The sequence below is a fragment of the Schistocerca americana genome, chromosome 7 (genome assembly GCF_021461395.2).
Source record: "Schistocerca americana isolate TAMUIC-IGC-003095 chromosome 7, iqSchAmer2.1, whole genome shotgun sequence".
NCBI classification, from domain to species: domain Eukaryota; kingdom Metazoa; phylum Arthropoda; class Insecta; order Orthoptera; family Acrididae; genus Schistocerca; species Schistocerca americana.
The window spans coordinates 483356498-483428586 of record NC_060125.1 but is presented as its reverse complement, the minus strand read 5'-3'; positions in this window follow the sequence as shown (position 1 = coordinate 483428586).

The following is a 72089-nucleotide window of genomic DNA, read 5'->3' as shown; positions in this document are numbered from 1 at the left end:
ACTCACAAGAGGTAGGTGGCAGTACTAACAGCGAGTACAATGAGTGTCGGGTGGATGCAGAACACAGTGCGATCGTTGTCGTAAAGGGCATGCTCATCGACTTTCGGGCCAAGAGTGGAAGCATTCCCAAAACGGTTTTGTTTTTAAACTGTTCGCGTGCCTCCGTGGTTAAGGTATACCGTGAATGGTGAAATGGCGCTATCCAAAACCTGCGCCGACGCAACTATGGTGCAGCATAGGCTGGCTGGCTCGGAGCACTATGGGACTCAACTGCTGTGGTTATAAGTCCCCTGCAGCATAGGCGACACGGGTGATACACGGCTGTGGAGACGTGTGTGAGTGAACAGACGTGCAACTGTTGAGGAAGTGACCTCCCAGAGGCTACCAACAGTGTCTCTTCAACGAATATTCAGTGAAAGTTGCTGCGTATGGGTCTCTGCAGCAGGTGTCTGGTTAATGCACCCATTTTCACTGCTGCTCAGCGGTACCGAAGGCTGGAATTTGCACGCCTATAACGCAACTGGACGTTTATTGAGTGCAGACAGGTGGATATTTCTGATGAATCATATTTTATGCCCTACCGGAAAGACAGCTGCGGGCGTACTCGGAGTGAAACGCCTGAAAGCAAAGACCCTACTACAACGCTGGGGCTCTATGGCCTGGGGAATGTTTTCGTGGCATTCCCCGATTGATCTAGTCATTTTGCAACGCAAAATGTGTCAATAAAAGTATGCATCTATCCTTGGGGACATCTACATCTACATCCATACTCCACAAGCCATCTGACGGTGAGTGGCGGAGGGTACCTTGAGTACCTATATCGGTTCTCCCTTCTATTCCAGTATCGTATTATTCGTGGAAAGAAAGACTGTCGGTGTGCCTATGTGTGGGCTCTAATCTCTCTGCCTTTATCCTCATGGTCTCTTAGCGAGATATATACAGGAGGGAGCAAGATACTGCTTGACTCCTCGGTGAAGGTATGTTCGCGAAACTTCAACAAAAGCCCGTACCGAGCTACTGAGCGTCTCTCCTGCAGAATCTTCCACTGAAGTTTCTCTATCATCTCCGTAACGCTTTCGCGATTACTAAATGATACTGTAACGAAGCCCGCTGCTGTCCGTTGGATCTTCTCTATCTCTTCTATCAACCCTATCTGGTACGGATCCCGCACCGGTGAGCAGTATTCAAGCAGTGGGCGAACAAGTGTACTGTAACCTACTTCCTTTGTTTTCGGATTGCATTTCCTTAGGATTCTTCCAATGAATCTCAGTCTGGCATCTGCTTTACCGACGATTAATTTTATATGGTCATTCCATTTTAAATCACTCCTAATGCCTACTCCCTGATAATATATGGAATTAACTGCTTCCAGTTGCTAACCTGCTATATTGTAGCTAAATGATAAAGGATCTTTCTTTCTATGTATTCGCAGCACATTACACTTGTCTACATTGAGATTCAATTGTCATTCCCTCTACCATGTGTCATTTCGTTGCAGACCCTCCTGCCTTTCAGTACAATTTTCCATTGTTACAACCTCTCGATATACTACAGCATCATCCGCAAAAAGCGTCAGTGAACTTCCGATGTTATCCACAAGGTCATTTATATTTATGGTGAATAGCAACGGTCCTACGACACTCCCCTGCGGCACACCTGAAATCACTCTTACTTCGGAAGACTTCTCTCCACTGAGAATGACATACTGCGTTCTGTTATCTAGGAATTCTTCACGCAGTTTGTTTTCGCTCTGCAAGACGGCGTGTACCAGCAGGACAATGCAACGCTTCACACAGCACACAGTGTACGTAAGTGGTTCGAAGAACACTAGGAAGAGTTTACTGTAGTCCTTGGCCCCCAAATTCCTCGGATGGAAACCTAATTGAAAAACTATGGAACTACCTCGATGGGACTGTTGGTATCATAGATTCTAATCCGGGAAATTTAGCGCAGCTTCCCAAGACACTGGAGGTAGCATGGTTGCACATCCATGTCGGTACCTTACGGAACCCAGCTGACATACATCCTGCACATATTGCAGCGGGACGCGCTGCAGAAGGTGGTTATTCAGGTTTTTGAAGGCGGTCGCATTACATTCCTGTAGGAATTGTGACACTTTTATTTCAGTCATCCTGTATGTGTGTGTCATCTATGGCATGAGTCACGCAGGGCAGCTGAGATCCTCCTAGGGAGCTTATGATTCTTCTGAATTCATCGATTTCATATTCGCATGACAGTCGTAAGATCTCGACCAACAAGTGCAGCAACTTTGCACAACGGTAAACTAGTGACTCGGTAGATTACAATCATTCGGCCGAAAAATTTCTACATGTACTAATACACATTTCTCCTACTTACAAAAACTTCTCACAAACAACCAACAAGCAAATGCAATATCTGAGTAAAGATTCTGCTGTGTCATCTTTTCTTATATACAGAATATATATAGCTTTACTCCTATCTATTTTCCACCGCTGCGCAGAAATGCTAACCACTCTCATTGATAAGCGTGTAACACGCTTCACGCTAGTTTGATGTAGTAATGGAAGTAGTAGCATAGTAAAAGTTTTTGTTTTTTGATCCGTGTAGCACTTTGTGAAGGATATTCTACATGTCTTCACATTAGAATGTAAGCACATCAAAAATAACGTAATTAATACGAACATATTCGGACAGTTACATAAACTTCTGGAAAAAAATAGTACACGCGTCTGGATGTTTCCAATTCACTGAAGATTTAATGCTACGACAGTGCATATGGAGTACATCAAATGATTGCATTTACAGATCGATGACACAAAAGACTCTGAAGTACCAGGTATCGACCCACGCTGAAACACCCACATAGCCGGCCGGTGTGGCCGAGCGGTTCTAGGCGTTTCAGTCTGGAACCGCGCGACCGCTACGGTCGCAGGTTCGAATCCTGCTTCGGGCGTGGATGTGTGTAATGTCCTTAGGTTAGTTAGGTTTAAGTAGTTCTAAGTTCTAGGGGACTGATGACCTCAGATGTTAAGTCCCATAGTGCTCAGAGCCATTTGAACCATTTGAGCCACCCATAGTAGTACAAGATATACCTCCACGGGCGGAAATGCAGGAGCCGACTCTGGCATCCAGCCGATCGTACAGATCTAGAATACTGTCCTGGTATATGTTATTACACGTCTGCTCGACTTTTTCACGCAGTTCTGTAAGAGTTGTTTGTTGACAAGTCGCACGAATCACTTCTAGTCCCATCATATTTCGCACTTGCTCGACTGGAGGCAAGGCCGGCCATCGTCCTCGCCAGGGAAGTTTCTGCACGTTTTACAGATCACGTTGAGTTTCACGAGCGGTGTGTTGGCGAGCATTATCTAGTTGGAACAACACATCACCTTCCTGTTACACGAACGGCAAAAGAACGGGCCTAACAACACTCAGCACGTACCGAATGCTGGTTAGCGTCCCCTCCAGAAACAGGAAAGATGAACAAGAGTTGTAGCTTACCGCACCCCAGACCATGAGATCTGGGATGGAGCCAGTGCGTCTTGGATGAATGCACTATATGGGACAGTGCTCATCAGGTCTACGTCGTACGCGCAAACGACCATCACTTGCGGGCAAGGAGAATCTGATTTCATCCCTGAAGACCACGGCGAGCCATTCCATATTCCAAGTGATCCTCTGACGGCACCAGGCGAACAGTGCACGTCGATGCAGTGGTGTGAGCCGCGCGGGATTAGCCGAGCGGTCTGAGGCGCTCCAGTCATGGACTGTGAGGCTGGTCCCGATGTAGGTTCGAGCCCTCCCTTGGGCATGGGTGTGTGTGTTTGTCCTAAGGATAATTTAGGTTAAGTGGTGTGTAAGCTTAGGGACTGATGACCTTAGCAGTTACGTCCCATAAGATTTCACACACATGTGAACAATTTTTTTTTTTTTTTTTTTTTTTTTTTGCAGTGGTGTGAGTGGAGGACGGGCTAGAGGCGTACATGCCCGTAGTCCCACTGCTAATAACCAGTTCGCAACAGTTCGTGTTTACATGTGTGGGCTCACAAGCGTCTTACCTGCGCTGTGGTAGCTGTACACTCTACCACTTTTACCGTTACAAGATGACAATACCGGCGGGGTCTGTGATGCGTGGAAGTCCAGAACTACGTCTATGTGTTTCAGAATCCTCACGTGACCTCTGATACCAGTATCATTGCACAACTGACGCAGTACATTCAACTTGTGAGGCAGTTCTCCGAAAGAAACATCTCGACACTCGAAAGGCCACAATTTGACACCTTTCAGAGTCGCTCAGTTGGCTGTAGGAATTGCTTCATACGTTTGCAGCCACCCGGAGCCTTTTGGTTGTGAGCATCCCGTATTAAAGGCGCTCTGGTAGGTATATCATTACGCTACCTGCTGACGGGCGATGAAACCATTATCAGAACAGGTGGCATATGACCCCCAGGTGGCATATGCCGTCATTGGATCAAAATCGACGTCGTCTTGCCAGGTGTACTAATTTCTTTTTTCGGGCAGTGCAGTTACAAAAATGGTTCAAATGGCTTTGAGCAATATGGGACTTAACTTCTGAGGTCATCAGTCCCCTAGAACTTAGAACTACTTAAACCTAACTAACTTATGGACATCACACACATCCATGCCCGAGGCAGGATTCGAACCTGCGACCGTAGCGGTCGCGCGATTCCAGACTGTAGCGCCTAGAACCGCTCGGCCACCCCGGCCGGCAGTGCAGTTACGAGTCTAATTTAACAAGGATGAGGCATGTAGTCGGCCGTGGCCTTATAATAGGAAATATCCCGGATTTGGATTGGATTGTGTGGGGGAAGAGACCAAACAGCGATGTCATCGTTCTCATCGGATTAGGGAAGGACAGGGAAGAAAGTCGGCTGCGCCCTTTCAAAGGAACCATCCCAGCATTTGCCTGGAGCGATTTAGGGAAATTACGGAAAACCTAAATCAGGATGGCCGGATGCGGGATTGAACCGTCGTCCTCCCGAATGCGAGTCCAGTGTGCTAACCACTGTGCCACCTCGCTCGGTAAAATGTCCCGACCTAAGTCTCAAGTAATGTAGGGGAAATACGGGAAACCTAAATGAGGACGGCTGCTCGAAGACTGGTGCCTCCACAGTACCGAATAGAAGGCCAGTCTGTTTAAGAAAGCGTTGTTTCATTCTGTTTACTTCTAGTGTCCGATATTGTTTTGAAAAGAAGTTATTTTGCAACGAAACGTGCTAGTGCTACATTGTTACTTAATTTATCATGTCTTCCCTTCTCCTACGGTCGCAGCACACACTAAAGGCACTACACACTGTAATGGTTCTTTATTTACGTTACCATTACGGCACTCCAACCCCATTTCTCGACACCAGTAATATCGTACTACTTTTCTGCGAAGTAACAGACGTATTTTTGTGACAATATTTGTATTTGGATTTATTAATGTATAGGTACTCCGATGTATCGATATAGTGATGACTGCGTGTTGCCTGATGTCCTTAGGTTAGTTAGGTTTAAGTAGTTCTAAGTTCTAGGGGACTGATGGCCATAGATGTTAAGTCCCATAGTGCTCAGAGCCATTTCAACCATTTTTTTTGTATCGATATATTACAGTGATATGGTTCTTGTGTGTATTCATTTCTGTGAGAATGTCATAATCTTTGATTTACTTGTAACTGTTTTGGCGCGAATGCGCACAGAGCAGTGTTTGTTTCACTATGCAGAAGTTAAATTGTTATTTCGCTTTGTAAAAGAACAGTCAAGTCTTGTGTTTGGTTAATATATGAAGATTGATACAAAACTGTTTTCTTGATGATGTGACAATTAAGAAGAAGTATATGTGAATTTACTAGAAGTTTAATAAAAATGTGGATCGTGAACACCAAGTCAAAAATTATTTCTACCATACCATTGTTCTGATCTGGGGTTGTTTGATCATTAAGAATTTCCTGTAAAACGCATTTGTTAGGTTTTCAAATATTGCTAAAATACAGATCTGGACCTTCTAGCAGTCAAAGTGGAATCAGCCTAGAATCAACAAGATGAGCCATAACAACTTCGACGATATCTACGTGGATATCCATTCAAGATAAGTGCCAAAATTAATGACTTTTTACAGTGACTTCATTATTTCTATTCTGACGATACCATCCACAGTCAATAACTTTGTTGTTGCCCGATAAAGCGAACATATGCTGCGTGAGTAACATTATTAATCTGATTTCTAACCTACTTTGCAAGTGATTGTATTGTTAGAACACACATCGTTTCATTATGTAAACTACACATTATCGGCTGATGTACGCCGTTTTCTTAGTGCTTCAGTTTCGGATGCAAGCAGTGTGTTTTGAAAGAAGTTACTGTCGTTCCACCGTACTTATAGGAAAACGCCGGCTGGGCTGGGAGCAGTAATGGATACCAGGTGACGCGCTCGGCCTCCTACGTCATCGGAAGGCGCCGCGCGGGGTCGGCGACTCGTGACGCAATTTGCCGCTGACCGCTGGCCGCTGCCCGGCCGGAAGGCGCCTATTGACTCCGCCGAGACTCTTCCGGCAGCAGGAGACGCAGGCGAGACCAGCGGGTACATTGCCTCCGGTGATGACCGCCGCGGGGGCGTCGACCGACCGTCGCACTCGCCTCTCAGCCATCGCTCACACACATCGTTGTTTGAGACACTAGTAAACATTCTGATAAGACGTTTATCATATCGCAGCTGACGTCCCTCAGTTATATAGCAATCAGAACCGTGACGAGGTGATACAGTGTTCCTGTCAGAACTGCCAAAACTATTCTCTGCACCCTCTAACCCCGTAAAACTAGGTAGCTGTAATTTCTATCCGGGCAGATTAACGAATGTTATACGAGGCGTGTTTTTTAAGTAAGTACCGTTTTGAAATTGAAAAAAGACATGCTAAATTATCTCAATAACTTTATTTTTGCATGAAAGCCTATACCTTAATCTAAGCACTAATGCCATTACAGTCTGATTCTTCCTTGTTTACGTTGTGTACTGAGTGCTTAAGATGCCTCCGATAATTGTGAGTCCCGCCGACTGTGAAGTACGGGCTGTTGTAAGGTTTCTTAGTGCTAAAGGCCTAAAAGCGATCGATATCCATCGTGAGATTTGTGCAGTTTACGGAGAAAACATTATGAGTGATGGAATGGTGAGAAAGTGGGTAAGAGCATTTAAAGATGGCAGCACAAATGTGGATGTTGAACAACGGAGTGGGCGTCCTCCGGTCGTTAATGAAAGTTTGGTGCAGGAAGTGGACAATAAGGTGCGAGAAAACAGACGCTTTATGATTTCTTCCTTGCGGGACGACTTTCCTAATGTTTCTCGTAGTGTTTTGTATGGCATTGTGACCGAGCACTTGAATTACCGAAAATTGTGCCCACGGTGGGTACCGAAAACGTTGACGGATGTGTACAAAACCAAACTTTAGACAGTGCATTGACTTTCCTTGAGCGGTACTACAACGACGGTGATGATTTCTTAAGCCAAATTGTTACGGGCAATGAAACATGGGTGGCCTACGTCACACCAGAATCAAAGCAACAGTCCATGGAAGTTGAACAAGAGCATCGTTTTGCTGCAAGACAATGCCAGTCCACATATGGCGAATCAGACCAAAGATCTCATCCGATCTTTTGATGGGAAACTCTAGATCATCCCCGTACCGCCCCGATCTTGCGCCCAGTGACTACCATCTGTTCCTGCACTTGAAGAAATACCTGGGCGGTCAGCGTCTTCAAGACGATGACTAAGTCAAAGCAGTGGTGGTGCAGTGGTTGACAAGTCAGGCGGCAGACTTCTACGAGGAGGATATTCAAAAACTGGTACAACGTTATGACAAGTGCCTCAATATTGACGGAAATTATGTAGAAAAGTAGATTAAGATACAGGTTTTCATGTAAAAATAAAATTATTGAGATATCTTAGCACTTTTTTAAATTTCAAAACCGTACTTACTTAAAAAACACGCCTCGTAATATTTTAAGTGAAGTAAAGTATTAACCAAATTAAAGGAAGTTCCATATCAGCGCATACTCCGCTGCAGAGTGAAAATTTCTTCCTCGAAACATCCATGAGGCTGTTGGTAAGACATGTCTCAACGTATCCTTTCTAGTCCACCAAGTCTCGCAGGAGAGCTTCTGTGAAGTTTGAAAGGTAGGAGACGAGGTACTGGAAGATGTAAAGTTGTGAGTCAAGGTCAGGAGTCGTGCTTGAGTAGCTTAGTCGATAGAGCACTTACCCGCGAAATGCAAAGAAGTCTGACACACGGTTTTAAATTTCATTCTGGCATCCGCTAAGTTCGGTTAGGACACAACATAAAAGGTAGCAGGAAGTGAACCCCCTACAACAGAAAAGTAGTTACTGCACTGAAGCGGTACGCTCATACCCGCAGAAATAATTTCATGATTAGAAAAGAAATAATGTTGACAACACTATAAGTTTCAAATAACAATCACTTGTTAAAATAGTGTACAAGATGAATACTCATCTTCAGTTTGATGATGAGCAGGGAGAGCACTGTAGTAAAAGATATGAACACAGGTCTGACCTAACTAATGTAATAGATCAGTCTGGACTGTTGTTATTCTGTAGCTGAGGCTGTTCGTGATAAAGGCGTTGACACTCGGCGTTAACAGTACGAGAATCACTCGTTGATATTTGCTGGGCTATACTTCGGAAACTGCTGATCTGCATCAATTGTGACAATGGAGACAATCGGTCAGCAACAGTGAGCGGTCGGAAACTGGCCGAGTGAATGTGTGCAGACGCTTTTATGCGCGACTGGAAGAAGAATCGTCGTCTACAATCTTCTTGTGACTGAAATGAGGATATTTAGGTAGGGAGGATATAGCAGCCGGCTGCTGTGGCCGAGCGGTTCTAGGCGCTTCAGTCCGGAACCGCGCGACTGCTACGGTCGCAGGTTCGAATCCTGCGTCGGGCATGGATGTGTGTGATGTCCTTAGGACAGTTTGGTTTAAGTAGTTCTAAGTTCTAGGGGACTGATGACCACAGATGTTAAGTCCTATAGTGCTCAGAGGCATTTGAACCATTTGGATATAGCAAGTTGTCTTGGATGTAGTCACTGACAGATGCAGAGGTTTTAATTTCCTCCTTTTTACTGAATTAGAAGGAGTGATGTGCTTTACTTTGTAACAATCTTTCAATAATCGGGATCGGATCGCAGAAATTCCTTTCTATTTCTGGCAACCGGTTTCGACAAATATAACTACCGGCTCCTGGTTTGAACAGGTTTACACATTTACACGAGAACAAAAATATTTTGAAGGCCAGAAGATGACATTTATATCTGTCGAATCCGGTTGTTAAAATTAAAGACGATTTTATGTGATCTCGGCTAATGAAAGCGGATAAATATGATATTCCACCATCTGTGTTGTTCAGAAGTACGATGCAATGTTCCTTCGAACACGCATGCATTGTACTTCTGAATAACACAAGTAGGTGCACTGCAGTATTGTATTTATCCGCCGACATCGTGCAAGCGATTTTCAATTATTGCTTCTCCTGTGCGGGAATACACATAATTCGTGTACGAGTACAAAAAACTGTAGACACATTCTGGACTACACATACAATATTGGGCCTGGCTGTGAGGCGTGCTCAGATAGCCTAATGGTAAGGCGATCGTCCGCAATAAGAGGGAAATTGGATTTCGAGTCCTGGCCCAATACAAATTTTTGTTGCTATCATTTCGTTGTACTGCTGATGGTTTACCACATTTGCAACTGCGAATACGTTTCATATGTAGGTTTCAAAGTAGTGCAGAGTTTGGCAACTAGCATTAAATGTTCAGATGTGTAAAACAGTGAAATTCAGGAAACGAAAACACCTAGACTGTAATATCAATGAATCACTGTGGGAATCGGTCAACTGATAGAAATACCTGGCTATAACACTTTGTAGCGATGTGAAGGGGAACGATCATACAGTCTCAGTCGCAGTTAAAGTAGGTGAGAGACTGCAATTCATTGGTAGAATACTAGGTAAATGCAGTCAGTCTTCAAAGGAGACTGCGTACAAAGTAATCGTTCGAACTCATGCTAGAATATTGCTTAGCTCTATGGAACCCATACCAGATATTAGTAGCAGGGGATGTTGAACGTATGCAGAGAAAGGCATCACAAATGGTTTCAGGTTTCTTCGGCATATGGCAGGGCATCACGCAGACGGTGAAGGAATTGAACTGGCAGAATGTGCCGAACCTTTGCCTTTTCCGGGCAAGTGCTCTACGATCTGAAGTACCCATGCACGACTCACGACTGCTCCTCAAATCTTTACTTTCGCCAGTACTTCATCTTCTACCTTCCAAAGTTTGCAGAAATTCTCCTGTGAAAGTTGCTGGTCTAGCACTCGTAGCGGAAAGGATATTGCGGAAGAACGGATTACCACAACCTACAGGATGTTTGCAGAACGAAATTTCTTTAGTTCATATCTCGGTCTGGCACGCAGTTTTAACCTGTCAGGAAGTTTCAAGTCCACAATAACTCTGTGAATCTTGTGGGCGTCAGTAACTGCTTCAGCAGACACGGAATAGAAACGGAATAGAATCAGTCTTTATAACTGTCTCATATAGTTTGGTACTTAAAGAACGACACGTTACTATACAGCAAAAAAAAAAAAAAACAAAAAAAAACAAAAAAAAACGGTAGGAAGAGGTAATTTCTCACATGCGCACTTTAAAAATTTTGTGTCAAAAATTCATTTGAAATCGCAAATAATGGACGTATTCACAAATGTAACACACGTAGGGGGAAACATGACATACATCCTAGCTAATCTGAGATTTTTAAAAAAGCGAGTGAATTACACAACTATGAGTCGAAGAGAGAGTAGCCATGGTTCAAAAATCAGTTTAAGTTATTTTATGTGATGAAGTACTATTACTCCATCAACAAATTCAGATCAAATTCAGATAAACCGTCTTAAAATCGGTAGAAACTGTTATTCTAACGATTGGTATTGTTTTCAAGTTGTTTCGACCGTAAGAGTTCCCGACCTGTGAAGACGTTTTCGTTGAAGAGAGGTGCCGCTATCAATATCTCGCATCACGCTCTCGTGCGCGTTATCTTTGGCCGGAGAAGCGGGCTTGAGGTGTGGCGGGAGAGTCGAGAGAGTGAGAGCGACTTGGGCACTGGCCGGCCTGATGTGTGGAGAGAGAGGAAGTGACTTCACGGAGACAGTAACGATCGAGTCGGTCAGTGTTGTAGCCTTGTGGTCTCTTCTACAGATCAGTAGCTCTACTGCCTGGTATTGGCCATAGTACCCGGGACGTGCTTCATTGGCGGTTCAGGAAGGCTACAAAAACGGACTGAGGTGGAGCCGTCCTGTCAGCAGGAGGACATCCGCCGTTAGTCTGTGGAATTCTTCCGTGGGACATCTTTTTTGAAAGCAGCTTAACCCCGAGCAAATGGGAGCATGTTTGGCCTCTGCAAGCTTCTTCGTCTTCGTCGTCAACTTCTTACATTCCTTGGAGAACATTCTTCCTTGGCCGGCCGCGTTGGCCGAACGGTTCTAGGCGCTTCAGCCATTTGAACCATTTTTGAACCATTCTTCCTTGTAAATGTTCAGCTGCGGCGTTAAGCCGTCTAACACGGTATCGTTGTGCGCGTGTGTGTATTCCTTCCCAAGTGGTCATTGGCAGTACTATTACCACACTCTATATTGAGTTTAATTTGAAACTGTTGATTCCGTGTTACCTAGAGATTAAGAGTAATAACACTAACGATCAAATTGCAGTCACTTCTCAGCCTTCCTAACTTGAAATGGTGTTGACGTACATTTTTGCAGTGTGTTAGTTATAAGGAGTTTTTTTTTTTTTTTTTTTTTTAAAAAAAAGGAATCGTTAATATGTGGGTTATGGGATTGTGTATTTCGGCCGGTTGTTTGATCGCAGGTTTTTGCTGTATACCTTAACTTTTGTGACATCTTGTTGGCAATTTTATTTCGGTAGCGGTCCCGTAAACGTAGTTTGGTCTTAATTGCGTGTTACGTGTGGTTCTTCAAGTCTGTTCGCTTGTGCGAGAACCCAAGTTTTGTAACTGTTTTGTTGTCGTGCATGCTGCCTTACGCGGATTTGTGCAAAGTAGTTAATAGTTGCTTTAGGCCTTTAAGTGAACTATTTTCTTGCCTTATCTTGTTGGCTAACCAGCCCATATTTCACCATTTAAGAATGTAAGCTTTGACAAGAATTAATAACAAAGTTATAATGAAATATAGATCTTTCGCTGCTTACAGACGTTGATAAATATCAACGCCTGTAAGCAGCGAAAGGTCTAGATTTTATTACAAATTCATTCTTCGAGAGCTGTTAGATCACCAGTGATATCTGTACAGATACCAGCTTCATATAGAATTAATAATGGTTTCTGGACCGTAGAGCAATTCTCGGCTGTTAAAATTGCGAAACGAACTGCTCCTTCCGGAGCTTTAAGTCAATCATTGATGCCGTGATCTCACGTTTTCAGTGCATTTGGCGTCGATCTTGAAGCTGGCCTTTATTTAAAGAGTTATTACATTTTGAAATAGTTATTAGTCTGTTTTAACTTTATCATGTGCCAGTGTTATGTTATTCTGTCACTGCGGGGTCCCATGATTTAGAGTCGAATTCTTGTCGTTGTAAATATTTTCGAAACATTTAATTACATCTACATCCACATGACTACTCTGATATTCATAATACAGTGCCTGGAAGAGGGTTCAGTTAACCATCTTTCTGTGGCCGAGCGGTTCTAGGCGCTTCATTCCGGAACCGCCCTGCTGCTACGGCCGCAGGTTGAAATTCTGCCTCGGGCATGGATGTGTGTGATGTCCTTAGGTTAGTCAGGTTTAAGTAGTTCTAAGTTTAGGGGACTAATGACCTCAGATGTTAAGTCCCGTAGTGCTCAGAGCCATTTGAACCATTTTTTTGAACCACCTTCAAGCTGTCAGTCTACCGTTCCACTATCGAAAGGCGCGCGGTAAAAACGAGCACTTTTTCTGTGCGAGCCCTGCTTTTTCTTATTTTATCGTGATGATCATTTCTTCCTGTGAAGGTGGGTGCCAACAGAATGTTTTCGCAATCCAAGGACAAAACTGGTGATTGGTTAATTAGGTCGGAAATAATCATTTTGTCCCGGTTTGGAGCTTAATGAGACTTGCCGACCATTGCATGTTCATGTTTGTGATCTGTTGGTATCTATATTTTAGAGAGGCGGAGCATGGGTGCTGGGTGTGACTCTAAGACGTCCCGAATGTCTGGGTGACATCGCGGCATATTATTATCCACTGAATGGCTTACTCGCAACTAGAGTTTACTTATATACAAATTTTTCCTGTTCTTGCTATGTACTTTGCTAAGTTCGATAACTTGTTTTGACCAGTAACTTTTTTCAATGACTTTCATTAAGGAAATGTTACGAACACTAGTTACTCACGCAAGTGTTAACCTCTTGACTAATTTTCCTCTAATAAATCAGTGCATTGGTTTTGTAATTCGATGTGAAACACACTTTAATCATTCTATGTTGGAGATCCGTAATGTGTCTATTCTTAAAACCGTTGTGGATGAAAACCTAGTGTTTTAACGGATTTGATTGTTGCATGTTCAATAAATGTATTTTAAAATTAGTTGGCGCCACGAATGATGTTCAGTAACACTTTTGTCCAGTCCTTTCGATCCCTTGGCACCCAGACATGGCAAGCCATGTATCAAAACGGTAACAGACCATGGTTGACTTTGGAGGTGGTGACTATAAATCTTGAACTGAGCATAATTCCCGTCTTGATAGTCGATAGTAATATCCTCCTAGTAACCTTATAATAATGTATTTTATGTTTTCACATTCTATCCTAGCTGTAGGTTTCGAAGTGTACTTGGGTATACCATGGACGCTTGAGTGATACTGGGTGTGGGCTGCCTCAAGAAGGAGCAGCTACGCTACGAATTTCGTATCCATGGGCAATCCGAGAAAGCGGACGTCGCGGAGCTGTCAGTACAGCTGCATGGAACACCGGAATGTCCAGTACAGGTGACAGGGGCTCGAATTAGGCAGGTGAATGCTGCTGTTGAATATGGCGCCGTTTCACTTTCCGACTTAGAGAAAAACATTGGTTTTCTGGAAGATAGTAGCCCGTCTCATATGCAGATGTACCGTATCGTATTCAGGCTCAGATTGCTCATTGTTTTGTCGTATTGACCATTTGGATTTGATAGTCCATCATTCAAAAGAGAAGTCGAGTGTAAGTGAGTTGCGGTCCCAGGTAATGCAGCTGCAGTTTAGTTTACGTACCTTAGAGGGGGGGTGAGAAGACAGGAGTGAGCGGAGAGGAAAATCCTCTGGTAATAGAAAACATTAGTAGTTCTCCAGGTGAAAAGGGTAGCAGTTCAGATAATGTATTGTCCCACTTTTCTAAGCTTCGTAATACTCTCTTGACAGTTTTAAAGGGTGTAGATTCTCTTGCTGTTGACACCTTGCAACAGCTAGTAAGATTTTTGTGGTTTACTGTGGTCGTGGAAAAGCAGGTTAGAGTGTTTGAAGTACCTCAGGAAGTCATTTGTGACCATTAAATGCTTTTTGTCACAGTTCCTTGTTTGGGATAGTGAGCATCGCTCTGAGGGAGAGGGAACATTCGCAGGAGATGCGCGCCACAGTTCTGAGAAAGCGAGTGTCAGCTAGAATCAAAGGTGATTTAATGAATCAATATTTCTTTGACATGCAACAACCACCAGAGTCATTGATTGATTATGTCAGTGACGGCGGCAATTGCCTTTCACATGAAATTGTCGGAATCTGAGGTAGTTTTCACTACCTTACAAGAGATAAAACAGGTGGATCATCCCCGCATTTTGTTTTCAGATAAGCTCCGTAATTATAACGACTTAGCTCAGTTGGTAAGCTGTATGGAAGGGGTTAAACAGGCTGATCAAAGGCGAGAGCGCGAGGTGCAATTGTCGGTTCGGTGCGACGGGAGTGAGGGTTCCGTCAGAAACGTTGGCGCCGTTAAGGGGGTTGTTATTGTTGTGTAGTGCCGGGTCTTTTCGCCCGGCAATGCCGGTCACGCCGCACCAAGCATTCGGACAGCTGGCGCCAAAGGAGGCGGCAACAGGTTATTCACTCTGGGGTTGTTAATGAAATATCTATATAAACCAGCGATATTTTTTATCACCGATATATCGACACCGGAATGGCAATATCGCGTGGTGACATTTTTATTTTATCATATTTTTTTGCAACTTTCACCAAATCTTTGAAATTGTACAATTTTGATAAACATTTTTGGAACAGTGATAAAAAATTAAAAAACATTTTCTTTCAAAAATTCAGTCTTGATCACACCACGTATGCTTCAAGAACATAGGTGAACGGTTTCGGTCACTTCACATGACCATCATCAGACATGGTTCAAATGGGTCAAATGGCTCTGAGCACTATGGGACTCAACTGCTGAGGTCATTAGTCCCCTAGAACTTAGAACTACTTAAACCTAACTAACCTAAGGACATCAAAAACATCCATGCCCGAGGCAGGATTCGAACCTGCGACCGTAGCGGTCTTGCGGTTCCAGACTGCAGCGCCTTTAACCGCACGGCCACTTCGGCCGGCCATCAGACATGTAATTTAATTTAGAAAATAATAGAAACCTTACTAGATTTACAATAAAATATGACGAAATGCTTATATGGATAAAATACAATAAGACTTGTTATACCCATGGCAACCTTCTTGAAATTGTTCTTTTGAAATTGTAGTAGAACATAATGTTACTTTCACTGTCTGAAGGAATCTTAGTACTTTTTGAGCTTTCATCACGTCCAGTCTTTCTCTTTGCTGTGTGAAGCAAGTACAGGTGGTACAACGAAGAAGTCCGGTTACACTGGGAGCCGGTGGTGTGAAAAGAATAACAAGAATAGCACACCAGTTGCGTTAAAAAATGTTAACATAATCAGTATGCTATTTCTTCTCATCGGCATTCTTCAAAAACAGTTGCTGAAAATGATGAACAAAAATCTAAATGACAAGATTAGTCTTTGTAGTGGCCGGAGACGTGTGAGGGGAAATGCTGACAGAACCCGTGCTCGACTCTACCAACAGAAACTGCAACGTTTAACTTCATCATATAATTTTGACATAAAACCAGATAGGTCGCAGGAAAGTCGACATGAAGTGTTCTGGACAAATCAGATATAAGACGAAACCAAACGACGTATCCATCAAACATCTTTTACTGTGCCACTTACACGCAGTTACAGTTATTAGCAATGCGATTATCGCCAAGGGTGACCGTACATCGGTTCTCTTTCAAGTCTTGCTCTAAGCGGACGAGCAAGCTCCTAGGCTGTTGATGTACAGAATGTCTAATAATAAAACTATACCTAAACATAAAGCTCTAAAACCGGCAGTATATTTACAATAAGCAGCCGATATTTTTATAGGCCTGTACGCGATATGTTTTTCGTCGATAAATCGACATATAGTTACTCTCTAGAGACGACTATGATATTTTTTAAATATCGATGTATCGGACTCCCTATATTTTTAAAATCATCAACAGCCCTAACTCGCTCCCACGGGTCTCTGTAAACATTAATCATGAACCTTTGTGCGCCCTCTTGGTATCAGCATCTCCTTGACAAGCCATGAGTGGTATTCTTGACATCAACATATATGTAAACGGTAGCTAAGCACTCTAGAACTGTAAATGGTCAAGCTCTTGCTTTGGTGTGATTGTTGGGTATCTTGTAGAATTAAAGATTTTTTTGTGGCCCATTGATGTGTTCGTGGTGAAGGGTTTGAGTAACGAACTTATGATAGAGCGTGATTTCGTTACGAAGACAGATTTTATTTTAGATTATTTTCGAGGGAAATTTTATTTCGACCGTCACTCATATTTAGATTATGCAAGCACGCCAGGTTGTCAGGGGCGTGTAGGACAGATGTTCACTCTGGTGAATTTGAAGAAGGGCAGTTGTATCCAGGCGAAATAAAGGATTTACTTGTAGTCTTGTAGGAGTTTCCCGAGGTATTAACTGATAAGCTAGGGGTCACCAATGAGATACAGTAACGAATCCCACTCTCGGATCAGGTGCCTGTTAGGCAATCGCACTATCGATTGTCGCCCACCTAAAGTAAAGGTCTTGCAAGGGACTGATAGACCTAATGTTAATGGATGGGTTTATCTGGCCATCAATATCCTTTCTCATCACCGATTTTTTGGTTGCTAAGGGTACTACGAGTTTCCATAGATCAGTTGCAAATTACCAAACGCAAAATTTAGAGATGATTTTAAAGTCTCTTCCTCTCCTGGACTTACGTAATTCTTTTTCCTGGTTTGTGGGGGCTCGATATTTTACAGTACTCGATCTCAATCGAGTGTACTATCACATCACATTAGCCGAAGAGTCCCATGCCCTTATGGCCTTTGCGGTTGACTGGATCTTAAATGAGTTCAATAGGGTTCCATTCGGCTTATTCAAGGGAGTGGCGGTACTATCACGATTGCTTGCTTCCGTGCTAGGGAATATTAAATTCAAATAAGTCTACAAACACCCCGGTGACGTAGTAATATGTAGCAAGTCGCTTTCCGATCATCTGAAACACTTGCGAGAGGTGCTGGTGAGGCTCAAAGAAGCTGGTCTGTCAGTCCGTCAAAGGTCGATTTAGCACGGCGGGAAATCTCCTTTTTGGCCCATCTTGTCTCTGTGGAGGGAGTCTGGGTAGACCAGTATAGGAACCGAGCCATATACATGTTCCGTCCGCCCAAGGCCAAAACGGTGGTAGTTTTTTTCGTGAATTTGTGCCGAATTTTACCGAGACAACGATACCCTCTGCGTAAGAAAGGATAACCCTTTAAGTGGATTCAAAGCCAGCATGCCACTTTTGATACTCTGAAAACAGCTCTGAACAATTCTACTATTTTGGTGATCCCCTATTTCGAGCAGGCCTTTATTGCCCAGACAGACGCCTCCAACTCGGGTGTTACAGCAGTGTTGCTCTAAGAACAGTGCAGGGAGCGTCGGCTCCTAGCGTATGCGTTTAGGTCCCTGTCTCCGGCATAGAAGAATTATTGCGTTTATGGTATGAGTTGGAAGCGTTAGCGGTTTTGTCCGCTACTGAAAAATTTAAGTATTACTTAGAAAATCGTGAGTTTACCCTGGAGACGGATAACCAGGCCCTTAAGCGGGTTCTGGCGCTACCTCATAAGACTGGATGTATTGCGCGCTGGGCTGTGCGAATCTTGGCGTTACGTTTTTCGGTGCGCCATGTATGGGACCGAGATGATGTGGTAGGCGACACCCTCAGCCGAATGTTCAAGGAGGAAGAGGGGGAACACAGTCCTCCCGAGGGTTCAGAAGGGACCGAGATCATGGGTGCCATTCTTAGATACGTGCAAGCCTTGTTTGGGGATCTTAACGAGCAGGAGCAGGAGTAGAGTCCAGGGTTAAACTAAACTAAACAAAACTGCGTCCGAACAGGCCTTGGAAGGCCCAACGGTACCGACCGGCCGCCGTGTCATCCTCAGCCCACAGGTGTCACTGTCTAAAAACCCTACCACAACAAAGGTCGAAAATTAATTATGATTGTAGTGTTTCTCACGCTGCTAAATATTGCATTTTCGGGAAACAACAAAGTTATATTATGTGGCAGGTGTCATTAGAGCACAGTTAATAAAGTCATTTCTCGATATAATGGATAAACTAGGCACTCATCTTTTCGTGCTTCCCACGCTGGTCTCGTTGTGAACTCATGGCTCAATCGTCGAAAGTCTAGGTAGTGATGATTCCAAACTCGGATGCAAAGAGGCCTAGGTGTTATTCTGCGATATTCAAAAGTTTTATAGATGTGTTTCATAAACCATTCTTGAAGATTAAACTTTTGCAAGTTAGGACAATGGTGATGTAAAAAAGTAATTAGCACTCCGAATTTAAGTTACACCTCTTTTTTCTTACTTTTGTTGCAATATCAGTAACTCGTTCCAAAACATCACTTCACAATATAAAACATACTTGAAAATATCTTCCTCACTGTTAAAGTTCACATTTCATAAATTGACTACAATTTGCGTATTTTTAACATGACGACCAAAGCTTGACTCTCTAATAACCGCTTACGCGCCCAAAAATCAGAGTTAAAAGTACGTCAAAGATCATAGTGACAAAAGAAAGAATACACATAAGAATAATATCATTGCAATATATACATATCGCTGTATCGAAGTACCTCTACATTAATGAAATCAAATCTGAATGTTGTCACAGAAATATGTTAACTATTTCACAGAAACACAGTAGAATATTGCTGGTATCGAGAGGTTGAGGTGAGGTGCCGTAATGGTTACGTAATTCAAGTACCATTACAACTGGACGCGGGTATGGAGGGGCATGTGATCAGCACACCGCTCGCCCGGCCATATGTCAGTTTACGAGACCGGAGCTTCTACTTCTCAATAAAGGAGCTCCTCAGTTTTCACGATCCAGGGTTAGGTCTTCTCATACGGATAGGGGTCCGGTGAGGAAGCACCAGGGTATGAACTACGCAAAGGGGGGTCCTTTGATACCGTATGTGCCGTGATGGCAGTGAAAATTCTGCCTTCCCGCGGCTTTGGCACCAGCCGTCAGTGGGCACTAGCATGAGTCATTGACAGGGGATCTCTAGGGATTTATACGACAATCCAAAAAATTAGAGTCTCTGACATGGCCGACGCTATGCCGTAATGTGAGGAAGACGGTTAGCCAGTGTCAGGCGTATATGGTGGTGAAGCTCAATCCTGATTGGCGCAGGGTTAGTGCCAAGCACAGGAGTAATAGTGGGTCAAAGCATCCAACATCTCACCAAGATATCGTTCTTGTTTGGTCCTCTTATGTTGATGAGTTCGAGAATGCACCTACCTTCGTGTCGATGGAATTTCGAGAGTTTTGCTTTCAGAATGGAGTCAAACATCCAACCCGCTACCTCTTATTACCCTCAGCCCTCCGTCACTGAGAGCATTAATAGAAACCTACAGTGGACTGTAATCATCTTTCATGCCGAGCCCCAGACGAATTGGAATAGTTCCTTTCCCAGAGTAAATCTCGTGGTCAAAGCCGCTAACCACGAAAGGCATAAGGCGACCTGGCTTCCCTCATATTTGTGTGCCTTCTCAATTCCCTGTTATCTAACATCTGGTCTATCCAAGATCTATGGCTGAGAAAATCACTCCTGAGTCTCTCACGTATAATTGACGTTAGACTAGGACCAACACAGAGTGGGCGCATAAAAGGGAAGCGACACGGTATAACCCTGACAGGCGTCCCAGTTAAGGTCGGTATACATCAAGGATTGTGGCAGACAGGGGCGTACCGGCGTACCGGCCTGCAGTCGGTGAAATTGACTCCACGTTTCATAGGGTCCTCTGAAGTGCCACAGGTGCCCGCTTCAGTCATGCTCCGGGTCCACCATGAAGAGATCGGGTGTGACAACCGAGTGCACCTGAGTCAGTAAAGGTTGGCATGTCTGGGCAATACGCCTCGAGTTAGCGAACCCTTCCCCCCAGTGAGTTGGAGTTTTGGGAGGGGGGGGGGGGGGGGAGTGTTGGTGGAGACCGTTACATGCGGTGTTAGATACCTAGCTTCAAGCTCTCGCATTCGTTGTCTTTTGCCAGGGAAGAGGGCGCGAGAGCTGACAGTAGTGATTCGAGAGAGTGAGAGCACGGTGGGTGGGGACAGGCATGGTGCACGGAGGGAGATGACATGGCTTAACAGAGACCTTAACGGTCGAGTCGGTCAGTTTAGTGGTCTTGTGGGTGTCTTTTACAGATCCGTGGGTTTGTTGTTTGGTGTTGGCCCGAGTACACTGAGCAGCTTTAGGAAGGCAACATAAATGGACTGAGGTGGGGCCGTCCGGTTAGCTGGAGGACATCCGCCGCTAGTTTGCGGAATTCTTCCGTGAGACATCGCTTTGGAGAGCTTTTAGCCAAGCTTCTTCGTAACAGCCCCCCATAAGGTCAGAGGATTTCACAATATGCCCCTGTAACTGTTTGCCCTTCATGAACATACAATGACACTACAGAAGTCAAGGGACAGAAATATGTACATATACAGATGGAGTGCAGCTCGTTAGCTCTCCCCACAAACAACACACAGCCCGGTGGCCTTCACTTATCGACCGAGGGCAGCGGCGTTTGCGTCGAGTTGTCGGTGCTAACATACGAGCAACAATGCTTGAAACAACCGCAGAAATCAATGTGAGATGTACGAAGATCGTCCGTTAGGACTGTACACCGAAATCTGGCGGTAACGGACTATGGAGCAGACGACCGACGCGAGTGCAGCACGACATCGCCCGCAGGCCTCTCCTGGGCTCATCACGTTTCTGGTTGAACCACAGACGACCTAAACCGTGGCCTGGTCAGATGAGCCCCTATTTCATTTAGTAAGAGCTGATGGTGGGGTTACCGTTTTTTCGCAGACCCCACGAAGCTGTGGAGCCAGGCTGTCAACAAGGCATTGTGCAATTTGGTGGTGTTTACATGGAATGTACTGGGTTCTCTGGTCGAACTGAAACGATCATTAACTGGGAATGATTATGTGCGGCTAGTTGGAGACCATTTGAAGCCATTCATGGACTTCTTGATCCCAAACAACTTTGGAATTTTTATGGATGACAATGTGCCATGTCACTGGGCCACAACTGTTCGCGTTTTTTTTGAAGAACATTCTGGACAATTCGAGCGAATTATTTGACCACTCAGGTCACCCGATGTAAATCCCATAGATCATGTATGGAACGTAATCGAGAGGTCATTCCATACAGGACATACGGCACTGGTGACACTTTGGCAATTATGGGCGGCTACAGCAGCAGCATGGATCAGTATTTGTTCAGGGGACTTCCAACGACTTGAGTCCATGCCACGTAGAACTGCTACAGTGAACCGAACCAAACGCAATATCCCACGACTTTTGTCACCTCAGTGTAATCTGTGCTCACCACCACGGTAGTCCCGAAAATGCTCGTCGTCATATTGCTACTTAATGGTTATGGTTTCGCCTCTTTTGCTGGTGGTAAATCCACACGTTCACATTGTTTAGCTTACTCCTTTATCTGTGTGTAATAGTGTTGCATCCAGCATTCGTCCATGGCGACTACGCGCCTGCAGAAGACATCTGGACTAACGTGTCACAGTTGCAACACTTCCGCTGCTGCCTGGCGAATTGAGCTGGCTTTTTCATCAGGTGCGAGCAGTCGTGGAACCCAGCGGGCAAGCTGTTGAAAACTAATCTATCACTCATTATCACTTTTCAGTCAATGATGTGTAGGACGAGATCGAAAAAGAGATTTTAATTTTGAAGCACATCGAACAAGCAAATGGGTACGGTAGCTCTACTGTCACACGCATATACAATTGATTACAGCGTAGACAACGCGAACCTCAAGTATGGAAGAATTGTAACCTTTTCAGCACCTCGTGCCGTGGCGTAACGTTTGACAAAACTGAAAGGTCCCTACGTAAATCCAACTTACAGGCTGCCTACAGAGCCAACAATGCATTGGGGGCAAAGGGCTGGTCGTAACATTGACGCTGTGGTGTTGATAGGATGATATCTGGTGACTGCCAAAAGAACTACAGTTTCGGAAAAAAACGCAGCACTCAAGAGTAATTAATGTAGAGTGGCGAAATTATGGGAGTACATTTGTGTAGGTGACAGATTTGGGTGATTAACGTTGTAAGACCACAGGTTAATATCAGCAAAGGATACGCCATTGCAAAAATGAAATGATGGTACATTATTAACCCATATAATGGCCAGAATGTTGGATGCAATTATACAAACGTGCTGCATTGTTTTAAACAGGTGCCGGATGTCAATTTGATGGAGTTCCACGCCTTCTGCACTTCGTCGCTCAATACAGGGACGGCCGACGCTATTTGTCGTCCGATGATGCACCATACGTACTCGATTGGGGACAGATCTGGTGATCGAACAGGCTAAGGCAGTACGTTGATAACTGTAGAGCACTGTTGGGTTACAACAGCATGTGTAGGAGAACTTTGTCCTGGGATAATGTTCATGAATGACAGAACAAAAGGTCTAATCGCTACACAAAAGTACAAATTGGCGTTAGGGTAAGTGGGATGATCACTAGAGCGCTCCTGTTGTCGGATGAAATGAAGACTTCACTCCTGGTGTGTGTCTAGGATGCAGACAGGTTGGTTGCAGTCACTCAACTGACCTCTTTCTAATAAGAGGCCACCACTGGCACCGAGACAGAATCATCTTTTTCTTCAAAAAACACAACAGACTTCCACCGTGCCCTCTAATGAGTTCCAGCTTGACACCACTGAAGTCGCAAATTGGGCTGGTTTAGGATCAGTGGAATGCATGCAACAGGGTGTCTGGCTCGGAGCTCTCCTTGAAGTAAATGATTTGTAACAGTTGAGTGTGTCACTGTGGTGCCAACTGCTGCTAAAATTGCTGCTTGAGATGCAGTACGATGCTCCAGAGCCATACGCCAAAAACGATGGTCTCCCTAGTCGTTAGCGCCAGGTGGCGGTCCGGAGCCCGATCTTCTTGCTACAGTATATTCGCTACCACCGCTGCCAGCAGCCATGAACAGTGGCTACATTCCTGTGTTGTCTCTCTGCTATATCGCAGAAGGAAAGTCCGACTTCTGTTAGCCGTATAACACGACCTGGTTCAAACTCAATGATATGCTGATAGTGGCATCTTTGTTGCCAACAGGCATTCGTGATTAACATCAACTCACCACGTCCAGTCTCAAAGGTAACTAACGCTCGCGACCATTACAGAGCGTATTTAAAGGAAATCTGATTTGCATCCTTATAGTGGCGCCTCTAGCGCCAATCTTATGCAACAGGCGCGTAATTCGTGTAGACCTCATCTTCTGGATGCAGAAAGACGCCTACCACCTTTGGTTTATGTCGCAGTGCTCCTTCTTGTTGTTGCGATTTTTTTTTTCGTCAATGTAGTTGGAAGTCAGTATGGTTGGAAGTTTACAGCTGTCGACTTGGACGCACGAGTTTCGGTGACAGAAATATTTTGGCATCCGTTCAATGGTACTTACAATAATAAGGCAGCCTTCACGAGAACTTGTGATTTTGCGAGAGCAGTTGTTTGGGCCCTGACTTATTCAGCGCTGAGTTTGTCTTAGTCTCAGATTAACCTGCAGGTACTTTATCTACGCTGAAGTGACTTAGTCTGTCGATTTGACATTTAATAAGTGGAAGTAGTTTGCAGTTAGACTTCAGTGATGTACAGCAGTGAACACTTCCTTGTGTTTTCCATCACATTTTATTTATTTATTTTACATAGTGTGTTGATGTCACCTACAGGGTGATTACGTAAGAGCTTGCAATAATGTAACAGGGCGTAGAGGATGCTCCTCTGAAAATTTTAAGTAGCGAACCTGGGTCAGAGAAGCCAGCTTACGAAGATACGGAAGTAAACTAGTCTACCCTTTGTCTAGCATTAGTGTTTTCCGGCTTATTTACAACCAACATCCGTAAAAGTTTACATTTACTGCACTGTTTATTTAAATTTACATTCTTCATTTCCTGTAAGGAAACAAGGAGGACGAGCCTGATTACTAGGAAGTCATGACGCAGGTTTTTTACATTAGTTATCCATAAGGTGTCTTTGCTGCATCGTATTTACATCGTCCCATTACAGAACGTGCTATGAATCAGTGACACATCCATTCATTACTGAGTGGTATTCAGAGAGGTACAGTACAATACGATAGAGCAATACCGGAACTGTTTCGCAACACTCGCTGTCATGCACCTCGTGTATGGGGAAGTACGCTGTAGTGCTCTGTACAGGGACCCATTTCCTAACGGGAATTATCCGTCACGGCGAGTGTTTACTTCTCTCAATCGACGAATGTGCGAGACTGGTTCATTAAAAAGAAGAAGCGAGCGAAGTAGCAACAACATGAGGATCACCCGCACACCCAATTTTGAAGAGGAGTTGCTGGAACGAGCTGTAGCGAACCCAACTACAAATACTTGTTGTACTGCACGCGAAAAGGAAGCTGCACATACAAACGTGTGGCGAGTAGTCTACGAACAACAATTACGTTCATATCACTCACAACGATCCCCTGCAATGCTTGTGACTGACTTTGCACCTTTGATCGCATTGTGTCAGTGGGTGCTCCAACAATGGATTGATAGACCAATTTCCGCCAGATCTTGCTGTTTACTGACGAGGCCTCATTTGATCATGATGGTATTTCGAACAGCAGGAATACCCAGTGTGGGCTGAGGAAAATACTAACGCTGTAGTAGAGTCACACCATCAAGTACGTTGTGTGCTGTGAATATCTGGGCCGGCATTGTAGTCGTCAATCTCACTGGGCCATATCGTCCACTTTCCGGTCTGAATGGAATTCTGAACTTGAGGTTCGTGCAAAGAGTTCTACCTGATTTGTTGCAGAACGTACCCTTGGCTGTTCGTGAGATGATGTGGATACAATACGATGGTGCATACCTCAACTCAGTGTGGATGTCATCAATCATCTCAATACTCTCAATACTGTATTTCCTGGTCGCTGCATTGGAAGAGGAGGTCTTATCCCTTGGCCTGCGAGGTCACCTGACCTGAATCCCCTTGATTATTTCCTGTGGGGATATCTAAAGTCACTTGGGTATGAGACCCCAGTAGATACGGATGTGGAATTAGTTGACAGAATTGTAGCTGCCTGTGATGTGGCTCGAAACACATTAGGGATATTTGCAAGATTGCGTCAGAAACTAGTTTGTCTATTTTATGCTTGCATTGAGGTAGACGGCCGTCAGTTTCAGCGCATTTTGTAAGACAGAGTACAAATGGTACTTTCATTGTGTCAGTGAATGTATTTACAGTCAAATGCAATTGATATAAATAAAGTATGCAGTAATGTGATTTTATTCCTATTACCTCCATAAGCTGGCTTCTCCGACGCCAGGTTCCCTGCCTGAAATTGTTCAGTGGAGCATCCTCTATGTCATGATAAATTTTTGCACGCTCTCGCGGAAACAACCTGTATATTGGGGTTTATCCGTTATTATCAGTCGAATAATTGATTTTGTGTTGATCATCAATCTACGATTTACTGTGAATTTAATGGACTATAAACTTAAATGCTTAGAGTTGGTATATATTATTCCAATAGTCATCATGGAGTTTTATAGCGGTTTAGAGCGTGTGCACTATTGATTATGGTTTCATGCATCGAAATCCACTACTACAGTTTACAGACAATCCAGGGGTTAATACGGCAAGCCATCACCTGAAAGACAAACTTATCTTAATCGGTACAATCGTTTTATCACATAGGACGCCGCGTCAGGGTCGGCCAGCAGTTACTGACGCAGCACTAAACAAGTTCGCCAGTCTTGCATCATCAACTGAAGACTTAAACGCTAAAATTGAGTCCATGATCAGATTTTAGCACTTTATTTTGAAGGCCAGTCTTGATCACACAAAATTCTATACTTCACTGTTATCAATTTCGGTTGTTGTGTTCTTCAGAGCCGCGCGGGATTAGCCGAGCGGTCTAGGCGCTGCAGTCATGGACTGTGCGACTGTTTCCGGCGGAGGTTCGAGTCCTCCCTCGGGCTTGGGTGTGTGTGTTTGTCCTTAGGATAATTCAGGTTAAGTAGTGTGTAAGCTTAGGGACTGATGACCTTAGCAGTTAAGTCCCATAAGATTTCACACACATTTGACCTTTTTTTTTTGTTCTTCAGATCTGTTACAATCAAAAAAAGTGATGTCACCAGCTAAATTCAGTTGCTGAATCTATATTTATAGCAGGCCTGGTGATAAGATAAGAAAAATAAAAAATATTTACATGATCAGCAGCCATGCATAACAGCCATATATACCATAAAATATTCTGGCGCAGATATCAACGTCAAATTATACATGTAGGTATCTAGTACGTGTTGGTGATGACCTGGATGTGTCTGGTATTTATACAAATAACTGTGACAAACTGAGAGAATTATAGCTAGCGTACGTGAGTGAGCAGTATCGCAAATTTAATACTTAAAATGGAGTATACCTAGCCATTAATTAAAGTTACTTCAACACATGGCAAAATGAGCGTCTGACGATGAAACATGTATTAACGTGCAGCATGTGGAATCAGTTCCATACTTAAAATCCATATAAAAGGTGGAAATTGTAATAATGGGAAGTGCCTAGCCTGGCAAAGCAAATCAAATAATTGTGTAACATCCAGTACAAAAAGTTTCAAAATAAAATCACATCGATAAATCGAAACCTTCCAACATGACAAAACAATTAAGCTATAGAAAAGTAACGCAGTGATGGTAATTAGCGAAAGAGCGACTATTAATTAAAAAGCCGTTAGTCGATTATACATCCGGAGTGGGGTCTCAGTGGTGCCGCTTCGTGGCTTCTCTGCATGAAGTTCTCGTTTTCCTATTGCGGAACTTGGCGGAAGTAGGCCCAGTCTCCTCTTCTCTGGTGGCCGGCGGACACGAGCGCACGCCACGCTCTACGGAGCTCGACGTTGTTCCAACTTGTAGGTTTCTGAATACATCAAAATAAATTTTTCAGTTTTTTGCATACAGTCGTAATCGTAAATTACAACAGTTTTTTGAACAAAATCCTGACGTAGAAGGAATTACCTATTACAGACGTTATGTAGACGACATCATACTACTGTGCAAAGACGAAGAAAGTGAAATACGTGTGGTAGCAAAAAGAATGAGCGAGATGCACGAAAAACTTATGTTCACACAGTAACTGGAAGAAGAAGACAGTATAAGTTTTTTGGATCTTAGATTAACTAAAAGAAATGGAAGTCATAAGATTAGCATATTTAGGATGATGACGGCCACTTACACGATTATAAATGTGAAATCCTCTCACTGTAAGCAGTATAAATTGGCGTACTTCAGAACCATGATCAACAGGATGCTAATAGTACCACTAATCCACAACGAAAACGTCGAAGAATTAAGTGAGATTGGACAAGCAGCCAAAGAAAACGGGTATAAGGACCGTGATGTAAGGAATCTTTATAATAAACTAAAGTCAAAACTACTTGACAAGAAGGAGACAACAGATTCAAACAGCAAGAAGTTTGTTGCTATGTCACACAGTGGTGAATTTCCCGATAGAACTGCACAAGCTTTCAGAAAAACGAAACTGAAAATTGGATTTCAAACGAAAGGTACAATTGGCACTGGGGTACGCCACAAAGCTGTCAATAAATATTTAAAATCTCGTGTCTATAAGATCACATGCCAGACTGCGACGACTTTTATATCGGTCAGATGGGACGGCATTTCAAAACTCGTTTCAGAGAGCCAAAATAAGGGCGGCTTCTGTACATATTTGAGTAAAGAACGACATTCGACAGGAAACATAGAGGATATCATGAAAGTGTTGTATAGCGTGCCAAACGGGCAGTTACTAAACCTACTCGAAGAAATGGATATTTATGTACACAGAAAACGGCAACCGGAATTACTGCTGAGTGAACAGAGTGAGCTTAACCCTGGTGCTTATTTTGATGTATTCAGAAACCTGCTAGTTCGATAAGCGTTGAGCGCCGCAGCAGCTAGGCTGTGGTCGTGTGCATCGGCCATCAGTGGCGAGGGGACAGGGCTTTCTCCCTCAAGTTCCTCCACAGTAAAACAAGAACTTGAGACAGAGCAGCCACGAGGCGGCGCCATTGAGATCCCACTTGGGATGTATTAACGACTAACGACTTTCTAATTAAGGGTCACTGTTTCCGATACGCTGATAGCAGGTCTCAAAGTTGCGGCGAGTGAAAGCACCAAGTCCATAGAGGATTGCCAACAACAAACTTTATTTCCGAGAGTTCCGGAACCTGTACAGAAAATTGCAATAGAGATCAACATAAACATCATTTCCGCTCTTTTCATTGCTCATGAAAACTACACATTGCATGGTGTACCACAATACACCGATACCTTCAGAGGTGGTGGTCCAGACTGCTGTAGACGACGGTAACTCTAATACCAAGTAGCACGTCCTCTTGGATTAACGCATGCCTGCATTCATCGTGGCATACTATCCACAAGTTCATCAAGGCACTGTTGATCCAGATTGTCACACTCTTCAACGGCGATTCGGCGTAGATCCTTCAGAGTGGTTGGTGGGTCACGTCGTCCATAAACAGCCCTTTTCAATGTACCCCAGCCATATTCGATAGTGTTCATGTCTGGAGAACGTACTGGCCACTCTAGTCGAGCTATGTCGTTTCCTGAAGGAAGTCATTCACAAGATGTACACGATGGAGGCACGAATTGTCCATGAAGACGAATGCCTCGCCAGTATGCTGCCGATAGGTTGCACTATCGGTCGGAGGATGGCACTCGCGTATCGTACAGCCATTACGGCGCCTTCCATGACCACCAGCGGCGTACGTCGGCCCCACATAATGCCAATCCCAAAACAGCTGGGAACCTACACCTTGCTGCACTCGCTGGACAGTGTGTCTAAGGCGTTCAGCCTGACCGGGTTGCCTCCAAACACGTCTCCGACGATTGTCTGGTTGGAGGCATATGCGACGCTCATCACTGAAGAGAACGTGATGCCAATCCTGAGTGGTCCATTCGGCATTTGGTTGGGCCCATCTGTATCGCGCTGCACGGTGTCGTAGTTGCAAACGGACCTCGCCATGGGCGTCGGGAGTGACGTTGCACCTCATGCAGCCTGTTGCACACAGTTTGAATCGTAACACGACGTCCTGTGGCTGCACGAAAAGCATTATTCAACAAGGTGTCGTTGCTGTCAGGGCTCCTCCCAGCCATTATCCGTAGACAGCAGTCATCCACTGCAGTAGTAGCCCCTGGGCGGCCTGAGTGAGGCATGTCATCGACAGTTCCTGTCTCTCTGTATCTCCTCCATGTCCAAACAACATAGGTTTAGTTCACTTCGAGACAACTGGACACCTCCCTTGTCGAGAGCCCTTTCTGGCACAAAGAAACAATGCGGACACGATCGAGCCACAGTGCTGACCATCTACGCATGGTTGAACTGCAGACAACACGAGCCACATACCTCGTTCCTGGTGGAATAACTAGATCTCATCGGCTGTCGGACCCACTCCGTCTAGTAGGAGCCGCTCGTGCATGGTTGTTTACATTTTGGGCGAGTTTAGTGACATCTCTGAACATTCAAAGGGACTGTGTCTGTGATACAATACCCTCAGTCAACGTCTATCTTCAGGAGTTCTGGGAAGCGGGGTGTTGCAAAACTATTTTTGATCTGTGCACATAAAGTCAAAAACTCAGGAAAATCTTGCAAAGCAATAGGCGTAACGTGTAAGACGACATATTTTAATGTAAGACAACTGGTTGTGATTTCCGTCATTATAGCTTTATATCTAATCTAAGGTTGGAACTTATACTTTAGCTTGTGACAAAACTCAATTGTAAAATACAGTTTTCTTTTTTTTTAAATAAGGAACATGTTTTAGGAAAAGAGTTTACAGATATTCTACTTGTTCAATGAAAATAGTTTAGATAAAATTATTTGACAGAGGAGTAAGAAGCCTGGTGGCTCCGAAAGGGGTTGATATTGTTTCATTAGCTTAAAACACCAAAAACATGATTTACAAGATACAGTTTAAAAAATATAATCTTGGAGGTAGAATGCACGCATAATTACAGTACTGCTCGAACTCAGCAGCCTTCCGTGATCGTAGACCCACTAGTTGCACCCGTCACGCGGCAATCCGTGAGTAGCAGTGCCGTCGCTTTAGGAAACAATACGTTCCTCCTATAACACACAGAACAAACTATTAGAACATGGCCCATCTCACACCAACAGTGACGGCAGCCAACATATGTTAAATCAGATATTAATGTGCAGCCTTGCAAACAGCCAATAAGGCAGAAGCTCCTAAAGCAAATTGCAATATTTTAAAGGAGTTAAGACATTTTCATTGCAACTGTAACCATCAAATGATATAAGTAGAGCTTACTGAAATACCCTAGCAGTGCGCAAAGTAGTAAATGCAAAGTTCATTATAGGGTTAAGATAAAGTCATAAGTTCAGAATTACAACTGAAATGGCACTGCATAACTGGAGCTGTTTGCGCACGCAATTGAGTAAACGTAACCAGAACGTAATCAAATACTGCAAGAGCAACCTTTAGCAGTAATCTAGTTGACTGACAATTAACACGGAAGTCTCGGTACAGTGTTAGGATACAGACGGTTTTATTCAGTGAAGTTAAAATCTTCTGGGATAGTAGGCCGCGTCATGTTTCTTCTAAAATATTCGACGTTTCGTCCCCTCTGCTGGGACCTTCCTCAGGATTTTTTGGTGTCCACTACTGCTAGAACACTGTCAGAGACGAGTGTCGCGTCCACTTACAAAGGGGGAATTTTCTGGCGTTCGTGCTGGAGAAGTAATAGTATTGGTTAAAATACATGTGGCTACCATTCGTGGGCCGTCGTCATAGGCTAATACAGAAGAAGGGGCGTTGGTAGCTCATCTCCTGCGGATATGATTGGCGGTCATCGTCATTGGATAGAAAGGCACTGTTCCACACTTATGCTGGAGAAGGATTATTGGTTGAAATGCCTGCTACCGCTGTTGGTTGGTCGTCATCAGTGGCTAGATTCGAAACGGACAGAGCAAGAGAGGGGGAATGTTTACCCAAAATATTATTGTCCGCCGAGGTGACTTGCAGCGCGTTGTTTATGCCCCTCCCACACCGCGGCCGCGTATTTCCTTCCTTGATGGCGGGGAGCCACGATGCCGGAAGCCTATAGCCGTCCTCTCTGTTGAAATTAGACGAATTCTTAGAAATTTCAACCGCTTCTCGGACCTTTCTTCTATCAATGTTTGTTTCTTTAGCCAGTACACGTACGTTATTAAAATCGATGTCAGAGCCACAGTTCTCGTGATTTTACGCTACTGCCGATTTTGCACTTTGATTTAACCGCATGTGCCGTTCGTGTTCCTTAATGCGTTCTTTAACAGTTCTTCCCGTTTCGCCTACATACACTTTGCCACGGCCACATGACACTTGATAGACGCCTGCATTGTGGAGGTAATGAGGTGCATCCGTTTTCCGTCGGAAAAAGTCTTTTATTCTGTTTTGACTAAAGAAAGATGTCTGAATATCATTTTTCTTTAAAATTCTGCTTATACGGTCAGTGACCCCAGAAACGAACGGAAACCTGACGGAGTGAGAAGGCGGTTCCTCGTCATTCTTATTAGCGGTATAAATATTCCGCCTAAAAGCCCTGTCGATTAAATAACTATCATACCCATTTGCCTTCAACGTCCTTTTTAAAAAATTCACCTCCGATTCTAAGTCGTCGTCATAGCTGATACGGAAGGCACGTGAAGACAGAGTGTTGAGTACTGCTTGCTTCTGGGCTGGGTGGTGGTGCGAAGTGGCATCTAAATACCTGTTTGTGTTAGTCGGCTTTCTGTACACTCTGTGACCTAGAGTGTTATCAGATCTTCTGTATACCAACACATATAGGAACGGGAGACCAACCTCACTCTCAACCTCCAACGTGAGGTTTATTTTGGGGTGAATTCCATTTAAGAAATTGTGGAACGCATGAAGTTCTTGCCGGCCGGTGTGGCCAAGCGGTTAAAGGCGCTACAGTCTGGAACCGCGTGGCCGCTATGGTCGCAGGTTCGAATCCTGCCTCGGGCATGGATGTGTGTGATGTCCTTAGGTTAGTTAGGTTAAAGTAGTTCTAAGTTCTAGGGGACTGATGACCTTAGAAGTTAAGTCCCATAGTGCTCAGAGCCATTTGAGCCATAAAGTTCTTCTTCGCCGTGTGGCCATATAACAAATGTATCGTCCACGTAGTGGAGCCAGACAGAAGGCTTCGAGGAGCACTATTTAACACCTGCTGCTCAAAATGTTCCATAGAAACGTCAGCTGCAACTGGCGAAATGGGTGAACCCATAGCAAGGCCGTCAGCCTTTTAATAGACTTCACCATTGTACTTAAAATAGCTCGAGCGAAGACATAATTCAATTAAGTCACAAACATCTTGAGCAACATTCTCTCTTATGATCTCCATTGTATCTGATACTGGGGCGTTAGTAAATAACGATGTCACATCGAAGCTAACAAGAATGTCACCCGCAGATATCCTCAGTGTGCGCATAATTTTTAAAAAAATGTTTCGAATCTTTTATAAAAGCATTTGTTTTACCAACGAGATGTCTCAGTTTGCCAGATAAGTGACGTGTTAAAAAATAAGTTGGCGAGTTAATCCCACTGACTATAGGCCTCAAAGGAACCGATTCTTTATGTATTTTCGGCAGTCAGTACATTCTGGGTGAGACAGGTATTCGAGGTGTTAGATTATTTGTAATAGAGCTGTCCAGTCTGGAGTCTGATATCAGGTTTTTCACTTTCCGAACGATTATGTTCGTCGGATCGATTTTTAACTTGCGATACACAGGATCAGCTAGTAGTTGTTCCATCTTCCTGTGATAATCCACAGTGTCCAAAACAACAGTAGCATTCCCCTTATCCGATTTTGTTACAACGATGCTTTCGTTTCTCATGAGTTCAATAAGAGATTTCCTGTCCTGCACGGCTACACTGTCCTCCAGACGGAACATGGCCCCAATTCCGCTGTTAGCATGAAGTCTGTCGCCACATCATCCACTCACGAGCGTTGCTTCCGTACTCGGCCAAAACAAACTCTAGGCTCGCAAGATGACGACTGGCAGGGTCACTGCCCTCTCTCGGTAACCACTACGTCTATCTGCTGCTGCGCCCACTCCCCACTGAACCGTTCTGCGCGCGCTTAAATAGGCAATCGCGATCAATCTCACAGCGGCAAAGCGCGGGCACGAGAGAGAACCGACACACTAAACGTTCCAGAGATAAGTTGCGGCTCAGTTTCATCAACTACCTTACACTTTACGGTATTTTGTCGTGATGGAAGGTTTCAATTTGTAGATGCGATATTATTTTGCAACGTTTCATACCGGCTTTTACACAACTGTGTGTTTTACTGTGCCAGATTAGGAGCTCCCATTACTACAATCTGCACCTTTTATGTCGATTTTAAGTATGGATCTAATTCCACGTATTGTATGTCAGCAGATGTTTCATTGTCAGATGTTCATTTTGCCAAGTCATGAAGTAATTTTAATTAATGGCTATGCATACTGCATTTATACTAATACATTTGCGATACTACTTACTGATGTACCCTAACTATAGTTCACTCTGCTGGCCTCAATTATCCAGGTCATCACTAGCAGTTACTATGTACCCTAGACACATGGCGTTGATAACTACATCAAAATTTTTATGCTATGTATGACTGGTTGCATAGCTGTTAATCATGTAAATATTTTTATTTCTCTTATGTACCACCACGTCTGTTATAGATTAATTTCAACTAATTGAACTTGGTCGACTACACCACTGCCGGCCGCTGTGGCCGAGCGGTTCTAGGCGCTCCAGTCCGCTGCTGCTACGGTCGCAGGTTCGAATCCTGCCTCAGGTATGGATCTGTGTGATGTCCTTAGGTTAGTTAGGTTTAAGTAGTTCTAAGTCTAGGGGAATGATGACCTTAGATGTTAAGTCCCATAGTGCTTAGAGCCATTTGAACCATTTGATTACACCTTTGTTTTTGTTTGTAACAGATCTGAACATGGCAGCAGCCAAAACCGGTATTAGTGAAGTGTAGAAGTTTGTGTGATCAAGACGGACCTTTAAAATAAGGTTTTGCCATAGTAGTTTGGGTAAATCACCTCGATATGCCAGCTTAGAGATGAATACGGCAAATTTGACAGTGTGGAGGATATTACCGAAACGCGCCATTCAAAGACTACGATCTGGAGCTGTTGCAAGCTTTAAGAGAAAGTAACAAAGTAAAACGAGCTGAGAAATGTTTAACAAAACGTAGATTGAAAAAGATTTTCTTAATAAAACTGTATTCAGTGACAATGACACCTTCCACACCTGCGGTAAAGTGAATCGACCTAGTGTTCGGGTACGGGGTGAGTAGAAACCACGTCATGTAATCGACCGTTTACGGAAATTGCCTAAGACAAATGCTTTATGCGCTGTCAGCTGTAACAGGGTTTACGGTCCTTTCCTTTTGCCGACCCTAATATAACTGGTATAGTCTCGGGCATGGATGTGTGTGATGTCCTTAGGTTAGTTAGGTTTAATTAGTTCTAAGTTCTAGGCGACTGATGACCTCAGAAGTTGAGTCGCATAGTGCTCAGAGCCATTTGAACCATTTTGTAACTGGTATATCGTACCTGTACGTGCTTGAACTTTATCGAATGCTTCAATTACAACAGAATTTATATTCGAGCATCTCCATAGGAATGTGCCGACTTCGATTGGACTTTGTGGAACATTATCCTGGCCACCAAGATCACCTGACAGAACCCCAACGGACTTGTATTATGAGGTCACATTTAAGACAGAGTATTTGCTCTTCTGCTTCCGCGAGAAGTTGACGAGCTGCGACAACAGGTAACACAAGCAGTTGCCACAATGCATAAAGAAATGCGTTAAGGGATTTGACAGTTAAATGATTACAAGAAGGACATCTGTCATGTCGGAAAAGATAGCCACATGAACATATGTAAATGGAAGTTGAAGATGTATTGCGTTCAGTACTGTATCAAACATTTCTATGAGTTATTTACCTTTTTTCAGAATTAAACTTTATTTTCGTATAACTATATGAAAAGTTTTTGCATAATTAAGATAGCGACATCCTACAACTGAGATAACCTAACAATCATCCGTGTTGTGGAAGCGACTTTCTGTCACCATAGAGATAGATAACATACCTTCGAAACTTCTAAAGTCACAGAGCGAATTGTGAACCGAACGATTATTTTATAGTGTAGACATACCACTAGACGTTGGAAGAACAACATTGTCACAGGCCTGAAGAGAGCAACGGCAGATAAATGCAACGAATATCGCACAATCAGCTTATTAAAACGTGAATATATGTTATTGTAAAGAACGGTGTACAGAACACACAGTAGAAGAACTGCAGAAAATGTGCTAGATTGTAAGGAAAATAATGCTTGGTCGAAGGGAAGGAGGGAAAGAAGGTTAAGGTTTAACGTCATGTCAACATCGAGGTCATGAGAGACGGAACACGATCTCGGATTATGAAAGGACGGGGAAGAAAATCAGCCGTGCCATTTTCTGGGAAACCGTCCCAGCATTTGTCTGGAGCGACCTAGGGAAACCACAGAAAACCTACATTTGGATGCTGAGCGCGGATCTGAACTGTCGTCCTTCCGAAAGCGAGCCCAGTGTGATAGTCATGACGCCCGCACGGTCGGTATGATGATCAATGCAAGGAGCTTGCATATAGGAGACCAGCGCATGCTAAGAAAGCATTCCTCGGTAAAGTAAATCTACTGGTACCAAACGCACGCTTTAATTTAAAGAACAAATCTCTGACCCTGGAGAACAGCACTGTAGCGAAGTGAACCACTGACTGACGGAAAACCGGAAAAGAAGACCATAAGGGCATTTGAGGACATGTGTATTATATGGACTGTTAAGATGAGAAATGAGAATGTTCTCTATAGAATTGCCGAGGAAAGACACATGTTGTAATTACTGACTTGTAGATCTTACAGGATGACAGGACATGTGCTAATTCATGCCCACAGTGCTATATGGAACCGTAGATTGCCATAGCTTGAAAGGGTCCTATAGTCCCCTTTCATTATCACTTTCTTTGCTTTCGAGTGCACTTTGCATCCTACAGAACAATTCGGGTGTTTTCGTTGCTAAATTCCGTACCAGAGAAGCCTGAGCTATGATTCAATCGAGCCGTAGTCTATTCCTTTCGACGCTTTGCAAGCATCATATGGCTGTTATGTTGGTTCTTTTCAGACTTGCAAATGCGTCTGTAACGCCGTTATAAGTCTTCAATGTTTTTATATGTAACCTAACTCACGACTATGATCCCATAAGATGTTTTTCCCTTGTTCTCATATTTCAAAACTCTCTGGCATGCGTGAGTGAGTGAATGTGGATGTGTTTCATTTTGCTATACGTTGGTTTAGTCTGCTGCAGAAAATCAGCGGTAGTTTACAGAATGGCCAACCCTTGTAGTTTTCAGGTAGGCAAAGAAGTTTGTTTCCTATGTGTGAAAGTAACCGGTATTAGGTTGGTGGCGGAAGCCTCATCTGTGGGTTTTCTTGGCCGCGGGGTTGTTTGGGAGAAGTTTTAGTGTGAGATAGGCAGTCGGCTTCCAGCTCTCTGAGGGTCTGCAATCGAGGTCTCCTCGATGAAGGGTGAGTTGATTTAATCGTGTGACGCTTGAGAGGGGAGCTTTTTGTGATTCTGTCTCACTGAACTTGCACCTTGTGCAGCTTTTGGTCACGCATTTGTATTATAAAGATTGCTTTGCCTAGTCGCAGCAAGGAATGCAAGGCTTTTGCAGACTTCCAGTTTGATTTCTTATGGAAACTTTGGTTCGTAAGAAGTACTTCGCAGAACGGTGTTGCATATGTTGAAGCGATCTCACGCAGGAAGCGCGCCCTCGGTTCAGTGTGAATGTTTGTGTGCCTGCGAGTGCGTGTGTATACATTCCAGTCTTTCCCGATCTTGATAATTTTTGCCTCTTTGTGAATTTTCTTTATTTCATTACAATATGTCCGTTGGAAACCAGCCACATGGCTTAATATTAGAGTTTATTGGCCCTCTTCCTTCACCCTTTGTCTATTCAAATGTGTCCTCTGTAAAATGTTAATTGCGCGGCTGCGTGGCTCAATGTTGCTAAAATTTGGCCACGATACGTAGAATTGTGTTTCCGCGAACCACGCGGCTACACGAGTTAACTGCGAGCCTAACTTTCCCGTGGCCCCCTGCCTCTGTCCTAGAGTTTACTTATTGATCTGATGTTGCAATATTAAATATATCCTGTCCGGATTATTCAATTGTATTTTGGGTTTGTGATTTGATGTTAAGCGCGTAAGAGTGTGTGTGTGGCCGTCGTTGAGGCGCTTGCTCCTACTTCCTCAACTTTAAATGCAACCGTGATATTCAGATTTACTCTTTTATTTAATCATTTCTTAACAAAGCGGAACAAACCTCCTAGCTTCCATGCATGTTGATGTTGGGGCCGTCCTTGCTGTTCTTTGAGTGAATGTGGGTACAAATGCGAGTATTAAACCTTTCCCATCCCCCTCTAATTACGACCGCGATGCTAAATTAAGAGATTCTGCTGTGAATCGTATAGCGTTTCACAAGCAATCGTACGTAGTTACCAGGTAACAGCAGTTATATAGATGTCTTATATCAATGTCCTATGAAATAAATAATTTTGTTTCAAGTCTTATCCAGTATACCGATATTACGTCTCTTTTACCTACGCCATTTACCTTGTAGTTTCCTTGTTAGCCCATCAATAGCGTTTCCATGCGCACAGGTCCAATAATTAGTGTTCCATGTTTATTTAAAACAAATTCTTTAGAATAGATCTTGTTTTCAGAAATGTTTCTGGCTACTCTTACTCCCAGTGTTCACACACTTTTTACTTTATTTTAATATTTGATTCATGTGAATAATCCCTGGATCATGTTAATAATTACCTCCCATTTTTTATGAGTGACATTACAATAAATGTTCTTTTATCAGTTTTTTCTTGTTGTGTTGTGGTCTTCAGTCCAGAGACTGGTTTGATGCAGCTCTCCATGCTACTCTATCCTGTGCAAGCTTCTTCACCTCCCAGTTCCTACTGCAACCTACAAACTTCTGAATCTGCTTAGTGTACTCATCTCTTGGTCTCCCACTACGATTTTTACGCTCCAAGCTGCCCTCCAATACTAAATTGGTGATCCATTGATGCCTCAGAATATGTCCTACCAGCCGATCCCTTCTTCTAGTCAAGTTGTGCCACAATCTCCTCTTCTCCCCAATTCTATTCAATACCTCCTCATTAGTTATGTGATCTACCCATCTAATCTTCAGCATTCTTCTGTAGCACCACATTTCGAAAGCTTCTATTCTTTTCTTTTCTGAACTATTTACCGTCCACGTTTCACTTCCATACATGGCTACACTCCATACAAATACTTTCAGAAACGACTACCTGACATTTAAATCTATACTCGATGTTAACAAATTTCTCTTCTTCAGGAACACCTTCCTAGCCATTGCCAGTCTACATTTTATACCCTCTCTACTCCGATAATCATCAGTTATTTTGTTCCCCGAATAGCAAAACTCATCGACTATTCTAAGTGTCTCACTTCCTAATCTAATTCCCTCTGCATCACCCGATTTAATTCGACTACATTCCATTATCCCCGTTTTGCTTTTGTTCATGTACATCTTATATCCTCCTTTCAAGACACTGTCCATTCCGTTCAGCTGCTCTTCCAGATCCTGTCCTGTCTCTGATAGAATAACAATGTCGTCGGCGAACTTCAAAGTTGTTATTTCTTTTCCATGGACTTTAATACCAACTCCGAATTTTTCTTTTGTTTCCTTTACTGCTTACTCAGTATACAGATTGAATAACATCGGGGAGAGGCTACAACCCTCTCTTCCCCGAGGTCGGCTTCTACCAGTTTTTCCATTCGTCTATAAAGAATTCGTGTTAGTATTTTGCAGCTGTGGCTTATTAAACTGATAGCTCGGTAATTTTCACATCTGTCAACACCTGTTTTCTTTGGGAGTGGAATTATTAAATTCTTCTTGAAGTCTGAGGGTATTTCGCCTGTCTCACACATCTTGCTCACCAGATGGTAGAGTTTTTTCAGGGCTGCCTCTCCCAAGACTATCAGAAGTTCTAATGGAATGTTGTCTACTCCTGGGGACTTGTTTCGACTTAGGTGTTTCATTGCTCTATGAAACTCTTCACGCTGTATCATATCCCTCATTTCATCTTCATCTACATCCTCTTCCATTTCCATAACATTGTCCTCAAGCACATCATCCTTGTACAGACTCTCTATATACTCCTTCCAACTTTCTGCTTTCCCTTCTTTGCTTCGAACTGGACTTCCATCTGAGCTCTTGATATTCATGCAAGCGGTTCTCTTTTCTCCAAAGGTCTCTTTAATTTTCTTGTAGGTAGTATCTATCTTACCCCTAGAGATATACGCCTCTACATCCTTACATTTGTCCTCTAGCCATCCCTGCTTAGCCGTTTTGCAGTTCCTGTCGATCTCATTTTTGAGACGTTTGTATTCCTCTTTGCCTGCTTCATTTACTGCATTTTTGTATTTTCTCCTTTCATCAATTAAATTCAATATATCTTCTGTTATCCAAGTATTTCTCTTAGCTCTCGTCTTTTTACCTTGTGAATCGTTCCCTACTGCTCTCCCTGAAACTCTCTACAACCTCTGGTTCTGTCTGTTTATCCAGGTCCCATCTCCTTAAATTCCCACCTTTTTATATAACCAATAGATTGTGGTCAGAGTCCACATTATGCCCCTGGAAATGTCTTACAATTTAAAACCTGGTTCCTAAATCTGTGTCTTACCATTATTTAATCTATCTGAAACCTTCCAGTATCTTCGGGCTTCTCTCATGTATACAGCCTTCTTTCATGATTCTTGAACCAAGTGTTAGCTCTGATTAAGTTAAGCTCTGTGTAAAATTCTACCAGGCGGCTTCCTCTTTCATTTCTTACCGCCATTCCATATTCACCTACTACGTTTCCTTCTCTCCCTTTTTCCACTCTCGCATTCCAGTCACCCATGATTATTAAATTTTCGTCTCCCTTCACTATCTGAATAACTTCTTTTATCTCATCATACATTTCATCAATGTCTTCGTCATCTGCAGAGATAGTTGGCATATAAACTTGTACTACTGTGTTAGGCGTGGGCTTCGTATCTATCCTGGCCACAATAATGCCTTCACTATGCTGTTTGCAGTAGCTTATCAGCATTCCTATTTTTCTATTCATTATTAAATCTACTCATGCATTAGCCCTTTTTGATTTTGTATTTATAACCCTCTATACACCTGACCAGCAGTCAGGTTCCTCCTGCCACCGAACTTCATGATTTCCCAGTATATCTATCTTTAACCTATCCATTTCCCTTTTTAAATATTCTAAACTACCTTCCCGATTAAGGGAATTACATTCCACTCTCCGACCCGTAGAACGCCAGTTTTCTTTCTCCAGATAACAACGTCCTCCTGAGTAGTCCCCGCCCGGAGATCCGAATGGAGGACTGTTTCATCTCCGAAATATTTTACCCAAGAGGACACCATCATCATTAACTGTACAGTAAAGCTGCATACCCTCGGGAAGAATTACGGCTGTAGTTTCCCCTTGCTTTCAGCCGTTTTGGTTAGCGTTACAAGACCAGATCAGTCAATCATCCAGACTGTTGCCCCTGCAACTACTGAAAAGGCTGCTGCCTCTCTTCAGGAACCACACGTTTGTCTGACCTCTCAACAGATAACCGCCCCCCCCGATTGTGGTTGCACCTTCGGTACGGCTATCTGTATCGCTGAGGACGCAAACCTCCCCACCAACGGCAAGGTCCATGGCTCTGAGCACTATGGGACTCAACCGCTGAGGTCATCAGTCTCCTAGAACTTAGAACTAGTTAAACCTAACTAACCTAAGGACATCACAAACATCCATGCCCGAGGCAGGATTCGAACCTGCGACCGTAGCGGTCTTGCGGTTTCAGACTGAAGCGCCTTTAACCGCACGGCCACTTCGGCCGGCGGCAAGGTCCATGGTTCATGCTGGGGGTGGGGGAGAGGTTTCTTATGACTGAATTAGTGAATTTTCCAACCTTGTAGAATATCTTATTTGTTGTGCGGCTAGAGTTGGTGGCGACTCAATCTTTTACTTTGATTTTAATGTCAGATAGCATTTCCATTTGCGTGTGGCTCTTTTAGGCATCTGGATATAGCTCAGGGCTCTACTCATTTCATAAACACCACTTAAGTGCACGTCTCCTACAAGTTATAGCGCAAGAGATAAAGTGAAATACATCCAACAAATAGCTAAGACTGTCCGGTGTAATTGCTAGTCTAGTAAGAAGAAGTTGGCACAGGAGAGGGAACACTGTGGACCGCATGAAACTTATTACAACACTAATGACTCCAAAGAGAAAAAAACCAGCAATTAGTGACCACATTACTGTATCTGGTATTGTACAAGTTCGTGATCATAAACTATACTGTCAGCCCATTAGCCGTACAGCAAAGCTTAAGACAATGTCTAGTCGGAGACGGTAGCTTCGTTTTCGTAAAAATAACTTTGTGATACTAATGTTGGAAACGGCTGTCCATACAGCAGAGTCAGTGTACACTACATTTTCAACGTCTTGTGATTACTGAAACATAAAATATTGAAACATCATTTTCGTTTGAAATGGAAGTTTTCGCAGTCAGAGTTTGAGTTGCAAAGTTAAAGACTGTCTGTTTGAAATCAGTCAAATTTGTTTTGATTCGGGCTTGGTAAATACACTCCTGGAAATTGAAATAAGAACACCGTGAATTCATTGTCCCAGGAAGGGGAAACTTTATTGACACATTCCTGGGGTCAGATACATCACATGATCACACTGACAGAACCACAGGCACATAGACACAGGCAACAGAGCATGCACAATGTCGGCACTAGTACAGTGTATATCCACCTTTCGCAGCAATGCAGGCTGCTATTCTCCCATGGAGACGATCGTAGAGATGCTGGATGTAGTCCTGTGGAACGGCTTGCCATGCCATTTCCACCTGGCGCCTCAGTTGGACCAGCGTTCGTGCTGGACGTGCAGACAGCGTGAGACGACGCTTCATCCAGTCCCAAACATGCTCAATGGGGGACAGATCCGGAGATCCTGCTGGCCAGGGTAGTTGACTTACACCTTCTAGAGCACGTTGGGTGGCACGGGATACATGCGGACGTGCGTTGTCCTGTTGGAACAGCAAGTTCCCTTGCCGGTCTAGGAATGGTAGCACGATGGGTTCGATGACGGTTTGGATGTACCGTGCACTACTCAGTGTCCCCTCGACGATCACCAGTGGTGTACGGCCAGTGTAGGAGATCGCTCCCCACACCATGATGCCGGGTGTTGGCCCTGTGTGCCTCGGTTGTATGCAGTCCTGATTGTGGCGCTCACCTGCACGGCGCCAAACACGCATACGACCATCATTGGCACCAAGGCAGAAACGACTCTCATCGCTGAAGACGACACGTCTCCATTCGTCCCTCCATTCACGCCTGTCGCGACACCACTGGAGGCGGGCTGCACGATGTTGGGGCGTGAGCGGAAGACGGCCTAACGGTGTGCGGGACCGTAGCCCAGCTTCATGGAGACGGTTGCGAATGGTCCTCGCCGATACCCCAGGAGCAACAGTGTCCCTAATTTGCTGGGAAGTGGCGGTGCAGTCCCCTACGGCACTGCGTAGGATCCTACGGTCTTGGCGTGCATCCGTGCGTCGCTGCGGTCCGGTCCCAGGTCGACGGGCACGTGCACCTTCCGCCGACCACTGGCGACAACATCGATGTACTGTGGAGACCTCACGCCCCACGTGTTGAGCAATTCGGCGGTACGTCCACCCGGCCTCCCGCATGCCCACTATACGCCCTCGCTCAAAGTCCGTCAACTGCACATACGGTTCACGTCCACGCTGTCGCGGCATGCTACCAGTGTTAAAGACTGCGATGGAGCTCCGTATGCCACGGCAAACTGGCTGACACTGACGGCGGCGGTGCACAAATGCTGCGCAGCTAGCGCCATTCGACGGCCAACACCGCGGTTCCTGGTGTGTCCGCTGTGCCGTGCGTGTGATCATTGCTTGTACAGCCCTCTCGCAGTGTCCGGAGCAACTATGGTGGGTCTGACACACCGGTGTCAATGTGTTCTTTTTCCCATTTCCAGGAGTGTAGAAGACGTCAGTTGGGGTGCTTAGGGTCTTTATCTAAAAAATGTAAAAGATCATTCATGTAGTGAGGAGAAGGACAGAGCGAAATCTGGGGAGGGGTGGGGGGTGGAAGGAGGGAGTAGCGGATGGACAGAAAGAGGGGCATGATGAGATGGACAGAGAATGGGGTGGTGGAGTAGGCGGGTAGGGTGTATATTTACACATTTGTGTAGCAGTGCTCTCAGTGAAGCTGTCAATTTCGTCATTTTCTTCAGGATGTATTATATAACGGTACTTTGCGGGCAGGCGTGTCAATTAGCATCATATTAATTAAAATCAGGGATAAATAGACTTTATTTTGGAAGTATTAAAAAGGGGAAAGTAATACGAAACTTGAAAAACTGCACAGTATATAATGAAAAGTAATGAAAAGCAAAGTAGCAAAGACCAAGCGGGACAGAAAGATATAGGGGCGCGTTTGTTTTTTAATACATATAAAAGAACATCTAACACGTTATTGAGCTCTCTACCTTCAGTTATCGTGATCGGGCTAGTCGATGAAAAAGTGGTACGCGACTGCGAAATTCATTAAGGAGATTATTTAAAGACTCTTCAAGCACGTTTAAAATACATTACGTGTGATGAAGTGATCAGAGACGTTTATTGTCGGGTGGAGTGAAAATGAATCCGACAACATAATTCGAACTTTGTGTTAGCTGGGAAAAATACTCTTGGGAAACTATTATGGTTGTGGAACCCACGAAAGCTGTGCGCAACGGAAAGCTATAGTTTACGTAATTCTGCATTTTATAAAATTGTGAAACGCGTGTGCGCGGAACATTAATAGAATCTTGTCCTTGGACGGTTGTGGGGGTAACTGATACAAACAACGCGCCAGCATAAAAATAGTTCGCTTATTAACTACCAGATATTAATTAACGGGGACCTAAAATACTAAAAAAGAAAGATAGGATCATCACCTCCAATCCCGATTCATATTTCATATTTAATTAGTGAAAAGAGAAGTGTTAATAAACAAACTACATTTCAATTTTATCCACGATTTTGGCTTCATTATGTAGTCTTGACTACATGATAAACAATAACTGTGGAAGTTGTATGCAACGTATCGTCATAATATTTAGCCAAGCAATATTTTGGGACACCAAAAATGTAAAATGCATGAAATTGTTCTTACAGCGGATGTATAATGTGTGAGTGCGACGAACTATATTGAGAAACTGAACATCCATTACGTACTTGTATGTTTATCTGCGAAAATGGTCCTTGTCGGAACATGAGCATAGAGTTCGAATAGAATCGCTGGAACATTGCAAACCATTCAGATTAGTCGAACATCTAAATATGCATAATGCTGGTACCACCAGGATGTGTTCTTTCTCCTCACCCCCGTGGCAGTAATTGAATTACGAGTCAGCCGGGAAATACATTTAAATCAATTGACGACCATTGAGCTAGCGTCACGAATTCTCAAACGTCCACTGCCATGTATGAAGGCGAGTGACACCACGAGTGTTAACGTCGATCGAGGGGTGTCGTCGTGATCTTATTGAATGACATTGAGCGGTTACAATTGCCATAACAGAACGTACTAAATTGTCTAAATGCAGTAAGGGATTTTAATGACTTTTCATGTGTGAAGAAGGACGCTAGAACAACTTCATCTTGACATAAGGAAAGAAGGTACTGTAATGAGTGAACCATGACGGCGAGAATTGGAACTGCAAATGGCATAACCTCTTTTGGCATGCGGAGACACACGTCTCTTCTCTGTTCAGTAACATCTTCCAGTTCCCACAATTCGCGTTTTGTTCTCAGGTAACTGTGATGCCATTCATCAACTGAAAGAATACATGCAGGTGAGGCGTTGTAGTTTTCAGGTGTCTGTTCATTTTTCGATTTTATACAATACGTAAATAAACGAAATGTTCTCTAGTACAGTTCTGAGTATAGTGTAATGAGTATAGTGAGCAGGGGCACTACAAATGTAGTGTGTGGACAGTAAGTCGGAAATGTGGGTCTCACGGGGAGCGTGCCAGAGATAAGTCCCTGCAGTCGCACTATGCTCTGTGTCGTCGTTTGCTCAGTCCCGGCACAGTAGCTCAGCGTGTTCGGTCAGAACGTTAGCTGCCCTCTGCAATAAAAAACTGAGGGGATGAATCTCCGGTGAACTTCAATGGGTGTCATGGGACGTCCGCTCCGAATAAATGCAACGAACTGTATCGAATAAAATGGCGTCTGCCATGTAATACGGAGATCCCGGGTTAGAATCCCGGTCGGGGCACACATTTTCAAGTGTCCCCGTTGATATTTATCAACGTCTGTAAGTAGTTAATGGTCTGGATTTCACTGTAATTTCATTCTTCGAAAGCTGCAAGATCGCCAATGGTCTCTGTCCTTTCGGACATGCCCGAAGGCACAGCGACCATCTTCATATTACAGATCTTATAAGACAGCGTCGTAGAACGTCAACGTAAACGCTTATGAGTTTGTCTTTCACGTAAAACCTCTTCAGCAAGTAGCCGTTCGGCACCGGAAGTTGCTCTTCTCCGACTTCCGTGCAACAAAGCTTTCCGCTTCGGAGATATTAACTTTTATATTTACGTCATTAAGTCCGCATTGTATTCTTCAAGTAGCCACCGCATTTGTGCAGCCGTCCTCTCAGCAAAGTTAGGAATTTTGTCAGTCGCTTCATGATAGCGTGATGCTACCATAACAGCACCTACTAAATTTTTCCAAATGCTGTAAGTGATTTTACGCACTTTATTAATAAAGATGAAGTCGTGGGTTCTCCGAGGCAGCATATCTCAGGTTATGGATATATGTATTAACTAGCTGAGTACGTGGCGAAGGCCTGGTTTGTATTTATTTTATTAGTCCATCTCCCCCTTCCTCCTCTCACTGTACATCACCTCTGCTCTCCTCTCTGTCTGTCTCCTTCTCCCCCTCCTCTCTGTGCATCTCCTCCCCCCCCCCCCCCTCTGCCCATCTCTCCTCCCCATTTCCTAGTTCACCTCATCTTGCCTTTCTCTGTCCATTTCCCGCTCTCCCTGTCCATCTCCTCTTTCCGTCTCATGTCCTGAACTATGTGTCGTCCAGTGATATAATTTTATAGGCACACTCAGCAGCATATGTGAATATTGTCTGCTAAATGTATTGCGAATAGAGTTAGTAGCAAAGAAGCAACAAATGTGAACGTCATGACTAGTGTCAGGATTGATATGCACCTAAAATCCACGAAATAAGCGCCTAAACTCCTCGAAATATGCAGTTAAAATATGCTCTTACTGCCAATATATACCTTTAAATATGCAGCTAAAATTCCTTAATTATTTATTTCTCTTATATAAATCGGCTTAAGGACAAATGTAAGGATGTAGAGGCTTATCTCACTAGGGGTCAGATAGATACTGCCTACACGAAAATTAAAGAGACCTTTGGAGATAGGAGAACCTTTTGTGTGAACATCGAGAGCTCAGATGGAAACCCAGTTCTAAGCAAAGAAGGGAAAGCAGAAAGATGGAAGGAGTATATAGAGGGTCTATACAAGGGCGATGTACTTGAGGACAATATCATGGAAATGGAAGAGGATGTAGATGAAGAAGAAATGGGAGATACGATACTGCGTGAAGAGTTTGACAGAACACTGAAAGACCTGAGTCGAAACAAGGCCGCCGGAGTAGACAACATTCCATTGGAACTACTGACGGCCTTGGGAGAGCCAGTCCTGACAAAACTCTACCATCTGGTGAGCAAGATGTATGAAACAGGCGAAATACCCTCAGACTTCATGAAGAATATAATAATTCCAATCCCAAAGAAAGCAGGTGTTGACAGATGTGGAAATTGCCGAACAATCAGTTTAATAAGCTACAGCTGCAAAATACTAACACGAATTCTTTATAGACGAATGGAAGAACTAGTAGAAGCCGACCTCGGGGAAGATCAGTCTGGATTCCGTAGAAACACTGGAACACGTGAGGCAATACTGACCGTATGACTTATCTTAGAAGAAAGATTAAGGAAAGGCAAACCTACGTTTCTAGCATTTGTAGACTTAGAGAAAGCTTTTGACAATGTTGACTGGAATACTCTCTTTCAAATTCTAAAGGTGGCAGGAGTAAAATACAGGGAGCGAAAGGCTATTTACAATTTGTACAGAAACCAGATGGCAGTTATAAGAGTCGAGGGACATCAAAGGGAAGCAGTGGTTGGGAAGGGAGTAAGACAGGGTTGTAGCCTCCCCCGATGTTATTCAATCTGTATATTGAACAAGCAGTAAAGGAAACAAAAGAAAAATTCGGAGTAGGTATTAAAATCCATGGAGAAGAAATAAAAACTTTGAGGTTCGCCGATGACATTGTACTTCTGTCAGAGACAGCAAAGGACTAGGAAGAGCAGTTGAATGGAATGGACGGTGTCTTGAGAGGAGTATATAAGATGAACATCAACAAAAGCAAAACGGGGATAATGGAATGTAGTCGAATTAAGGTGGGTGATGCTGAGGGAATTAGATTAGGAAATGAGACACTTAAAGTAGTAAAGGAGTTTTGCTATTTGGGGAGCAAAATAACTGATGATGGTCGAAGTAGAGAGGACATAAAATGTAGACTGGCAATGGCAAGGAAAGCGTTTCTGAAGAAGAGAAATTTGTTAACATCGAGAATAGATTTAAGTGTCAGGAAGTCTTTTCTGAAAGTATTTGTATGGAGTGTAGCCATGTATGGAAGTGAAACATGGACGATAAATAGTTTGGACAAGAAGAAAATAGAAGCTTTCGAAATGTGGTGCTACAGAAGAATGCTGAAGATTAGATGGGTAGATCACGTAACTAATGAGGAAGTAATGAATAGGATTGGGGAGAAGAGAAGTTTGTGGCACAACTTGACCAGAAGAAGGGATCGGTTGGTAGGACATGTTCTGAGGCATCAAGGGATCACCAATTTAGTATTGGAGGGCAGCGTGGAGGGTAAAAATCGTAGAGGGTGACCAAGAGATGAATACACTAAGCAGATACAGAGGGATGTAGGTTGCAGTAGGAACTGGGAGATGAAGAAGCTTGCACAGGATAGAGTAGCATGGAGAGCTGCATCAAACCAGTCTCAGGACTGAAGACCACAACAACAACAACTTATATAAATTCTTTAAAATATGCGTCTTACCTGGGAAAATTAATGAATAACCATCAAACGCTTTCAATAATGGCTGTAATTCAATGAATAAAATGAAGTATAAAATAGGTACTTACACGAGAAGTTTGGTAAATTCTAAAAATAAGAGCTTGTTTGAACTACCAACATTTTTTTCATATCCTCTACATGAAAATTTTTCGTGTGGTCAGATAATAACATTTTTAATCTTGAAAATGATCGTTTAACATCAAATGACACTACAGGTAAAAATTAAAGAGCAGCGACATCAGACGACGTTAAATCATTTAGATCCTGGGAGCGTTTCTCTCCTTCCAGTAACTGAACGAGTTTCCGAATCGTAGGCCAACCAGGATTGCTATGAAGAACTGTATCCAATTTTCTTCTAAGTCATTCACCGATTGGAGCTGGCCAAGTCTTGCTCTGTGACCTGAGTCCTTCGACGAGAGTCACTGCCTTCGTAACTTCCAAGTTACAACTCTCAAGTTCCTCAATTTGGTTTGGAAGGCCACTCAAGTGCACTCGTATGAAAGATAGGCTGTGAAAAACGCTATAATTCTGCAGGGCGTCCTTGGCTTTTGGTATGGCTTAATTTTCGCTATCTTCAAAGCCCTTTGGGACCTGGAACATGAAAGTAGTAATCTAGAGAACGATGGTTTCATGCTGAAAATTGCTGTACACAGAAATAAGCTTAACATTGGAATTCTATGTTGTGTTCGTTTCCTTTCCTTATTCAATGTATCCAGAACCACATACGTATCCATACCTCTTCAACTTTTCTGTGGTTGTCTGAATAATAATTTGCAGCTGAAATCCACGTTCCCCACTTCGTCAAGACTGGTTCAGGTGGCAGAGGACAGTCAGGGTGAGCAGTCTTGAAAGCTCTCACTCGACTTGGTGCCTTGATGAAAACCTTATTTGCCGAAGATATAAGGCTGTTGACCTTTGGCAATGTGACTCTGATCTCTTCTACTCGATGGATGCCATAAGCCAGACACGTGAGGTGAATAAGTTTAGGGTAAAACACCCGAAGACACTCTGTGGCCTTCAGCATACATGTGGCACTATTCGTCACAATGGCCAAAACCTTGTTCTCCCCACGTTTCTGATCTTCACTTCTCCATAGCACGCCTGAAAGAAAATTAAAGGATTTTTAACAAATTTAGAACTTTTTTATAATTTTATTATTGGCCTGGGACATGATGTGAAAAATTAATTATTGACTCGGGATATGATGTGAAAAACTGCACTCTTATATTACCTATAATTTATTTTAAACTATTCAATATTGGCGAAACTTACACAATGCTTTCTGCACTGTGTGTGCAATCGTGGCGTGTGTCGTTCGTTCCACTTCTTTGCACAGTATGAGATGTCTTCGTCCAGCCTCATCAGCAGAGAGTTTTCCAACTATGAAGTGCACCATATACCTACCGCAAGAATCAGTGGTTTTGTCAACGGATAGCCAGACTGGAGAATTGCGAATTACTTTCCTAATATTCTCCAATGTCTGTAACAGAGAAACTAAATTAAAAGATACACATAAACAAATGGACACTACGTAGGGGACAAACACACGAAAACAAACTATATCGGTTTTAGCACCTACCTATATTTTAACTATTTTCTTATGTGTATACATTTAATTCGCACAAAAAGTTACATTCTATAAAAATAAATTTACTTTCTTTTTTGCAGTGAACGTTTCGAAACAGACCGTCACCTTCTCAAGTTCTTTCTTCATCTGTCTTTTCCTTTCTTGAAAAACTTTACTGGCTTTAAATTCAGTTTTTTTTTACGTTCAAGTAACAATGTTCATTTTACAAAAATAAACATTCAAACATATTTTAAATTTATTTTCCGAGTTTTTTTAAAATTAAACGATTATGATTTTGGCCCACGTATATAACAAATTACATCCCTTGAATTTCACATACCTGTGTTCATAAGAATTACCGAAAAACCTTACCATTTCATACAATGGATCCACTTAGTTCTTTCTGAGCGTTGTCTCGCCAGGAATATCTTTTCCTGTTTATTATTTCAAGAAGGTCCTTAATCCTTCATTCTCCAGCTTATTCAAGGGGATGTTTTCCCGCAAAGATCTTCAGTGAAATCATTTATGTCGTCCATATACTTCGCAAATGAAGATCAGTGGTTGCTGTGAAGTTTTTAACCGTGCCTTGGTTACATTGTTCTGATGCTGAGATGTCTTTTTATGCTGATCCAGTTGAAATTTTCTCAACCATGACCTAAAGCGTTGGAGAAGTGAATAAATATCAATAAATACGTACAATTGTACAAAAATGTAAAAGAACAGTGTGTACCCGAGAGATGGTCACTCAAAAAAAAAAATTAAGACCACAAATATGTTTCTAAAAATGGGAACTTCGAGCCTCTCCCAACACTTAAAATTTTTTTTTAAATTTGCAAGAACACCGAAGGAAATTCCTAAAGGTTCTTTTGTTCCTTCCCATTCGTACATAGAAAACAAGCAAGCAAATTTACAAATGAACTTAATAATTGTTTTAATTTCTCGGAAACGTTATCGAAAAAGAAAAAACAAAAACAAAAACGAAATTAAACTTACCTCTTTTCGCATTGTTGGCAGAATATTATTTTTACGTACGTTGTGAAAGCATAATCCCTCCTGATCCATTTCCGCAAATTATTGGTTTTTGGCCTGGGCATATTGGTAATCTGAAGAAGGTACCAAAGAGTCGATATGAACAGCACTGAAACACACGCAAGAATGATTCATAAATTATTCTGAAATGCCAACAATAACTAGCAGGGCATTGTTGGCGCACTGCAGGTGTCAGGTGAGCGAAGTAAAAGCGAATTAACTGCGGACAACAAATACCGAAGCACGTTTCTGCTCCGACAATCCAGCTTGCAACAACGAACCATCTCAAGTCCTTAGCACCCTTATCCGAGAGCGTGCCTAAGTGGAAAAACAAGACTATGTCCCTCCATAAGCTACCCACGATTACCTGAACGGCATTTACTCTGATGGCTCGTCCCATATCATCTCATTTTGGAAGTTTATTGGCCTAATATTCTGGGAGGTTCTTCGGTTGTTAGGGAACAAAATGAACCTCAATATGACCTCTAAATGTAAAAAATATGCATATTTACGGCCATTTCCTCTAAATATGACAATAGTATGCTCAAACGCCAAAAATATGCATTTTAAATTTGAATTTAAAGTAACCTAGTACCTCCAAAATATCATAATTCATAAAGATACGACACCAGGTCCCGTCAAAAAATGATATGCAAAATATGAAAAATCCGAACTCTAGTCATGACGTCAAGCCTGATGCTACAGTTTTACTGCATGAACAGCGAAAATGTCATATGCGATAAACTTTTTCTTTTCATTATTTTGTGGGGTTGACAGCGAAAACAAGTTTCGTAAATGTTTGAGATTATGTCTAAACTCTGTTGAAAGTCATTAAGTGCTCTCGTTTCCAAACAATAGACAGTACGCATAGTAGCTATATGTTATCCAACGTGTACATTACGCAACAAATGGTGATGAAGTATGGAATAAACGCAATGGAGATTGTATAGCCATTGTATTCATTACTACGAATCGTATTACGTTGATATGTGCTACCATCCAAGAAAAGCATTTTCACAAATGATAAAGTTGAAACTCAAAGAGTAAACAGCTTTTTCAATGAATAAAACGTGTCGCGAATGCAGTAGGCAACGATCGTTTCACAACAGTTCCCGCAAACGTTACGTCATCTTGACGTTACGCACAATGCCGACGACCGCATGATCGGCTATCGACTTTCGTTAGTATTCGAAACGGGACTCTCATAAGATTTCAAGCGCACCGATCGGATACTTATAAAACACCTCATTCTTGTATCGAATTATTGTAATTATTGCTGTAATAAAATGTCACGTAATGATTCATTGACGGTTAATACCTTTATATAATAGTACTCGCTTAGGAGTGTGTTATTATCGTCAATAATTTACAAACTAAGAATGAAACACACTTTTTTTATAATTTGCAGTAAGTAGTTTTAGTATAAAGGAGCACTGAAAATTTATTGCAAACACTCCTCCATTGTCATTAAATGTCACTTTGAACGCATCAACGATAAAGTCTTCAAGAGAGAATATTAAGATCGGAGATAAATATCACGTGGTTAAGTTCTATCATAATTAATGACGTCGTGGTTTCTGGAGTCGAAGGTTGTTGGCTCGCATTCCGTTACCTGCAATTTTTTTCATTTCGTGTTGTTAACACGTTGTGCTACTTTGTTATGAATGTAATACAAGTATGTTCTGTAGTCTTTGATGTTATTTACATTCAGTCTTATCTCAGGACGAAGTATGAAATAAATATTTAGTGATTTCCGAGCATGTGGTAAAGTGGGAACATAGTAGGACAGATTAAACTGCTGCGATTGAAATGAGCAACAATAAAATTCATATTCTTCCTTTTAACAAACATTTGGCTCTTCATTTCCGACTACGTGCAGCCTTTCGAGTGTGTGGTCAGGAAGGAACCTAAAAGGATGGTTTAAATTTCTGCGAGTGAAACGAGTAGGATTACAATTCATATCCTTCCTTGTAAGAAATATTTCGCTCTTTGTCTGCGAATGTATGGCGTTTTTCGAGGGTGTGGTTAGGCAGGAACCTAAGAGTACACTTTAAATGCTGCGACTAAAACAGACTGTAATAAAATATGTATTGTTTCTTTTGACAAATATTTGTCTCCTTAATTCCGAATATGCAGCGACTTCAAGCGTGTGTTTGTAGACAGGAACCTAATAGGACAGCTTAAATTGCTGCGAGTAAATCGAGGAGCAATAATATTCATATTCTTCCTTGTCTAAAAGTCGACAGGCGATCATACGGTCCTCGATATTGCACGTGACGTAAAAATGACAAGTTTGCGGGAACTGTTGTGAAAAGAACATTACCCGAACGCAGTTAGTAGGAAAGAAGTAGTAAGTTAAAAAACCATGCCTGATGCGAAAATTAACAGCGAAATTGCAGTAAGCGATAAGTTTTTCTCCTTTTGTGGGGTGTGTCAGTGATAAAAAGTTTCTTTTCTTCAATACTGTATTAGTAAGTTCTGGGTACTCGCGTCTCATAAACCGATCATGGTGATTGTGATGAACCACTCACCGTCCTTAGACTGGGACTGACTGATGCGAATGACGTAAAACATTTAAAACCAAGACGCCGTTGTCGTCTTCCCGCTCAAATACAGATTTTCATGTTGAAGCCAACAATCGGCATCGGGATTCGTTTGCAGATATCGTTCTTGTATGATAGGCGTCGATCTCTCACATAAATTATTTGGTGGATATATTCCAAGCTCTGCCTTACAGATTTTTCCATCTACGGGTCCCTCTAGGACGAAAGAAGATATTCTCCGGTGCCATAGCATGTGTGGCATCATCCCGTCCCAGGGTCATTATGGTAAAATGTTCGTACTAATAATGCATTCATAAAAATTATAATTTTTGGAAAACAGCATACAGCCGCCATTTATAAGATTTTGATTTACTTAGTTTTCTTTTCTATTGCAACTGCTGGTCTTCTTATAGCAAACTTTGTGACTGGGAGCGGGTAGCGTAATTTACCCAGTTTGCGGTGGCGTTTTCTCGCAGTCTGCAAGTCTTCGCAGGCTTCCTCGAAAAGGTTTACTGCAGGTCGCTATGAATCCCTTTCTGTGCGATCAGTCGAAATATGTGGATCATTATAATCACGCTGAAATTGTTTTTTATTGGTTCGACAAACCAAGTTTGCATTGAGGCCTTTGTCATTGTCGTCGTGAGCCAATAGTCAACAAAACCAAATGGTTACGTGTTTACACCAAACTGCACGTTACTTTCAGGCAGATTGCTTCTTGTTTTAATGTTTTCAATTATCTTATGGAACATGATTCAGTTTTTCGTTTAGTATAAACGTAGGCTTCCGTGGCCAATGTCACATTCAATAAAAATTTTCTGGGTTTATCGTCGCATTGTCAGTATATATATAAAACTACCTACGCTTGTAAACAACAGCACCCTGAAAAAGGTTGCTTGCAACAGAGACCGAAACGTCGGTAGTTTTATATGTATTAACAATGAAGTCACAAACCTAGGAAAATTTTATTGAATTTTCCGTTTACCGTCTCATTTTTAAGATCAACATTAAGATCTGTAGCCACCCTACAGATTTCAGTAAATTATTCTTCCCTGGATAGTAATGAAAATCGTTTAATAGAAACCCATAATCGTTTTCGGCCAGCATACGATTATTATTCATCTTCAGTTCTCATTTTTCTGTTCTTGTAGCTTGAGTGAATATTCCAACAGATCCTGAGGTGAGCTAGGTTGTGCATAACATCGTTGTACCTCTTTCATTACCTATAATATGTAAAGAAGTTACCTTCTTGTCTTTGTCACTGGTAGTCGAATGAGGTGTGTGTTAAAAAAAGGGATGAGCTCCCATGAAATTGCTAATTCGTGTTTGTAGTTTATTGGAGAAGTGACTCACTTTTTTTAAGGTCGTTTCATCTACATCAGAACTGTTGTTAGTGATATGGTTCTTCAGGTACTTCTGATGGGGGAAAAAGAAGGAGCCTCCCAGAAGACTGTACACTTACAGTCGGCCGTCCCATGGGTAACGGTAAATAACGGCAGATCCTTCCAGACATTGAGCTACGTCACAAAGACATGTATTTAGAATCTGAAATGAAGAAAAGGCCTATTTAGAGCCATGTTTGACAGTCATATCTGTCAACATTGAGGGCATATCAACTGAAAAAGAAAAACTTACATCCAACACATGTGAACTTCATTCCTGCGGTGTTCTCTGCCTTCAGGAGACACATAGAGGGCCATCACAACGCCGTCCAAATATTCCTGGGATGACCTTGGTGAAGGAGTGCCCTCACGACCAATATGGAAATGTTATATTTATCCGGCCTTGAATCAAAGTATTGAACAATCAAGTTAACACCGTCAACAACACAGCAATCATTTCTGTTACTATCGGAAGCATTACGGTGTCATCAATATGTAAACCACCAGGGAAAAGGTTTACTTTCAGCCTGCATGTCTGTCACCCACAGCTAATAATGAGAGACTTAAACCGTCACAGTAGAGTGTGGGACTACCAAGACACAAATGAGGACGGAGAATTACTGGAAAGCTGGGCAGAAGAACACGAGCTGAATTTCATCCATGATCGGAAACAGCCTGCGTCATTCAATAGCGCAAGATGGAAGAGACGGTGTAACCCAGTCATATTTGTTTCTTAAACCTGGTCCGGGTCATGCAACAAATTCGTTCTCAACCCTGTCCCAAAGGTCGAAAACAGACCAATCATGCTAAAGTTTAGACCAGTAATGGTGCCACAAAAAGTACCCTTTACAAAACATTTTAACTTCAAAAGAGCTATCTGGAAAAAATTGCGACATCTTAGATATGGAAATCGTAAATTTACCATCAAACACTGAAAAGTATGGAAAGTTCGTCCAAGTTGTTAAAAGATCACCAAGACTCAGCACACCCAGAGGCTGCAGAACTCTCTACATTCCTGGAGTTTCCAACGACATGAAACAGATATATAACCAATACCTGCAGCAGTACAGCCAGGACCGGTTCAGTGAAGAAACCATAAAACTTGGGGATCAGCTGACTGAAACTATAAGAAGAGACCACCAAATTTCTGGAAACATACGTTGGAGAGTCTTGACATGAAGCATAGTACAGAAGAGTTTGGAACCTCACAAAACGATTGTCTAGCGACCCGGCAGCCCCCAAGGATCAGGTTCCCGTGACAGCTAATCAAATCGCACATAAACTCCTTTTGAATGGTAAACCAACCAGGAACGGCAAGATTGCCACCTCATATAAGAGGCCACAAGTGGATGAAATACCAACTGAGGCATATTTAAGTTCAACAGAATTGGAAGCTGCTATCAGTTCCTGACCCAGGAAGGCCGCTGGTCTCGATTACGTCATTAATGAATTTATACAGAACATAGGGCCCATAGCTAAGGAACGGCTTTTACGACTCTGCAATTTTTATTGGTCTAACAAGACGGTACCTAAGCTCTGGTTGAAAACCAAGGTAGTAGCTATCCCAAAGCCAGGTGAATCAAGGCGGCCGGTGTGACCTTGCGGTTCTAGGCAGTTCAATCTGGAACCGCGTGACCGCAACGGTCGCAGGTTCGAATCCTGCCTCGAACATGGATATTTGTGATGTCCTTAGGTTAGTTAGGTTTGAGTAGTTCTAAGTTCTAGGGGACTGATGACCTCAGATGTTAAGTCCCATAGTGCTCAGAGCCATTTGAACCATTTGTAGGTAAATCAAGAGATGATGCCAAGAACTATCGTCCAGCATCGCTGCTGTATTTCCCTTTCGAACTATATGAAAGTCTTGTCTAGAATAAAAGAGGACCATAACTACAAAGCCACATCATTCCACAACAAGCAGGATTCAGACCCGGTAAATCTTGCACTGGCCAGGTTCTCTACCTAACACAATATATAGAGGACGGGTTTTGAGAAGGGAGAAAAAACTGGTGCGGTATTTGTCGACTTATCAGCAGCACACGACACGAGAAACCACAAAATCCTCTTGGGAAAAATTTTGAAAATGACCGGAAACCACCATCTTACCGAAGTTGTGAAATCACTGATCTCCAACAGAAGATACTATGTTGAAATTCAAGAGCAAAGAGGTCTGTGGAGGATCCAGAAGATTGGGCTCCCACGAGGTAGTATTTGTCTCCTCTACTTTTCAATCTGCATGCAAGTGACCAACCAGTTGGACCAATAACAAGCAGTTTTATCTATGCTGATGATGTAGCCATTGCCTGCCAATCCAGATCAATCAAACAGATGAGAGAAACCTAATAGATGCCTTAGGAGTACTAACTGAATATTACAACGGAAACCACTACGACCGAATCCAGCAAAGACGCAGAATTGTTTATTACATCTCAACAATAAGGAAGCAAACAGGGAATAACAATTGGAATGGAATTCAGTTAAACTTAAACGCTGCCGAAACCCAGTTTGTCTTTGAGTCACGTTAGATCGAACATTGTCAAGCAAGAAATATGTAGAAGAAACTAGAGCGAGAGTCAACACACGGAACGGTATAATCCGCAAACTTACTAACTCACACTGGGGAGCAAATCCTGAAATTCTACGTGCATCATCCCTAGAATTGCTCGAGCTGAATATGCATGCCCCGTATGGAGAAGATCGGCACATGCCCAGAAGCTAGATGCAGCACTGAATGACTCATGTCGATTAAATACGGGATGCCTGAAGTGTACAAGCCGTGGTCTCCTTTATATGTGTAATGGAATAGCCGCCTCCCCCTCACCATCGTTCCACAGATCAGACGGCAAACGTTGGCGATGGCCGAACGAAGCAGGCCAGGCAGTACGAAAATAGCAGACATCCCCTGCACGCACATCAGCCAGCGGTGGCAAGACTTAAATCTTGGAAAGATTTCATAAAAGTAGAACGTCGACTAAACGAAAGTCAATCTACAACCAGAGAATCAATGTGGAAACAGAAATTGGATAAAGTCAGCCTGAAAAGTTGGAATGGAGAGTCTGGAACAGCCTAAATAGACGTAGGTGGCAGATGGGAAGATCAAAGGATAACCTGCTCAAGTGGCGATACGCCGAAGAAGACCACTGCCAATGTGGAGGAAAACAAACGAAGACACACCTGTTGACCTGTCCATCCTTGTTGGCCACATGCACTTTCCAAGACCTGTGGTTGGCCAACGATGCTGCAGTGAAGTGTGCCGAACAATGGAGAGAGATATGAGCCTTGCTATAGACAATAATAACGACTTACGATATGTGAAGATCATGAATGTATATATGAATGTGTAACTATTATTTAGTTGTAATAGTTGTATTTGTAACCTAGTAAATACAACCTATTAATTAATTACAGATGTAGCTCAGACACGATTAAATAAATAAATAAGGTTACTTCTGGCGTACTTAATAACAGAAAATCTTGGCACCTAGTGATTGCGGCAGGATCGATCGTAGAAATATTATGCCCTTTGGACATTCACAAACGACAGTAGACCTATGAACTATTTTCCTAGACGTAAGTGAGATCGTTATTGCTTCTTTCTTTACTAACGAAAGTGCTTTCCATATCTACAAGACTATGGAATATCTTGTGATGCAAAAATGCAAAAAATGTTCAAATGTGTGTGAAATCTTATGGGACTTAACTGCTAAGGTGATCAGTCCCAAAGCTTACACACTACTTAACCTAAATTATCCTAAGGACAAACAAACACACACACCCATGCCCGAGGGAGGACTCGAACCTCCGCCGGGACCAGCAGCACCGTCCATGACTGCAGCGCCCTAGACCGCTCGGCTAATCCCGCGCGGCACAAAAATGCAATCTAGCAACTTTAATGCATAGCATATTTAATGAAACTAAAATAATTATTGCCTGTGTATACTCATACAGGAAAACATATTTAGAAACGTTCTACATTGACTCACAGTGGGCGAACTGGAGTACCGCTATTGAGAGAGTATTTTCTTCTGTCATTCTAAGCTATGGTATTTATGCACTATATTCTACATATTTCGACTGGTTATAAAAAAAATGCAGTGTATTAATACGACTGTAGAGATGCACATCATCACAAAAACGCTAACAATCAGTGCTTCATGTGGTCTTTATTTAAAAAAGAAATACACTGAGTAACGCTTATTCTCTTCGTATTCTTCTTTGCAGAACATTCTGAAGTGAAGTAAAAGCTTAAGACATTATAAGAAATTGGACTAGGTAAGGAATACGAAGACAATGTAATGGTCTACCGCCAAAACAAGACAGAATTTCCGAGGTAACCAATCGTTCTTCTGACAATTGCGTGAAATGCTATCACACGGTCAGTGAATCCATCTGATGGAGTGTCTATTAGATTGAAAAGTATTAAAGTTAATCGATAACGGAGGCAGTTAAACTCTTAGCAATGGAATGGTGCCGATATCGAACCGAGCGTCAGTCATGCTCCTGCAGTCTGTTAAATGAGCACTTCAGTTTGACAGAAAAAAAGAAAGAAAAGCTGTTTATCAATCGTAGCATTTAAAACAGGCCCACATTCACTGCGCTCCGTAAAGATGTGTGCATCAGACTGTTTCACAGCAATGTCGATGCAATATACGTAGGTATTCAAAAATCTCAGTTACTTGTTTATTCAGCTGACTCAAGGTTTTGGGATTGTCTCTAACATCTGATCTGGGTTTTACGCTGATGCAGGTTTTCCATTTGAATATAATGCCTATCAGAATAAACACGGCCGGGACGCAAGTAAGTGGCCAGAGTACGTTAACGAGTGGAGACCCGGGCAAGAAAAATAAGAATTTATCTTTAAGGCGGGAGCGGTCGGGTGAAGCCAGACGTGTGACGTAGTAGAATCAAGGTGGCGATGATAACATCGTATAAAAGCACTTCGAGAACTCAATTAAGACACAGAGACAGAGAGAGCGGGCGCTCACGTCTAGCGGCGGGCCACACACCTGCGTGTGGTAAAGGCGCCACTCTGACTCTACTTTACGTTAGCGAAGTGGGGGCGATACGCTTCACGTATCGTGGCGACAAAAGTAAAGCGATAGATAAATATTCCAGCAGGAATCTTTTCTGGCTCAATTTTGCGCACGTCGCTTCAACCCAGATCGAGTGTGCAATTGCCATTAGTTTCGACTAGGGAAATTCGAACGTTCCACGGAACGCATAGCGTTTGAGACTGATTACTTTCAGTCACGGCCAGAGTAGGGAATTAGCCATTTCAGATCCAGCACGGAGACAACGCTGCCACAGTTGCCTTTTGGTAATGTACAAAGCGCTTTTGGCGAAATTAAATGTTGAGTCCAATTTTGCGAGAGTTGCGTACTACAACATGCATATGCTTTGCGTAGAGAAATTCAGGAGCTAATTACTAACCTACCCTCCAATCACTACATGCGAATAGATTAGATAAAGTCATCCTCCCCCAACTTAGTTCATTGTACAGCTACAACGTAGGTGTAATTTTCACTGCTAAAGATTTACTTATTTCAATTGATAGCACTTTCACATATAGAGATATAGTTTGATTAATTACATATTCAATGTTTAAATATTAATTGATTTATTGAGAGATGAAGTAACTAAACTTGTTTATTGGTTATAACTTGATTCTTGAGAGATTTGGTAAATTAAATGTAACATAGAAAAGGGAGACATTGTGTTATCATTATAGGTGAAATCCCAAACTTGTCATTAATATCAGTTTATGTATTCTTGGAATGTCACACTAGCAAAAAGATAATGGTTCAAATGGCTCTGAGCACTATGGGACTTAACTTCTGAGGTCATCAGTCCCCTAGAACTTAGAACTACTTAAACCTAACTAACCGAAGGACATCACACACATCCATGCTCGAGGCAGGATTCGAACCTGCGACCGTAGCGGTCGCGCAGTTCCAGACTGTAGCGCCTAGAACCGCTCGGCCACTCTGGTCGGCCACAGTAGCATTTTTTATTACTTTGAGATAGGGCCAGAATTAATAGCTCTGTGAAATGTCTGTTTACCAGCCTGGGTTTGAAAATACAGGCAGAACGTTATCCTTTGCCGCATTCAAAATTAATACATCCAACGACATCTCAATTGGATTAGGGAAGGATGGGGAAGGAAATCAGCCGTGCCCTTTCAAAGGAACCATCCCGTAATTTTCCTGGAGTGATTTAGGAGAATTACGAAAACCTAAACCAGCATGGCCGGACGTAGGTTTGAGACGTCGTCGTCCCGAATGCGAGTCCAGTGTGCTAACCACAGCGCCACTTCACTCAGTCTATGCTCTTGAGAAAGATGCATATGGTGCGAATATTGATGCCACTACGAAACTATGTTAGAGACGATGTATTGTTTTGTAATTACTGTTCCCCTTGACATTACTTCCCGTACACAAGAGGACCAGTGATTCATACGGACAACTAATTGGAGACAAAAATCTCAGATCGATGAAATATACAGGGTGACTCATCTAAAACTTGCACCGGAGATGTTACGGACACCGAAAGTGCTACTGAGGCGCTGTTTTCACAGAATGGATTGGAATTCAGGGGATCATGTTAGTAGCCAACAAACAGATTGTAGCCGGCGTGAGTGGCCGAGCTGTTCTAGGCGCTACAGTCTGGAACCACGCAACCGCTACGGTCGCAGGTTCAAATCCTGCCTCGGGCATGGATATGTGTGATGTCCTTAGGTTTGTTAGGCTTAAGTAGTTCTAAGTTCTAGGGGACTGATGGCCACAGCAGTTAAGTACCGTAGTGCTCAGAGCCAAACAGATTGTAATAATAGAAAGTGTATTTTTGGTGTAAACATACACTTTTTTTAATGGAGCAATGCCTATTGACACTAACAAACTAAAGGCAGGGTAAATTAGAACTTCAGTAGTGTTTGTTGCCGGATTCTGATGCGAATTGGTCACGAGCTACCGTATTTTGAAAAGTTTCCTCATCGAAACTTGTTTTTGCCACTGAGGTCGAGTAGTTGCTAGATATGATGTTGTTATGTTTGCTTACAGTGTGCTTGCGTGTTCCTTACGTGCACTGCGCCTTGGTGGTCAGCGTGTGATAGTCGAAGCAGCAGGTCGTGAATGAATGATGGAATTTACCAATGCAGAAAGAATCCGACAAGCTCATGTTGCGTGGAGAGTATAGGAAGAATGCAGTTCGTTGCTGTACGGTGTATGCGGCAAAATATCCCAACAGACGTCAACCATATCGTCAGTTATTTATCAACGACTTCAACCAGTTAAGAGAAAGTGGTAGTGTAACACCTAGACAATGCAACAGAAGGAAATAAGTGACGACGGAGGAGGTGTAAACTGATGTTCTTGTTGCTGCTGTTGTAGTTGGGCTGCACTTTAGCTCCCGCGAAATCACACGAGGAAGTAGCATGAGTCAGGCAAGTGTTCTAATCACTCTCCATCGACATACGTTCCACCACGATCACATCTCTGTCCATCAAGAGATGCATGGTAACGATTATTAGAATCGCGTTAACTTCTGTAAATGAGTATTACGCCAAGATACTCCAGATGTATCATGTATCTTGTTTAGTATCACATTTTTTACCAATCATGTCCAAGTAAACCACCAAAACACGCACTACTGGTCTCTTGACAATTCTTGTCGGCTTCAAGTGGAAATTTAGCGTCTATAGAGTGTAAATGTGTGGTTTGGGGTTAGCGAACCACTAGCCCATAGGCCCGTTTTTCATAGACTGAACTCTGAACGCGGACAATTATTACAGGCTCCTAACAGACCATCTTCCGCGGATGATAGAAGACGTTCCTCTGAAGACTAAGAGGAACCTGTCGCACCATCATAATGGCTGTCGAGCCCATAGGGCACGAACTACTACAGCATGTCTTCAAGAATTGTTTCCAAATCGTTGCACGGACGTAGAGAACCTGTGCCTTGGCCGGTCCATTCCCTTGATTTGACGCCTGCACACTTTTTTCTGTGGGGACAGATGAATGATACCGTTTACAAGGACGTACCAAGCGTACCCGATGACATGCAACGACGCATTACTGCAGCCTGCTCGGATATCTCCTCTGAAATCTGGCACGTGTGCAGCAGTCGTTCCAAATCAGACTGGAAGCGTGTATTGTCACTGCCGGTGGTCATTTTGAACACAACCTGTGGTGGTCAGTCGTCTCGTTACTGGTCAGCCCCAACATAAATAGTGTATGCACTTGTGTCGTTCTTCAGTGTGTGGTAGTACAGGTATTGTGCAAATGTCACTGTGGAAATGTTTGACAATACGTTATCTCATTAACGACTTGCACTAGAAACCGGCATCAAACACCACTGACATTCTAGTTTACCTTACTTTAAGTTAGCTAATGTCAGTAAGCATTATCCCATTTAAAAAGTGTACGTTTGCACGAAAAATACACTTTCTAAGTATTATTAGTCTGTTTATTGGCTAACAGTACTAGCCCCTGACAACTGATCCATCTGTGAAAACGGCGCAGCAATGGCACTTTGGATTTCCGCAATATTTGAGTGCAAGTTTTAAATGATTGGTTGGTTGCTTGATTGGGGGAGGGGACCAAACAGCGCGCTCATCCGTCCCATCGGACTAGGGAAGCATGGGTAAGGAAGTCGGCCGTGTCCTTTCAGAGGAACCATCCCGGTCTTTGCCTGAAGTGATTGAGGGAAATTCAGGAAAACTTAAATTAGGATGGCCAGGCGCAGGTTTGAACCGTCGTCCTCCCGAATACGAATCTAGTGTGCTAATCACAGCGCCACCTCTCTCGGTTTCAGGTGATTCACCCTGCATGTAAAGGAATGCTTGTACCTGTGTTATTACGTTAAGAATCCTTTTAACTTACAACCAGCCAAAAAACAATATTGCTACTTAGCAATAACTCCTAAATTGAAGCACTACACTAAAGATACGATTTTTTTATCTCTCTACAGTTAACATCTGACGTATTAACATCTTTTGCCTATTTACTGATAATTGCAAAAAAACTAAAATTATTCTACTTAAACCGTTCATAAATTCAAGATCCACAGAAAAGTTTTCTATTTATTATTTGAGAACCAGTGAACTGATTAATTAAATTCTTTTTTTCCGTACGTTACCGAGAAAATTCCTATCCCATTAGTCACTCTTCTTTTGCCATTTAAATTTTAGCAAGAAATCTGCAACGTTGTTTCTTACAGAGATAACTAACTCTGTATGAAGTTAATTCCCTTTGTTGATTTATAAGATAACTTACTTTGTGCTATAATATGATTGTTTTAAGTAATGATTTTTTTATTACAGATTGACTGCGTATTAAAATGTTGCCATAGTACTTGAACAAAATGATGCTTCCTTGATTTCTCGTTTAATTAAATCTTATGGATTTTTTTCGTCACTTAAAGTAGGAACGTGAATGTATTTTTATTCTTTTTTTGTTATTGTGTAAAATTTAGAGAAAATTGCTTTTGATATAAATAGCAAATAGCTTCTTTATATTCTAAGGAAAATTTCTCTTTAATATCTGCCTATGGTGCATACATTCGTTGTCTTTGAGAATCATAGCATTCTCATTTTACAATAATTTTGGCATTCCTTAGAGAAAGCAATCTAGATGCCACTACGCCTTTTAGTCTGTTCCTTAACAGACTGAAGCAAATGAAGCGCATCCACTTCACGCGCCGGCGTTTCACTACTCAGAAATGTTCCAAGTAATTGGTTTCAAAATGTGGATTATATTCGAAGCAGTCTATGATGTGCTACCACATCTCCGGAAACCATTTTTCATGGCATCCATTTCACCATAAAAATGTCATGGGGTGTACTCTAACACTCAAAGCACATATAATCAAAAGACGAACAAGGAAAACGCGTTACCGTTCTTACCGTTACGGTACTGTGTATGGATCAGCTAGGAATTCCGGATAACGATCGACACAATTACCGATTCAGCAACTTTATTTCAAACGTATTTTCAAACTCATTTGGAGTGTAATTTACCTCGCCATCAACTTATAATGAATGTCTCTTCCCCATTATAGTACTACATTACACGGAAAAAATGTTAATTCAAACTCAGCTACGGAAAACAGAAAAATGTACCCAATGTCTACCAAAGCTATTTACTTTCCGGTTGCCAGCTGGATTACGACACTCCGCAGATCTGCAGTTAGTGGACAGTCAAAGATGAATTTACCGAAAAACCATTCTACTCCTCAGTACGAAACACAGAAAAAACTAAGGAACATTATTTGAACTTTTTGATAATGCTCATTGTGCGACGATCACTGAGAAAGTAATGCTCTACATTTGTTTTCTTCAACGCAGTGAAAACTACACTCTTAAAGAATCACACTTATCAGTCAGAACCTTATGCCCACCGGCCTACTATCGATATAAATCAGTACAGGCGATAGCAGCTTCACCTGAGGAGGAATGACTGCTAGTCAGACACACGCACGGTGCATGTAGTATCATTGAGCGTGTTGTCCATGTCTAGAATGGGGAAGGCAATCTGAGATTGACCGAGGCCAGATTGTGATGACCCGAACGCTTGGCATGAGCGTTTCAGAAACTGCACGTCTTATCAGATGTTCGAGGAGTGTTGTGGTGAGTGTCATCAACACGTGGCGAAACCAAGGTGAAACCACGTCCAGACGTCTTGGGGTTGGGCAACCACTCCTCACTTCAGACGTCGGACGTCGTAGGTTGGGCAGAGTACAAGTATGTCTGAACACATAGAGCTCCGAACACTCTGAACGACGGGTCTCCGCAGCCGATGACCCATGCATGTGCCAATGTTAACACCACGACATCGCCAACTACGGCTGAAATGGGCCCGTGACCATCGGCGCTGGACGTTGGCGCAGTGACAGATCTTTACATTGCCTGACAAATCCCGATAGCTTCTTTACAATGCCAGCAGGAGGGCGCGAATCGATCGTGTTCCAGGGGAACAGCTCCTTGACATCTGTACTACAGGACGGAGACAAGCTGGTGGTGGCTCCTTTACGCTCAGGGGAACATTTGCGGGGCATCCATGTTCCAGTGGAGCTCGTGGAAGGCACCATGACGATCAAAAATTGTCGTATACTGGCTACAGACCACGTATACTCCTTCGTGACGACATGTTTCCCTAGCAGTGGCGTTTTTCTACAAGAGAATGCGCAATGTCCTAAGGCCATGAATGTGTTGGAGTGGTTCGAGGAACACAGCGGCGAGTTCCAATTGATGTGCTGGCCCCCCCAACTCGCCAGATCTGAACTCGATTTAACACACCTCGGATGTGATTGAACGTGGCGTCAGATCTCATCGTCCCCTCCCCAGTATGTGTGGGAAGTATGTAACTTGTGTGTGCAGATATGGTGCCAATATCCTCCAGCGACCTACTAAAGCCTCAATGCTTCCATGCCACTAATCGTTGCCCTTGTTATCCGTACCAAAGGTGAACATACCGACTATTAGGTACGTGGTCAGAATGTTCTGACTGATCATTGTATTTTTAATCTACTCAGACTCATTTTCCACCTAGCCTGCTTTCAGGTCTGTGGCCGTCCTTCACCAAGACACAAGGAGGTGTGTCTGCCCTGTTGCTACGAGGCCGTTTCTTCATTCCGCGAATCACCTCCTCGGCGTCCTCGAAATGGCTTGCAGCAATACTGTCCTTTAACGGCCCAATCAACTGCAAGTCTGAGGCAGCTAGTTCAGTTCTGTAAGATGAATGGAGTAACACTGTCCAACCCTGTTTCGTGACGTGCTAAGAGCTACTCAAACTTGTGTGAGACAAAGCTTTTCGTGTTGGATTGGAACACCCTCTGGGTTATTATGGCACCAAAGAGCCGAGACGTAATGCGTCAATCATCATGAATGAGAACGTCAGCACGCTGCAACACGTCAGGAGTGGCAGCCATACATGGTTTGCCTGTTGGCTGCAAGTCGTTGAACTGCACCGAAACGCCTTCTGAGTGCCTCTCTCTCTGTATCCAGCGACCAGTTGTGCTCCTGTCGACTGCAGGTGCTTCATAGGCTTCACACAAACATTGGTGAAAACGAGTATTCCACACAGTTGCTTTCTACGCTGTGGGAAATTCGATGACGACATGCTGCTCGTGCATACAATGCTAATTAAACGAGCTTCGATGCTGCGGTCGTTATTTAGCGGCCATAGCGTGTACTGCAGCATTTTTCAGGTCAGACAAGTTGGGAGTTACTTCCTGTCTCGTGAACGTCTATAATATCACGACAAAATATTCAGATTAATTCATAACATCTAACAATCACATTAGACAAACAGAATTTCGATAGTTTGGCTTATGCAAAACACATTGTACAAGGCTACTGTAAATGACTCATTCTAGAATATTGATTGAGGTACGGACAAGACCGTAAACTCGCTTAGGTTGCATTGTGACGACCATTTGCCGTGATGAAAAAGCAAGAAAAGAGTTTTGTGTGTTGGATGTTCATCCGTTACAACAGGGCAGCCTGCCTTCAAAAGGAAATCTGGAAAGAACCACCAAGTAAACAAGCACTGTGTTTTGATACCGACAACACTGACTGTCTCCGTAAGCAGAAAACTACTGGTCGACCAAATGTGTCAGATGCAACCGCGGAGAGGTCGAGGGAAAGTTCTGTGCGTAGTTAAAAAAACAGAAAAGAAAAAGAAATCAACAGTTCCCGCAAGCCACGAACCTGGAATACCGCAGTAAACTATGTGGAAAGTTTTGCGACGTCGGTTAGATTTCAAATCGCACCGTCTGCAGTTTGTGAAACAATTACGAAGGGAACTTTATCTCGAGCTTTTGTTGAAATTCATCGCGAAACATTCAGCTGTTATTTATTTTGCACGATACGCTACTAATTTCGGCCAATAACCACTATCAAGTTTAGCTGGCATAAATGGCAGGAACGTTATGCTGTCAGATCCCAGAATCAGTGATGTATTTCCTTCCGAAGACGGACAAACAAGCCGGCCGTTGTGGTCGAGCGGTTCTAGGCGCTACAGTCTGGAACCGCGCGACCGCTACGGTCGCAGGTTCGAATCCTGCCTCGGGCATGGATGTGTGTGCTGTCCTTAGGTTTGTTAGGTTTAAGTAGTTCTAAGTTCTAGGGGACTGATGACCTCAGAAGTTAAGTCGCATGCTGCTCAGAGCCATTTGAACCATTTGAACGGACAAACAAGCTATTAAGCAAGTGGTCATAATGTTTTGGCTCATCAGTGTAATGTGTATGGATTTAAATAATCTTGTTTTCTATTTGCCGTCTATACATTATTTTACTACTATAACGATGGCTGTTCAATAATGAATGATCATAACTTTTTATGGTCATGATTTTTCACTCTAAAATTTAATCTTATGATATTCTGTTAGCTTAATGTGCAACAAACACGCCGTAGTAGTTTCATTGTTGGGACTCCTGGTTCCCGCCTGTAAGAGGCAGGCAAGGTCAGATACATTCAGTATCGCCTACAGCTGCAATGGAGTTAACACGCGAGGGACAATATGTGGCTTTGCAATTCTGCTTTCGTCTCAACAAATCTTCAGCTGAGGCCTATACAATGTTACAAGAAGCCTATGTGGAGTCTGTTCGTCCTCACAGCAAGCTCGAAAGTGGTTTAAAATGTTGAAAGAGGGGAGACAATCAATTTCGAAGGAAGGTGCTCCAGTTACTCTTCTTACGGAAGAAAACACCAACACTGCTGCTGTCATTGTGAGAGAGGATCGACCAATTACCTTAAGATCACTATCTGAAATACTGAACATTTCATTGGGTGCCACCCATGTGTTTGTGCACGATGGGTTCCAAGACTTGATTCCCGAACGAAAGGACATCCGCGTGGAGGTCTGCATGAAGTTAAAGCTGATGTTAGAGGAAGATCCTGAGTTTCTTTCAAATGCTGATGAAACTTCGCTATATCATAAGAGCAAACAGCAAAGCTCTGTGTCGAAATCTCCTTCATCACGAAGCCCCAAAAAGCAACTGTGGTTGCTTCTAGTGGGAAAATTATGGTCATCTCATTCTTTGGTATTCACAGAATGGTTTAGCAGCATGTTGTACCTGCACACACATCAGTAGCTGGACAATACTACAGGGATGTCCTGAAAACATTGAAAGTCCGTATCAGGCGCATAAGACCACATTTCCGTGAAGCAGGCTGGGTGCTTCACCACGATAATGCACGGCCGCATATTGCCAACGTTGTTGCTGAATATCTTGCAAAAATCAACGTCAAGTGCATTCCTCGCCCTCCCTATAGTCCGGATTTAGCCCCGTGTGACTTTTGTCTATTCCCTAACATGAAGACACGCTTTCGTGGGAGGCATTATCCACAATCAGAAGCAGTGGCGAAGGCTGCAGAGGCGCTTTTGAAGGACCTCTCAAAAATTGATTTCCAGCATGTATTTGAAGAGTGGCAGAAACGCTGGGGTAAGTGCGTGGCATTTATGAGATACTACTTTGAGAAGAACCATCAAAATTATGAGTATGAGTACAGGTATGTTGTCAAAAAAAATTTGATCCTTCTTTATCGAACAGCCCTCGTATAACAACGCATTTTCTGACCTACTTTCAAACCTACTTTACTCAGTATTTCCCTTTGTTGTTGGAGTTTATCTGCACTAAACAGCCCATTATCATGGCGTTAACACACATTTATTCAGCGTTTCCCGAGTTTAAGGATCTGAAATTTTCCACGAGGGTCTCTGAAAATAATATAGATGGTATGGAAACCGTGTCTGACTCCATTTACTTATTTCGCGTACATTATCTTATACAAGTCTTTTGAAATCTGTAGCAGTAACGTGTATATTTTTCAGTATACTCATATAGGTTGAATCTACATCTTACTGGGACGGACTGCTGCAAGAGAGTTAAATGGAATTACGAAACGAGCAGGAGCAACATGAATACCTTTCCAGAAACCTTTAATAAAGTAGGGAAATATAGAGAGAGCTTTAATCTAGAAATGCAGACGGCGACGATAATCTGATGATTCACGGTATTAAATATAAATGTCGTGTGACTAGGGCCTCCGGTCGGGTAGACCGTTCGCCTCGTGCAAGTCTTTCGACTTGACGCCACTTCGGCGACTTGCGCGTCGATGGGGATGAAATGATGATGATTAGGACAACACGACACCCGCTCACTGAGGAGAGAAAATCTCCAACCCAGCCGGGAATCGAAACCGCGCCCTTGGGACTGACATTCTGTCGCGTTGACCACTCAGCTACCGGGAGCGGACATTCATGGACCTGTTGGTCTTCTATTAAATACACAAGTGCTACAGGTAGAAATTGTGCTAAAAAAAATTCTCAAAAGCTGTTAAGCTCAACAAAATAATAATGTATACTCACTGTTTCTTATTGTAATTCCATTTATGATTTGAAAATGGTGCATTGTTCTGTATCAGCTTGTATATCAGCTTTTCTTGTCTGACTGAATTCTGATTTTGGTGCATTGGTTTTTCAGAGACAGCCGCCAACACTCACTTTTTGTGAGGGTAGCACTTCTGTTTTATCATTAACGGTTTCAAGTCATCTAGCGACTCATAATCAGATGGTACATAGCATTGTGGAGGTCGTTGTATAGAGCTACCTGAATCCATAACATTAATCCTCGCGCACAAACAACTTTAGATTTTCAAAGTACTCACTGATTGGCATTGGCATGTATCCACGTACACCGCGAATCATAAGACGCCCGTGTTTCACCATGCTTTGAGCGTTTATTAGCGCCGTTACTGCACCCATTGATATTTTACTTTTATACGTGGTTACGAACGGTGTGCTTGTTCATCGGCTGCTATTGTGCAACAATTAGTTTACGACTGATTTACACTCCTTACGTCCCGACGATGTCGGTATTACTGCCGAGTACCTGTCCAGTATTCTTGTTATGGTAGTATGCCTCCTGCGCGACTTAAATTTGCAAGTTAAAGCCCTGTGGTCTGATCGAAAGATGTTATTACCCGCAATAGACGTGACCGGGGCCATGACACGTTTTTGTGAATGGAAGATGAATTTACTGAGAGAAACTTTCTCAAAATTATGGTGCTCACAATATACGCTGTGCACAGTGGCATGACAAATTCTCAGGGCGTGCACGCATTCGAAAATGTGGCGGATACAAACAGTCTGTCAGCAGTTATCGATTACGCTCATCCGTTTCTTTTGCGCAGAATGCATTCGATTCTCACGCCGACGTATATCAAGTGACACTCTGAAAGCATACCATACTTTCGTTAACTCCAACCCGGGAATTCATGTGTGATTATCAGCCTGAGTCAATGCCCTGAAGTGTTAACCCTTTAAATCAAGTCTGACTCACGTGTAAATAAATGCAATCTGACTGGGATGATTAAATGAGTAGCAAGGAATATCACAAAGCACAACAAAATAGAGAGAGTGGTTAATAAAATTAAGTATGACAAAACTGAAATTAGAACGCTCAATGTAGAATCCATGGCTCTACTAACTGTGTATGATGAAAAGTAACGCCTCTGACATTTTTACGTGAAAATTCGTGAAGTTCTTAAAATAA